The 72,089-nt window shown below is 46.4% G+C and overlaps 1 protein-coding gene across 1 annotated transcript; it reads left to right on the forward strand.

Annotated features, from left to right (window-relative positions):
* The first annotated feature begins 13,734 nt into the window (after positions 1-13,734).
* Positions 13,735-40,305, forward strand: LOC106613308 (immunoglobulin superfamily member 10). Its single transcript, XM_014215398.3, is given in 12 exon segments — positions 13,735-13,898; positions 14,386-14,437; positions 15,068-15,345; positions 17,083-17,212; positions 20,658-21,048; positions 21,190-21,960; positions 22,228-24,111; positions 30,210-32,009; positions 32,312-33,212; positions 36,947-37,313; positions 37,498-38,805; positions 38,807-40,305. Coding segments are annotated over 10 exon segments (7,998 nt in total). The 5' UTR covers positions 13,735-13,898; positions 14,386-14,437; positions 15,068-15,142; the 3' UTR covers positions 39,050-40,305.
* The last annotated feature ends 31,784 nt before the right edge of the window (positions 40,306-72,089 follow it).

The following is a 72,089-nucleotide window of genomic DNA, read 5'->3' on the forward strand; positions in this document are numbered from 1 at the left end:
AACCAGCTGGGTAATGACACAGTGAAAACCAGCTGGGTAATGACACGATGAAAACCAGCTGGGTAATGACACAGTGAAAACCAGCTGGGTAATGACACGATGAAAACCAGCTGGGTAATGACACAGTGAAAACCAGCTGGGTAATGACACGATGAAAACCAGCTGGGTATTGACACAGTGAAAACCAGCTGGGTAATGACACAGTGAAAACCAGCTGGGTAATGACACAGTGAAAACCAGCTGGGTAATGACACAGTGAAATCCCATGACACTGATTCATACCAGTAAGAACTCTTTTCTCTCTCTCTCTTTATTTGCCCTGCGATCTTATGTGGTGTTTTAGTTTCAGAATCTGAACAGTTGGATTACATTAAGGTTGTGCTAAGCAAATACACAACGACTGCAATAACATACAATCATGAATCACTGGCAAAATAATACCTCAATTACAGCTACTAATAAGTCTGTTTGTGTGTGCATATTCACACTAGACCACCTTAAAAAGCTTAAAAGGGAAAACAGGACATAAAAAGTGCTTATATATACTGTAGGAAGAATAAACCTTCACGTACAAGAAAATAATGTTGAGGACTAAAGAGAGGTGCAGTAGGTTGATATTTTCCTAAACCACAATATTCCCATTGTTCCCCAGCCCTATTCATAGGCCTCCCAGCCAGGCCTCAGCCAGCCCTATTCCTGGGCCTCCCGGCCAGGTTTCAGCCAGCCCTTTTCCTGGGCCTAGAAGAAAAAGAAACGCACACCTATTAAGGCGAGGTGCTGGCTAACGGAGTAGAAAACTAGAAAATAAGGGAGAGCCGCACACTCTAGGAGCTCAGATGCAAAAATGTTAATATCCAACGTTTCTACAGCCAAGCTGTCTTCATCAGGTTATGATCACAAACACTGTGAGATGACTCGTTTATATAGTGTCAAAAAACACACAGGTGTCTGTAATCATGGCCAAGTGTGGCCTAATATATCATTGGTTAATTCTCAAATATAAAAATGGCATACAAAGAACAGCATACAAAAAAACAAATGGATAGCATACGATCATAGATTCATTTTAGACTACACAAGCTTACAAACAATTACAATGGCAAAGTCACAATAATCACAAGAATGACTGGGCCTCCCAGCCAGGCCTCAGCCAGCCCTATTCCTGGGCCTCCCAGCCAGGCCTCAGCCAGCCCTATTCCTGGGCCTCCCAGCCAGGCCTCACCTAGCCCTATTCCTGGGCCTCCCAGCCAGGCCTCAGCCAGCCCTATTCCTGGGCCTCCCAGCCAGGCCTCACCTAGCCCTATTCCTGGGCCTCCCAGCCAGGCCTCAGCCAGCCCTATTCCTGGGCCTCCCAGCCAGGCCTCACCCAGCCCTATTCCTGGGCCTCCCAGCCAGGCCTCACCTAGCCCTATTCCCGGGCCTCCCAGCCAGGCCTCAGCCAGCCCTATTCCTGGGCCTCCCAGCCAGGCCTCAGCCAGCCCTATTCCTGGGCCTCCCAGCCAGGCCTCAGCCAGCCCTATTCCTGGGCCTCCCAGCCAGGCCTCAGCCAGCCCTATTCCTGGGCCTCCCAGCCAGGCCTCACCTAGCCCTATTCCTGGGCCTCCCAGCCAGGCCTCAGCCAGCCAGCACTCTGCTCTCTGAAGGGTCAGTCGGGCCAACACTGTGTGTGCTTACAGATTCCTCACAGACTACCAGCCACCTGCGACTTTTAACAGCCGTCCTGCACTGCCCCTCCACAGCCCAGCCTGGCCAACAGACAGACAGACATAAACACACACAGAATGAAGAGCAGCTTGATGTGCTGCTTCACATGTGGGCTTGGCAAGATGGTGTTGCCTGCGAGTATGAGACAGACTCACTGGGGATTCAGTTTCGATGAACTGGCTCATAGGATTTGCTGTCATAAATGATGTGGTGAGCCAATGGCTGTCAATTAGAGGGATGGCTCAAAAAATGTTGGCAAATTCCTTTCGAAAAAAAACATTTCTCAAAGTCCACCGAAATTCAGTCTGATATTCTCATCAACTGAGAATGAATGTGGATGATTGATCCCTGTAGATGTTGGGCTGCTGAACCGTTAATCAAATGGCTACCCTGACTATTTGCGTAGACCCCCCCCCCCCACATTGCTGCTACTCTCTGTTATTATCTATGCATAGTCACTTTAATAACTCCACCTACATGTACATAATTATCTCAATTACCTCGACACTGGTGCCCCTCACACATTGACACATTGACTCTATACCAGTAGCCCCTGTATATAGTCCCACTATTGTTATATACTGCTCTTCTTAATTATTTGTTATTCTTATCTCTTACATTCTTTAGGGATTTTCTTAAAACTGCATTGTTGGTTAAGGGCTTGTTAGTAACAATTTAAAAGATTTTACTAAGTTAAAGTTCATAAGGAAATCAATCAATTAAAATGATTTAGATTTAAATAAATTCATTAGGCCCTAATCTATGGATTTCACGACTGGGAATACAGATATGCATCTGTTGGTCAGAGATGCCTTTAAAAAAGAAAAGTAAGGTTGTGAATCAGAAAACCAGTCAGTACCATTTGCCTTATGCAGCGCAACACATCTCCTTCACGTAGAGTTGATCAGACTGTTGATTGTGGCCTGTGAAATGTTGTCCCACTCCTCTTCAATGGCTGTGTGAAGTTGCTGGATATTGGAGGGAACTGGAACACACTGTCAAACATGTCGATCCAGAGCATCCAGAACATGCTAAATGGGTTACATGTCTGGTGAGTACGCAGGACATTAAAGAACTAGGACATTTTCAGCTTCCAGGAATTGTGTACAAATCCTTGTAACGTGGGACCATGCATTATCATGCTGAAACATGGGTCACTCTGTTGACAACGTCGACATCAGCAAACGGCTTGTCCACACACTGTCTGCCATCGGCCCGGTACAGTTGAAACCCGGATTCATCTGTGAAAATCCATCTTTTCCAAAGTGCCAGTGGCCATAGAAGGTGAGCATTTACCCACTGATGTCAGTTACGACGCCGAACTGCAGTCAGGTCAAGACCCTGGTAAGGAAGACGAGTACACAGATGAGCTTCCCTAACAGTTTGTACAGAATTCTTTGGTTGTTCAAACCCACAGTTTCATCAGCTGTCCCAGTGGATGGTCTCAGACGATCCCGCAGGTGAAGCAGATGGATGTGGAGGTCCTGGGTTGTGGTGTTTAAGGGTAGTCTGAGTTTTGAGGCCGGTTGGATGTACTGCCAAATTCACTAACACGACTTCGGTAGATAAATGAACATAAAATTATCTGGCAACAGCTCTGGTGGGCATTCCTGCAGTCAGCATGCCAATTGCACGTCCCCCTTAAAACTTGAGACATCTGTGGCCTTTTATTGTCCCCAGCACAAGGTGCACCTGTATAATGAATATGCTGTTTAATTAGCTTATTGATATGCCACACCTGTCAGCTAAATGGATTATTTTTGGAAAAATAAGGATAGAAACAAATTCTGGACAAAAATAAGCTTTTTGTGCGTATGGAACATTTCTGGGATGTTTTATTTCACCTCGTGAAATATGGGACCAACACTTCATGTGTTGCGTTTACATTTTTTGTTCAGTGGACATGCATGTACCCACACACACATACAGCACACACACACGGGCGCACACACACATACAGTACACACACACACACACACACACACGGGCGCACACACACACACACGCACAGACAGAGTGTGTGTGTGGTTGGCACTTGAGAAGTTCCTGCTGTGTGGGAATATGTTGACGAGCGGTAGTGAAGCTGGTCAGTGACGAGCGCTAGTGAAGCTGGTCAGTTAACCTTATGTCTATTCATAGTTATCTGCAGACACATAGACATCTACAGAAGCTTCTCACATACGTGATACTTTGTCTCTCTTCTCGCTCTCTCTCTCTCTCGCTCTCTCTCTGTCTCTCTCTTGCTCTCTCTCTGTCTCTCTCTCTTCTCGCTCTTCTCTCTCTCTCTCTTCTCTCACTTCTCTTTCCATTCTGCTGCTTCTCCCTCTCTCCTTAATCACTGCTGTTTAATGCATACGTTCTGAAAGTCTGAAAGTGAAAGACGTATTGGATCATGCTCTGATTCGCCCAAATTTCATCAGCCTAAGGAGTTCTCAGATTCAGTTTCTGGCCTGCTGTCTGAATAGGGTTTTATAACGGGATAAGAATCACTGAGTAATTATGTTTAGCAACAAAATCACCCTGGAGAGGAAACTTCAATATTTATCAATGAAAGCCAGGCAAGCAAGCTGAAGCAGCTCAACTCCGTGACTGGTATTCAGAATCAGAAAACCGATACCCCGTCTCACTGTCTCTATGTCTAGCAGTCAGAATGTCTTGGGTTGACCTCTGACCTAACACAGTTGGAGTGATATTCAATCTGTTTCTCTCCCCAGTGTCTCCCCGGACCATTCAGAGAGGCCTGAGAAAACAGAAACTAACGCTGCTAAAGGATGACTACAGGGTAATTGTGAGTGTTGAGGATGCAGGTGTACAAACATGCTGTTGCTGTTGGGACTAGCATGTCTGTTGCTTACTCAAGCCTCAATCCCTCTTCTTCTGTGGTCAAATAACTTGTAGTTACAACTACACTTAATAATATGGGGAGTGATGGGTAGTAACGTGTTACTAATAAAAATTACTTTTATGAGTAAAGGAGTACTTTGTCATATTTGGTAATATTTTTACAGTGACTTCTCTACCGGGTGTGTGTTTCCATGGTTCAATCTTGACTTGTTTCCTCATTTAGTTCCCGAGCGAAGCCGGAGAAAAACTATTTGGAGAAATGTCATTATAGCTGCTGTCCACAGAAATGTATAGAGGTTGTAACCATTGCCATTGAATACTTTTGTGATAGCAAAGTCAATACAGGACTTGTCCGTCTCGTGGCGAGTGAAAGAAACCAGGTTCTCTCTCGAAAGAGAGAATGGAAACAGGTTTTCTCCCAAATAACTATACATCTCTATAGGTCCGTACGTGAGGTCTATAACCAGAACTAGTCGCTTGAGAGAAAGACTTTGAATGAAAATAAATCTGTACAGATGTTTGGTTTACAGTATTTATTTGCAGATAAAGCAGCCCATGTGATAGCGCAGCAGGTGTGGAATAGAACAGGAAATCACCACACCCCCAGACGAAAGGAGAAGCTAGTGATCGAACGTCAGTTACTATAGTAACCTATCTTTGGTACTGGGCGGATCACCTTACTCCCTCCGTTGTCAGTCAAAACAAATGGTGTGATTTAGAGGTTTTTTTTCCTGAAAAAAAACTGCAAAGTAATATAACTAGTAATATAATGTATTACTTTCTACAAAAAGTAGTATTGTAAAGTAACATGTTACTTTGGTTAAATGTAACGAGTAAAAGTTACTTTTTCATGTAACTAATCCCAACACTGAATATGGATATTTCATTGGTGAACATGACTTTACCACAGCCCAGTGACGTGATGAGACAGTGAACCCACAGAGGAGCTATAGTGCCGAATTAGGTGAATTAGACTCGCTAGACGTGTTGCCAGTTCTCAAAACCATGTATTTAATAACTGGCTCTGCCAGCGCTGTCTTTCGCTGGTCATCAGATTACCAGAGCTACATCAGAATCTGACAGACTCTCTCTTTATCAGGACCTGCCAGACTCTCCCTTTATCAGGACCAGCCAGACTCTCCCTTTATCAGGACCTGCCAGACTCTCCCTTTACCAGGACCAGCCAGACTCTCCCTTTACCAGGACCTGCCAGACTCTCCCTTTATCAGGACCAGCCAGACTCTCCCTTTATCAGGACCTGCCAGACTCTCCCTTTACCTTGACCTGCCAGACTCTCCCTTTATCAGGACCTGCCAGACTCTCCCTTTATCAGGACCTGCCAGACTCTCCCTTTATCAGGACCTGCCAGACTCTCCCTTTATCAGGACCTGCCAGACTCTCCCTTTATCAGGACCTGCCAGACTCTCCCTTTATCAGGACCTGCCAGACTCTCCCTTTATCAGGACCTACCAGACTCTCTCTTTATCAGGACCTGCCAGACTCTCTCTTTATCAGGACCTACCAGACTCTCCCTTTATCAGGACCTGCCAGACTCTCCCTTTATCAGGACCTGCCAGACTCTCCCTTTATCAGGAACTGCCAGACTCTCCCTTTATCAGGACCTGCCAGACTCTCTCTTTATCAGGACCTGCCAGACTCTCTCTTTATCAGGACCTGCCAGACTCTCCCTTTACCAGGACCAGCCAGACTCTCCCTTTACCAGGACCTGCCAGACTCTCCCTTTATCAGGACCTGCCAGACTCTCCCTTTATCAGGACCTACCAGACTCTCCCTTTACCAGGACCTGCCAGACTCTCCCTTTATCAGGACCTACCAGACTCTCCCTTTATCAGGACCTACCAGACTCTCCCTTTATCAGGACCTACCAGACTCTCCCTTTACCAGGACCTGCCAGACTCTCCCTTTATCAGGACCTGCCAGACTCTCCCTTTATCAGGACCTGCCAGACTCTCCCTTTATCAGGACCTGCCAGACTCTCCCTTTATCAGGACCTACCAGACTCTCTCTTTATCAGGACCTGCCAGACTCTCTCTTTATCAGGACCTACCAGACTCTCCCTTTATCAGGACCTGCCAGACTCTCCCTTTATCAGGACCTGCCAGACTCTCCCTTTATCAGGAACTGCCAGACTCTCCCTTTATCAGGACCTGCCAGACTCTCTCTTTATCAGGACCTGCCAGACTCTCTCTTTATCAGGACCTGCCAGACTCTCCCTTTACCAGGACCAGCCAGACTCTCCCTTTACCAGGACCTGCCAGACTCTCCCTTTATCAGGACCTGCCAGACTCTCCCTTTATCAGGACCTACCAGACTCTCCCTTTATCAGGACCTACCAGACTCTCCCTTTATCAGGACCTACCAGACTCTCCCTTTATCAGGACCTACCAGACTCTCCCTTTACCTTGACCTGCCAGACTCTCCCTTTATCAGGACCTGCCAGACTTTCCCTTTGTGTCCATTCCCTGGCTGTATCCCAAATTCAATGATGTCACTTACTACCCTTCCACGGTTTGCACCTGTGGCTGGGACTCCTACCTCCCTTATCCTTTGAAGCGATTGGTGGTGTTTGATCGGATTGTTGTTTGCAGTTTGAGTTGTGTTTGTGTCTCACTTCCCAATACAGTGGATTTGTTGTGTCAGCCATGTTGCGGTGAGTAGCAGGGAGAGAGACATGATGATGGCGTTGAACACACATGGTAGGTAGTGTGTTTGAGCTGTGGATGTTTACTCTGGTTAACTTTCTTTACCAAGTCACCCAAATCAAATGCAATTTTATTTATCACATGCTTTGAACACAACATGTGTAGGTAGACCTTACCTTACTTACAAGCCCTTAACCAACAATGCAGTTCAAGAAATAGAGATAAGAAAGTATTTACTAAATAAACTAAAGTAGAAAATAAAAAATGTTAAAAAGTTACGCAATAAAATAACAATGACGAGGTTATATACAGTGGGTACCGATACAGAGTCAATGTGTCGGAGTACAGGCTAGTTGAGGTAATTTGTACATGTAGGTAGGGGTAAGGTGACTATGCATAGATAGTAAACAGTGAGTAGCAGCAGTGGGATGGGGGGGTGTTAATGTAAATATTGTTCAGCAGTCTTATGGCGTGGGGATAGAAGCTTTTAAGGAGCCTTTTGGTCCTAGACTTGACGATTGGGGAACCGCTTGCCATGTGGTAGCAGAGAGAACAGTCTATGACTAGGGTGACTGGAGTCTTTGATAATTTGTTGGGCCTTCCTCTGACACTGCCTAGTATATAGGTTCTGGATGGCAGGAAGCCCTGCTCCAGTGATGTACTGGGCCGTATGCACTACCCTCTGCAGCACCTTGCGGTCAGATGCCGAGCAGTTGCCATACCAGGTGGTGATGCAACCCATCAGGATGCTCTCGATGGTGCAGCTCTAGAACTTTTTGAGGATCTGAGGACCCATGCCAAATCTTTTCAGTCTCCTGAGGGGGAAAAGGTGTTGTCATGTCCTCTTCACAACAGTCTTGGTGTGTTTGGACCATAGTAGTTTGTTGGTGATGTGGACACCGAGGAACTTGAAGCTCTCGACTCGCTCCACTACAGCCCCATCGATGTTAATGGAGGCCCATTCGGTCCTCCTTTTCCTGTGGTCCACTATCAGCTCCTTTGTCTTGCTCACGTTGAGGGTGAGGTTGTTGTCTTGGCATCACACTGCCAGGTCTCTGACCTCCTCCCTATAGGCTGTCTCATCGTTGTCTGTGATCAGGCCTACCACCATTGTGTCGTCAGAAAACTTAATGATGGTGTTGGAGTCGTCTTTGGCCACGCAGTCATGGGTGAACAAGGAGTACAGGAGGGGACTAAGCACCCACCCCTGAGGGGCCCCAGTGTTGAGGATCAGCGTGGCAGACGTGTTGTTGCCTACCCTTACCACCTGGGGCCGGCCCGTCAGGAAGTCCAGGATCCAGTTGCAGAGGGAGGTGTTTAGTCTCAGGGTCCCTAGCTTAGTGATGAGCTTTGAGGGCACAATGGTGTTGAACGCTGAGCTGTAGTCAATGAATAGCATTCTCACATAGGTGTTCCTTTTGTCCAGGTGGGAAAGGACAGTGTGGAGTGCGATTGATATTGGAAACAAACAAAACCCATGAAAATTCCTCATTATCAACAACAGACAGAGAGACAGGGAGACTGACATGGCAGACAGACATATTACACAGAGAGACAGAGACTGACATGGCAGACAGACACGTTACACAGAGAGACAGAGAGACTGACATGGCAGACAGACACAACACAGAGCGACAGAGAGACTGACATGGCAGACTCATTAAACAGAGAGACTGACATGGCAGACAGACACAACACAGAGCGACAGAGAGACTGACATGGCAGACAGACACGTTACACAGAGAGACAGAGACTGACATGGCAGACAGACACGTTACACAGAGAGACAGAGAGACTGACATGGCAGACTCATTACACAGAGACTGACATGGCAGACAGACACAACACAGAGAGACAGAGACTGACATGGCAGACAGACACGTTACACAGAGCGACAGAGAGACTGACATGGCAGACAGACACGTTACACAGAGAAACAGGGAGACTGACATGGCAGACAGACACGTTACACAGAGAGACAGAGAGACTGACATGGCAGACAGACTAAAATTAGACCTAATAGTTCATCCAGGAACATTATGAACAATGAATATTTAATCAAAAGTGCATTACAGTGGCTTGGAAATACAATGACATTCAAAAGGAAGCAAATAATTAGTTGGAGAACCTTTTGTCATCATTTTGATGTCACCATATTGACTTTAGATTCAGTATAACGTTAGCTAGCTAGCTAAGATTGAGGGGAGGCCACCGGATTTTAGTTTGCTAACGTTAACATTGCTAGTTATTTTTGACAAACCTTTCTAGCTAATGACAACATTGCCATCTGTCTAAAGTAAATTTGGTGACATGATAATGCTGGAAAAGTTGTTTCTTGCTAAATATTTGACTACTTTAGCAATATCATTATATTTCCAGGCACTATTAGTGTAATTTAGACGAAACAGTAGTTAGCCTCCGTCCAGAATGACTGGGCTTACAGTGCCTTGCAAAAGTATTCATCCCCCTTGGAATTTTTCCTATTTTGTTGCATTACAACCTGTAATTTAAATAGATTTTTATTTGGATTTCATGTAACGGACATACACAAAATAGTCCAAATTGGTGAAGTGAAATGAAAAAAATAACTTGTTTAAAAAAATAAATAAATAATAACAATTTGGAAAAGTGTTGCGTGCATATGTATTCAACCCCTTTGCTATGAAGCCCCTAAATAAGATCTGGTGCAACCAATTACCTTAATTAGTAATTAGTTAAATAAAGTCCACCTGTGTGCAATCTAAGTGTCACATGATCTGTCACATGATCTCAGTATATATACACCTGTTCTGAATGGCCCCAGAGTCTGAAACACCACTAAGCAAGGGGCACCACCAAGCAAGCGGCACCACGAAGACCAAGGAGCTCTCCAAGCTGGTCAGGGACAAAGTTGTGGAGAAGTACAGATCAGGGTTGGGTTATAAAAAAATATCTGAAACTTTGAACATCCCACGGAGCACCATTAAATCCAGTATTAAAAGATGGAAAGAATATGGCACTACAACAAACCTGCCTAGAGAGGGCCGCCCACCAAAACTCACAAACCAGGCAAGGAGGGCATTAATCAGAGAGGCAACAAAGAGACCAAAGATAACCCTGAAGGAGCTGCAAAGCACCACAGCAGAGATCGGAGTATCTGTCCATAGGACCCCTTTAAGCCGTACACTCCACAGGGCTGGGCTTTACGGAAGAGTGGCCAGAAAAAAAGCCATTGCATAAGGAAAAAAATAAGAAAACACGTTTGGTGTTAGCCAAAAATCATGTGGGAGACTCCCCAAACATATGGAAGAATGTGACGTAGAAGTCCGTCACTGGCCGCGGGCAGCATTTGGTACTTTAACGCACGCACACATTCATCACTCCTCCCTGCTCCGTTATCAGATAAGTTAGCAATGTGGGTCGACACACAAGTTAACTTCTCTATCTTAGTACATACATTTCACACTTACGTCAGTAACCGGTTATGGTATAAAGAAATAAACAGACCAGTGTTCATATTTAATATAAGCAATATTTATTATACTTAGATGTTATGGATGAGCGCGTTGTTTGTTCTGTTCCTCTCTCTCTCCATCTCTGTAGCTTCCGGGTATGCTGGATAATGACCCGAGCAAAGGGAATTGGGCTGACTTTGTAGTGCCTGTCCGGAATGGCTCATTAATGTAAATGGGCATATTGAAAGACACTGTCAGTAGTGATGTAATTTTTTAAATGTTATATTGTGATATTGTTTTATAAAAAAACGTGTTGCAATGAGTATGTTTAGTTAAATGGAAAATATAGGTTTGAATAGGTAATTGCTTAATTAATTAGTGTTAATTGTTCTGAGGGGAGGGGCTACCCCTACAAAAGGAGCCTCTCTTTCAGTTCATGAGAGGCATTTTGGATTGAGCTGTGGGTGGGGCAGCATTGTTTTTAAGCTGTCCCATAAGGTATACGTTTGATGGCAGTACTGTTGTTTTTGTTCCGGAATCACTATGTAAATAAACACCCTTGCACAGACGAACTTTTGCGGCTCCGCCATCTTTTTATTTTTATGGAGGTTAGGTTTTCCAGTTCAGCCTTCTGGCCTACTCTACGTGACAAAGAAGGTACTCTGGTCAGATGAGACTAAAATGGAGCTTTTTGACCATCAAGGATAACGCTATGTCTGGCACAAACCCAAGACCTCTCATCACCCCAAGACTACCATCCCTACAGTGAAGCATGTGGTGGCAGCATCATGCTTTGGGGATGTTTTTCATCGTCAGGGACTGGGAAACTGGTCAGAATTGAAGGAATGATGCATGGCGCTAAATACAAGGAAATTCTCGAGGGAAACCTGTTTCAGTCTTCCAGAGATTTGAGACAGGGACAGAGGTTTACCTTCCAACAGGACAATGATCCTAAACAAACTGCTAAAGCAACACTCGAGTGGTTTAAGGGGAAACATTTAAATTGTCTTGGAATGGCCTAGTCAAACCCCAGACCTCAATCCAATTGAGATTCTGTGGTATGATTTAAAGATTACTGTACACCAGCGGAACCCATCCAACTTGAAGGAGCTGGAGCAGTTTTGCCTTGAAGAATGGGCAAAACTCCCAGTGGCTAAATGTGCCAAACTTATAGAGACATACCCCAAGAGACTTGCAGCTGTAATTACTGCATAAGGTGCCTCTACAAAGTATTGACTTTGGGGGGGTGAATAGTTATGCACGCACAAGCATTCTGTTTTTTAGTGTTATTTCTTGTTTGTTTCACCAAAAAAAAATTGCATCTTCAAAGTGGTAGACGTGTTGTGTCTATCCAGTGATACAAACCCCCCAAAAATCTATTTTAATTCCAGGTTGTAAAGGCAACAAAATTGGAAAAATGCCATGGGGGGTGAATACGTTCGCAAGCCACTTTAGGGCTCCACAGATAGATGGCAGCTTGAGAAGGTTCATAACAACGGCATGACACTCTACTGTAATTACAGGCTAAAGTTTGTGTTTTTGTTTTTTTTACCGAGGACCACAATGAAAAAATACATGTATATTAATATGACACAAATCAATTGGTAAAGCTGTTCATAGTCTAGTAATCATTATAACCATAGGAATCAATGTTTGAAGCCAATTAGATGAATGTAGAACAGATTGGAAACAGAATGGTTTATTATAGTGGAGTGTCATTTTCGTACAATTGAGCCAGTGTGACAGACCGGTTCATACATAAAATGTTCTCCATTCAGGCTGCAAAGATATCGGTTTCCTCCTTTACTCGATTTAATTGCAAGAAAGTGGAGAAAAAAAAAACGGAGAAAATATGCGTACTTTCTTTATGAAACATTTTTCACCGCCACCGTCCCGGATGTTGTGCATCGCGTTCAGCCAATCACGTTGCAGAAATCCGTTTTTTCACCACTGCATCCTGATTGGCTGAACACGATACGCAACATCCGGGACTAGCATTAGCATTGTGATGGAAAGCATATTTCCCCTGCTTGTTTGCCTTTTGGCCAATAACTATGGCTCTGCAAGCAGTATAAAGGAAGTTTGTCGTAGTTTTGCGAGCCAATGCTTACTAGCATTTGCACAATGACGGAAAGTCTACAAGCACAGTAGCAATGCAAAGGAGAGTGAAGTTGCCCCTACAAGCATTTCGCTACACCCGCAATAACATCTGCTAAATACGTGTCACGACTTCCGCCGAAGTCGGCTCCTCTCCTTGTTCGGGCGGCGTTCGGCGGTCGAATGCGCCGGCCTTCTAGCCATCGCCTCTCCATTTTTCATTGATCCATTTGTTTTGTCTTCTTCCCCGTACACCAGGTTTACATTCCCTAATCACACTGCATATTTAAATTCCTCTGTTCCCCCCCCCCCCCCCATGTCTTTGTGTGGAATTGTTTTGTTACGTGTTTAGTGTTACGCGCCAGACGGGTTTCCCCCGGGTATCCTGTTTTGACCCGTAGTATGTTTATTGTCATACATTTGCATTATTGTGAGTGTTTTTCGCACTTATTCACTTTTGCCATTGGCTGGAGGTTTTTTTGACGCCGTTGCGTCTGTCTTTTGTGCTTCTTCCCAAATAAAGTCCGCCTGATCACAACTCTCTGCTCTCCTGCACCTGACTTCTCACCAGTAGCGACCTGACAGTATGTGACCAATAAAATTTGATTTGAGATGCTGAACTTGGGTCAGGTTTGCATTTTCCCATTTAACATTTTCTTAAATTCGCAGACGCTTTTATCCAGAGCAACTTAATGTACGTGAGCAATTAAGGTTAAATGCGTTGCTCAAGGGAACATTGACAGATTTGTCACCTGCTGGTGGGCTCGGGGATTCAAACCAGCAACCTTTCGGGTTTACAGGCCCATGCTCTTAACCGCCCCTAACCACCAGGCTACATGTCCCCACTTATGTTTAAGGCTTGGATTGGGGGGGAGGGGGGGAGGGGGGCTGATCCCAGATCTGTACCTAGGGAAATCTTCTCCCCGGAGCGGGGGAGGCGAGGGTGGGTGGAAGCTAGACATGAGCACTCAGACCATTCATCGTCCAGCATTCACAGTTGCCTGTGTTTCAGACAGACAGGAGTGGTCTCGTAACGGGAATGGCTTGCAACCAGAAGGATTTCTCCTACGAGCTACTAGAATCCAACACTATACCTAAATAACGGATTTACATGACATGTGATTCAAGGATTTGGATTCATTTTGCTTTGACACAAGTAAGTGCGGTGAAGTGTGGAGAACTTTTAATTGGATGACAGACTACTATATGGTAATTAGAAAACACACTGTTTGAATTTGAAGTATAAATAACATATTATTACATATCAGTTGTTTATTGCTTCTAGAAAATATTTCTGAACGTAGAAGAAAAGCTAAAATCAAACAAGGAAATAAACAACTAATCTAAACATCAAGCTAATTGGTGACTTTAGATATCTTCATTTATGGAACAAGGTGTTTCATTAGCATGGACTCATAGTGTATTTTAAAAATCAGTCTCAGAGGTGAAGTGTTGATGGGGTTTAGAAAAGGAGCGAATGGCGGGGGATTATTAGACTACAACACTGTAGTACCCTGTAGACTTTACGCACAACCTTTCTCTCTGTGCATTGGGAAAGACTATATTTCACATTTTTATCTAATATATATAAATATATTTTTTTATATGACTCTCAATTACTTTATTTCAAACCTTGTTTTCAGAACCCTTTGAATGTTCATCGATGTTGAAGTGCATGGGCCTTTCATCTAAAAGGTATGGAGAGTTTGAATATTATCTACATTGATTTAGCAATTGTGTATATATTGTTAAAAAACTATTTCTGCTGATTCATCATTGCTTTGTATTTGCCAACTTAAAACTATGGACACAGACATACACACACTTACACACACACACACACACACACACACACACACACACACACACACACACACACACACACACACACACACACACACACACACACACACACACACACACACACCCTCCTTTCTATCTTATTGTCTATTCTCCCTCTTTTCTCTCTCTCTCTCTCTCTCTTTCCCCTCTCTCTCTTTCCTCTCTCTCTCTTTCCTCTCTCTTTCCTCTCTCTCTCTCTCTCTCTCTCTCTCTCTCTCTCTCTCTTTCTCTCTCTCTCTTTCCTCTCTCTCTCTCTCTCTCTCTCTCTCTCTCTCTCTCTCTTTCCTCTCTCTCTCTTTCCTCTCTCTCTCTTTCCTCTCTCTCTCTCTCTCTCTCTCTCTCTCTCTCTCGCTCTCTCTCTCTCTTTCTCTCATTTTATTTTTATTTCACGTTCTCTTTGACACAGAATACACTGCATTCTTTGCACATATGAAATGAGTCCTTCTTTAAACTAAAAAACCAACCCCTGTGTCTCTCCAACAGGTTGACATTCATTAATGAGAGGAGAAGAACCCGAGCGACTGTGTGACTGAGTGTGAAGCGCTCTCCCTCTCCAGAATGAGTGTGTGTACCGACGGCCCCTCATACCTGCGGCAGTGGCTGCTAACGGCTGTGTTTGTCTTGGTCGCTCTGTTACCAATAACCAGTGGCTGCCCCAAATCGTGCGCGTGCTATGTTCCCACCGAAGTGCACTGTACCTTCAGATATCTGACCGCAATACCAGGCCAGATCCAGACAGCTGTGGAAAGAATTAACTTAGGGTGAGAGTCTGACTCTCTCTCTCTCTCTCTCTCTGCTCTCTCTCTCTCCCTCCGCTCTCTCTCTCTGTTCTCTCTCCGCTCTCTTTTTCAATTTTTATTAAAAGGGCTTTATTGGCATGGGAAACATATGTTTAAATTGTCAGAGCAAGTGAAATAGATAATAAACAAAATTAAAATAAACATTCAAAAATAAACAGTAAACATCACACTGAAAAAAGTTTCATAGGAATATAGACATTTGAAATGTCATTTTATGGCTATATACAGTGTTAAAAAGGATATGCAAATAGTTATGGGTTGTATTGACAGTGGTGATTGTTCTTCACTGGTTGTCCTTTTCTTGTGGCAACAGGTCACAAATCTTGCTGCTGTGATGGCACACTGTGGTATTTCACCCAATAGACATGGTAGTTTACCAAAATGTGATTTGTTTTCAAATTCTTTGTGGGTCTGTGTAATCTTAGGGAAATATGTGTCTCTAATATGGTCATACATTTGGCAGGAGGTTAGGAAGTGCAGCTCGGTAAACACCTCATTTTGTGGGCAGTGTGCACATAGCCTGTCTTCTCTTCAGAGCCAGGTCTGCCTACAGCTGGCCTTTCTCAATAGCAAGGCTATGCTCACTGAGTCTGTACATAGTCAAAGATTTCCTTCATGTTGGGTCAGTCACAGTGGTCATGTATTCTGCCACTGTGGACTCTCTGTTTAGGGCCAAATAACATTCCACTTTGACCTGTTTTTTGGTAAAAATCTTTCCAATGTGTCAAGTAATTATCTTTTTGTTTTCTCATGATTTGGTTGGGTCTAATTGTGTTGTTGTCCTGGGGCTCTGTGGGGTCTGTTTGTGTTTGTGAACAGAGCCCAAGGACCAGCTTGCTGAGGGGACTCTTCTCCAGGTTCATCTCTCTGTAGGTGATGGCTTTGTTAAGGAAGGTTTGGGAATCGCTTCCTTTTAGGTGGTTGTAGAATTTAACGGCTCTTTCCTGGATTTTGATAATTAGCGGGTTTCGGCTAATTCTGCAGTGCATGCATTATTTGGTGTTTTATGTTGTACATAGTAGATATTTTAGCAGAATTCTGCATGCAGTCTCAATTTGGTGTTTGTCCCATTTTGTGAATTCTTGGTTGGTGAGCGGACCCCAGACCTCACAACCATGAAGGGCAATGGGATCTATGACTGATTCAAGTATTTTTAGCCAGATCCTAATTTGTATGTCAAATTTTATGTTCCTTTCGACTGGATAGAAGGGCCTTCTTGCCTTGTCTCTCAGATCATTCACAGCTTTGCGGAAGTTACCTTTGGTGCTGATGTTTAGGCCGAGGTAGGAATAGTTTTTTATGTGCTCTAGGGCAACGGTGTCTAGATTGAATTTGTATTTGTGGTCCTGGACTTTTTTTGGAACACCAATATTTTTGTCATACTGGGATTTACTATCAGGGCCCAGGTCTGACAGAATCTGTGCAGAAGATCTTGGTGCTGCTGTAGGACCTCCTTGGTTGGGGACAGAAGCACCAGATCATCAGCAAACAGTAGACATTTGACTTCAGATTCTAGTAGGGTGAGGCCGGGTCTCTCTCTCTCTCCGATCTCTCTTTTTCTCTCCCAGTCTCTGTTTTCTCACCCTCTATGAATGCACATACAGTATATTTTAGTTATATATTAGACCGTGGATGTAGCATTTTGATAAATAATAAATGATTCACTGTTAGATGGTTTTCCCACTTTTCTGTCTTCAGGTATAACAGTATAACCGCATTGAAGGAGAATGATCTGTCTGGGTTCAAACACCTGGAGCTGTTGATGCTCCACAGCAACACCATCCACAGCATCGCTGACAGGGCCTTTCAAGACCTCAAGTCCTTACAGGTATACGTACAGCACTGTCATAAACACCTGTCGATATACAGGTAATTGGAAACACTTGAGTCAATGAGGGATACAAAGTATATTGAAAGCAGGTGCTTTCACACAGGTGTGGTTCCTGAGTTAATCAAGCAATTAACATCCCATCATGCTTAGGGTCATGTATTGAATGGGTCATTCATATTTTAGTATGCCATTATTTTTGACATTATTGTGGCATGTCTATGCCCCCATAGGATGACAATGCCCCCGTCCACAGGTCACAAGGGGTCACTGAATGGTTAGCTGAGCCTGAAAACAATGTACAGTGTCTTCAGAAAGTATTCATACCCTTGAATTATTCCACATTCTGTTGTGTTACAACTTAAATTCAAAGTTTATTAAATATATGTTTTTTCTCACCCATCTACACACAATTTCCCCAGAATGACAAAGGGGCCCCACAGGGGTGTGTGCTCTGCCCCCTCCTGTACTCCCTGTATTTAGATATTTTTGCTAATTTATTGAAAATTAAATACAGAAATGTCTCATTTACATAAGTATTCACATCCCTGAGTCAATACTTTATACAAGCACCTTTGGCAGCAATATCAGCTGTGTCTTTCTGGCTAAGTCTCTAAGAGATTTCCACACCTGGATTGTGCAACATTTGCCCATTATTATTATTTGCCAAGCTCTGTCAAATTTGTTGTTGATCATTGCTAGACAATCCTTTTAAGGTCTTGCTATTGATTTTAAAGTAGATTTAAGTCAAAACTGTAATTTGGCCACTCGGGAACATTCACTGTCTTCTTGGTAAGCAACTCCTGTGTAGATTTGGCCTTTTGTTTAAAGTTATTATCCTGCTGAAAGGTAAATTCATTTCCCAGTGTCTGGTGGAAGAGCAGACTGAACCAGGTTTTCCTCTAGGATTTTGCCTCTGCTTATTTCCATTCTGTCTCTTTTTTATCCTGAAAAACTCACCAGTCCTTAACAATTACAAGCATACCCATAAAATCAAATCACATTTTATTGGTCGCATAGACATATATTGCGGGTGTAGTGAAATTGTTGTGTTTCTAGCTTCAACAGTGCAGTAATATCTAACAATACACACAAATCTAAGAAAGTAAAATACTGGAATTAAGAAATATAGAAATATTAGGACGATCAATGTCGCAGTCCGATGTGGATAGGGGGCTGCTCCCTCTGTTGTCTCCTGAAGTCCATGATCAGTTCCTTCATTTTGATGACGTTGGGGGGGGGGGGGGATATTTTCCTAGCACCACTCCGCCAGGGCCCTCACCTCCTTCCTGTAGGCTGTCTCGTCGTTGTTGGTAATCAGGCCTACCACTGTTGTGTCATCTGCAAACTTGATGATTGAGTTGGAGACGTGCGTGGCTACGCAATCATGGGTGAACAGGGAGTACAGGAGGGGGCTGAGCATGCACCCTTGTGGGGCCCCTGTGTTGAGGATCAGCATAGTGGAGGTGTTGTTGCCTTCTGACCTTCATCACCTGGAGGAGGCCAGTCAGGAAGTCCAGGACTCAGTTGCACCTACCACTATGCTTGAAAACATGGAAAGTGATACTCAGTAAAGTGTTGTATTGGATTATCTCCAAACTTTGTATTCAGGACAAAAAGTAAAATGCTTCACCACATTTTCTGCAGTATTACTTTAGTTCCTTGTTGCAAACAGGATGCAGGTTTTGGAATATTTTTATTCTGCTCAGGCTTCCTTCTTTTCACTCTGTTAATTAGGTTAGAATGGTGGAATAACTACAATGTTGTTGATTCATCCTCAGTTTTCTATCACAGCCATTAAACTCTGTATCTGTTTTAAAGTCACCATTGACGTCATGGTGAAATCCATGAGTGGTTTCCTTCCTCTCCAGCAACTGAGTTACGAAGGACGCGTGTATCTTTGTAGTGACTGGGTGTATTGATACACCATCCAAGGTGTAATTTATAACTTTACCAAGTTCAAAGGGATATTCAATGTCAGATTTGTTTTATTTTTTACCCATCTACTAATAGGTGCCCTTCTTGGCAAGGCATTGGAAAACCTACCTCGTCTTTATGATTGAATCTGTGTTTGAAATGCAGTGCTCCACTGAGGGAGTTTACAGATAACTGTATGAGTGGGGTACAGAGATGAGATAGTCATTCAAAAAAAATAATGTTAAACACTATTTATTGTACACATAGTGATTCCATGCAACTTATTATTTGACTTGTTAATAAGCACATTTTAATTCCTGAACTTATTTATGCTTGCCATAACAAAGGGATTGAACACTTATTGACTCAAGACATTTCAGCTTTTCATTTTTTATTAATTTGTAACAATTTAAAAAAAACATAATTCACTTTGACATTATTGGGGATTGTGTGTAGGCCAGTGAGAATAGTTTTAATCAATTTTAAATTCAGGCTGTAACAATAAAATGTGGAAAAAGATAAGGGGTGTGAATACTTTCTGAAGGCACTGTATACCAGTGAGATCAGTCACCAGATCTCAACCCAATTGAACACTTATAGGAGATTCTGGAGAGGCGCCTGAGACAGCGTTTTCCACCACCACCAACAAAACACCAAATGATGTAATTATGATGTCGCATCCATCCAGTAGAGTTCCAGACACTTGTAGAATCTATGCCAAGGTGTTCTGTTCTGGCTGGTGGTGGCCCAACATCCTGTTAACACACTTTATGTTGGTGTTTCCTGTATTACCCATATATATACACCACTTAGAAGACATTTTGTATCCAAAGCGACTCATGCCCGCATAATTTTTTAAGAAATTGGTGGTCCCGGGTATCGAACCCACTATCCTAGCATTAAAAGCACCATGCTCTACCAACTGAGCTACAAAAGATCCTTTATGTGTTTAATACGTTGACTCATTTGATTCACATTTGCTCATATCCATGACTAGACAATGATTATGTTAAATGTATAACCTACTCCATTCATAACCTTACATCGTTCTTTGACAGAGTAGACGTTTTTCCCCCCAAGCTAGTAGAGCCAAAGAACTAAGCATACTAAGACATTAATAAATACAAGTTCTTCCTTCCAGTAACATCTTTCAAACCCAAGTGTAATTCATCTTGGAAAATATATCACCAAATAAACAGCTGTGTTTTTTTTGTCCGCGGTGTTCATTTTTTATTCCAAAAGACGTTTGTAGGCCTGAGGGTTAACTGAGAAAGAGGATCATAAAAGACCTTGGAAATGCATCACTTTACAACTGCTTTGAGTTCCTCTTATTTAAAAAATATTCACAACAGCTGACTTCTGGAAGTGCTCCCAGGCAGAATAACCTCACATCACCTCTGGCCTGGATGATTTTTTCAACACTGTTTTTCCTAATGAAGCTCCTCAAACACGTTAGCCGTGGTACGCTCTCGCTCCAGGGGTCTCTATGTATGACTATAACTTGTATTTTTCAATGATGTGCCTTCAGGTCCTGAAGATGAGCTATAACAGAGTGAAGGAGATCAACAAGGACACCTTCCAAGGCCTGGAGGGCCTGGTACGACTCCACATGGACCACAACCGCATCGAGTTCATCAACCCGGAGGCGTTCTACGGTCTGACCATGTTACAGCTGGTCCACCTGGAGGGCAACCTGCTCCAGCAGCTCCACCCGGATACCTTCATCACGCTGAGGCACAGCCAGGTGTTCAAAGTGTCGTCTGTCAGGAACATCCACCTGTCTGACAACCTCCTCGCCAGCCTCCCTAAAGACGTCTTTGCTGGCTGCTCCCAGCTGGAGAACATCTATCTCCATGGCAACCCCTGGTCCTGCGACTGTCGCATGGCTTGGTTCCCAGAGTGGGCGGAGATAAATTCAGGTAATGTTACATTAGAGTTCTGTCTGCAACATTGTAAATGTTTGATTTAACTTTGGCAGTTACTGTACATAAAAAAAAACATCATAAGGGAATGGTTGGATTAAAACTACGTATCGATTCAGTAATGACCTTGTTTTCCAGGTGTGCTGAAATGCAAGAGAGACAGGAAGTATGCCAGAGATGAAGCCTGCCCCGTCTGTGAGACCCCTTCTCCCATTCGAGGCAGAAGCCTCACCCAGCTACCCCGTGACTCCTTCACCTGTACCAAACCCTGGATCCACCCCCATCTGAAGCAGAGGAACGTCAGCCTGGACGAGGGGGATTACACCCCCGTCTCCCCCCGGGATTTCATCGCTCCCATCGGATCCCTGCAGATGAACCTGACAGATCAGTTCCACAATGACGCTAGCCTTACCTGCACAGTCCAGAGACCATCAGCCATGGAGAACCTGACTCTAACCCAGGTGGAGGAGGGGGAGAAGAACGTGACCATGCTCTCCACCACCATCTCTACATGGCTGGTCTGTAATATTGACTATGAGCACATCCAACAGCTCTGGCGCATCCTGGCTACATACAGTGACGTTCCCATGAGGCTAGAGAGAGGGTTGATGCTCTCCAGGACCCCAGACATGATCTACAAGTACACCCAGATCAGACCAATGGAGGGACATGATGAAATCCACACAGATATCGAGGCTGAGATTAAGGCTTCACCCGCATGGCTGATGCAAGGAGAGGTCAACTTTCAGCTGGACCGTACCACGACCACATTCTCCACTCTGCACATTAAGTACAGGTCAGTGGTTAACCTGCGTGTGGAGAACAAGGTGTCGCAGAGGAGGGACCGTTACAGCTGGACCATCATCAAACGAGACAACCAGACTCAGACTGAGCACTCTGTCCTCATAGGTGGGTGTTGGGCAGAGATACAGACACCATACAATGCTTTTTGATGCTTGTTGAAAAGGGCTACATCAAAGCAATGCATGGTTAATATGTGTCTTGTTCATGACTGAGCACGCCGTCCTTGTAGGTGGGTTCTACAGTGCACAATGTGTTGTGGATGAGCAGAAATGTGTCCATATAATGTATGTAACATACTCTCAGAGTTACAATATAGCAATGTGCATTATAAAATGTATCAATTTATTCATGTGATTCTTGTTGTAATTACAGGTGGGGTGGTAGAGCTCAACTGCCAGACTTTGGGGGAACCAAAGCCCTCTGTAGAGTGGATCTTATCGGACGGCAGTAAGGTACGGGCGCCCTACTCCAGCGAGGACCGCAGGATAGTGATCACCGTTGATGGCAGGCTGACCCTGAGAGGAACAGACACCTCAGACACTGGGCTTTACCGCTGCATCGCCACTAACTACCTGGACGCAGACGTGCAAAGCTTCCGAGTCACCGTACTGTCTCCCGATGTGGAGGAGGTAGAGGTCAACGGGGTCAAGCTCTCACGGCCTCTGGGACAGAGCCTGGTTCTAGACTGTGGGTCCACAGGCAGCCCTGATGCCTCGGTCCAGTGGATTCTACCTGATCACACAGTGCTGGATAAATCCTATGGGAACAGGAAGCTCTATAGGAACGGGACTCTAGGAATAAAAGATCTGACCTCCAGAGACCGGGGGTTTTACAGGTGTCTCAGTGCTAACTACCTGGGGGTGGACCTGCTGACTTCCCAGGTGACTGTCACTGGGGAGGGGTACAGGAAGGTGACGGTGGTGGATAGAGAGGGGTCAGGGGTGGAAGCTGGGGTTGAGTTTGAGGTTGACGGGGGCATAGAGGAGAGGGAGGATTCCCACAGTGAGATCCCTTCCTCCAGCCCCTCTGACAGAACCATCAAGGAATCCAGGACCATCACATCAGACAGGCCGTACCCCAGACTCAAGTCCTCCTCTCAGGGCAGAGGATCAGGAGGCTCAGGGGGGAGGCGGAGGGGCCCAGCCAGCAGCAGACGCATATGGAGCAACAGGAGGGTCTTTGATCAAGCCTCCAGGAAAGTAGACCCCCAGAGATTTGCAGAGTTCATGAAGAAGGCTCAAGGTGGTTCAGCAACAAAGACAGAGAGGGAGAAAGTAAAAGGAGTTTCTGAGACTGACATGTCTGCGGACGGGGATGCTGGATCTGGGGAGGGTCTGTCTCATGAAGATGGACTCGTCGTTTTACCAAGCAGCGTCATACCAACCCCAGATACTCCAGATGAAAGAAAGATGAGTGTAACTGCAAGCATAGAGAACGTAAACAATCAGAACAGTGAAACCAGTTTCATGACAACCATGGAGATCCCAGATGATATTCGGACTAGTTTCACTGTAACAACAGAAAACACTGACAGAGGGACGACAGAGTCATACAGCCGGTCAGACGCCACACCCATCGAGTCCACATTCACCCACGGCCCCGACATCACAGGGAGTATCAGTGAAACTCAGAGTGAGGCAGTTACACCATACATTCCCAGTATCAGTAGGTCTAGTGGAACTAGTGGGTCTAGTGGTGAGTCGTACGCTCTGGAGAGGAACATGACGGTACCCCTGAGGCTACCCGTCACTCTCCGCCTCACCGTGACTGACACCGCAGACGAGACCCAGATCCTATTCTCCGGAGAAGCACCTGCAGATCCGGAGACCTCCACCGGGGCGGCGCTATCGCTTCTCACCGACCCCAACGTCACCCCCATGATGGACAGTCCCAGATCACCCCCCAGAGGGCCTGAGATCCACACAGCCACTGACCCAGACAGCCAGACCACCTTCACTGCAGTCACCACCACAGAGAGAGAGCAGGATGAGATCACCTTCCACACCACCCAGAGGATCAAGTCCCCCCGTCTGCCTGCAGGCTCCACCATCATCTCCCGCCAGCAGATCCACATCATCCCCCCTAAGAATGGCCGAGGAGGAGGGGGCCGGAGGAGGAACTATCCTGGCAGGAGGAGGTTCATCAAGCCCAACCGAATCACAGACATCCAGTCCATCCTGAACAAACTCAAACAGCCTACCACGGTGAAGAAGCAAGGCAACAGCACAGTACCCTACACTATGGAGCTGACCACAGGTACGTTATCCCAAATGAGAAAAAAAATGTATATTTTAATATATTACAAGTATGTTAACGTATCCTTAAATATACAACAAATTTAAATAATATACACTGCTATAAAGGGAACACTTAAACAACACAATGTAACTCCAAGTCAATCACACTTCTGTGAAATCAAACTGTCCACTTAGGAAGCAACACTGATTGACAATAAATTTCACATGCTGTTGTGCAAATGGAATAGACAACAGGTGGAAATTATAGGCAATTAGCAAGACACCCCCAATAAAGGAGTGGTTCTGCAGGTGGGGACCACAGACCACTTCTCAGTTCCTATGCTTCCTGGCTGATGTTTTGGTCACTTTTGAATGCTGGCGGTGCTTTCACTCAAGTGGTAGCATGAGACAGAGTCTACAACCCACACAAGTGGCTCAGGTAGTGCAGCTCATCCAGGATGGCACATCAATGCGAGCTGTGGCAAGAAGGTTTGCTGTGTCTGTCAGCGTAGTGTCCAGAGCATGGAGGCGCTACCAGGAGACAGGCCAGTACGTCAGGAGACGTGGAGGAGGCTGTAAGAGGGCAACAACCCAGCAGCAGGACTGCTACCTCCGCCTTTGTGCAAGGAGGAGCAGAAGAAGCACTGCCAGAGCCCTGCAAAATGACCTCCAGTAGGCCACAAATGTGCATGTGTCTGCTCAAACGGTCAGAAACAGACTCCATGAGGGTTGTATAAGGGCCCGACGTCCACAGGTGGGGGTTGTGCTTACAGCCCAACACCGTGCAGGACGTTTGGCATTTGCCAGAGAACACCAAGATTGGCAAATTCGCCACTGGCGCCCTGTGCTCTTCACAGATGAAAGCAGGTTCACACTGAGCACGTGACAGACGTGACAGAGTCTGGAGACGCCGTGGAGAACGTTCTGCTGCCTGCAACATCCTCCAGCATGACCGGTTTGGCGGTGGGTCAGTCATGGTGTGGGGTGGCATTTCTTTGGGGGGCCGCACAGCCCTCCATGTGCTCGCCAGAGGTAGCCTGACTGCCATTAGGTACCGAGATGAGATCCTCAGACCCCTTGTGAGACCATATGCTGGTGAGGTTGGCCCTGGGTTCCTCCTAATGCAAGACAATGCTAGACCTCATGTGGCTGGAATGTGTCAGCAGTTCCTGCAAGAGGAAGGCATTGATGCTATGGACTGGCATGCCCGTTCCCCAGACCTGAATCCAATTGAGCACATCTGGGACATCATGTCTCGCTCCATCCACCAATGCCACGTTGCACCACAGACTGTCCAGGAGTTGGCGGATGCTTTAGTCCAGGTCTGGGAGGAGATCCCTCAGGAGACCATCCGCCACCTCATCAGGAGCATGCCCAGGCGTTGTAGGGAGGTCATACAGGCACGTGGAGGTCACACACACTGCTGAGCCTCATTTTGACTTGTTTTAACCTCTATGGGCTAGGTGGGACGCTAGCGTGCCACCCGTGGTGCACTCCATCAACAGCAGGTGCATTTCAAGAGCGGCAAATTTGAATCCAAATAAATGTCAAAATTCAAATTTTTCAAAAATACAACTATTTTACACCATTTGAAAGATAAACATCTCCTTAATCTAACCACGTTTTACGATTTCAAAAAGGTTTTACGGCGAAAGTATAAATTTAGAGTATGTTAGGACAGTACATTTACAAGAGTTGTGTGTAATGTTTTGTCAAGTCAAAGACAGGGTCACCAAAACCATAAAACCAGCTAAAATGATGCACTAACCTTTTACAATCTCCATCAGATGACACTCCTAGGACATTATGTTAGACAATGCATGCATTTTTAGTTCTATCAAGTTCATATTTATATCCAAAAACAGCGTTTTACTATGGCATTGATGTTGAGGAAATCGTTTCCCTCCAATAACCGGCAGTCAAGTCAGCGTCACAAATTAAATAATTAAAATTAGAAAACATTGGTAAAATATTATATTGTCATTTAAAGAATTATAGATTTACATCTCTTGAACTCAATCAACTTGCCAGATTTAAAAATAACCTTACTGGGAAATCACACTTTGCAATAATCTGAGCACTGCGCCCAGAAAAATACGCGTTGCGATACAGACTAGACGTCATGTTGGGGAGATCTAAAATCGAAAATACTATGTAAATAATCCATTACCTTTGATTCTCTTCATCAGATGTCACTTCCAGGTATCACAGGTCCATAACGAATGTAGTTTTGTTCAAAAAAGCTCATCATTTATGTCCAAAAATCTCCGTCTTGTTAGCACATGATCTAAGCCAGCCGGACTTCTCGTCATGAACGAGGGGAAAAAATATATTTACGTTCGTTCAAACATGTCAAACGTTGTATAGCATAAATCATTAGGGCCTTTTTTAACCAGAACATGAATAATATTCAAGGTGGACGAATGCATACTCTTTTATAACGTATTGGAACGAGGGTACCCAACATGAACTCGCGCGCCAGGTGTCTAATGGGACATCATCGTTCCATGGCTCTTGTTCGGTCAGATCTCCCTCCAGAAGACTCAAAACACTTTGTAAAGGCTGGTGACATCTAGTGGAAGCAATAGGAAGTGCCAAAATATTCCTAAACCCCTGTGTTTTTCAATGGGATAGGTTTAAAGTCAATACAACACATCAGGTATCCACTTCCTGTCAGAAAATGTCTCAGGGTTTTGCCTGCCAAATGAGTTCTGTTATACTCACAGACACCATTCAAACAGTTTTAGAAACTTTAGAGTGTTTTCTATCCATATATAATAAGTATATGCATATTCTAGTTACTGGGTAGGATTAGTAACCAGATTAAATCGGGTACATTTTTTTTATCCAGACGTGCAAATGCTGCCCCCTAGACCCAACAGGTTAAACACACTCATTAAAAAACTGTACTTCAATTTCAAATGCTTTAAATGTATTTTTGTATATTCATTTAAAATACACTTGGAGTTGTTTTTAAGTTGAAGCATCGATTTTTTTTTGATTTTTTATGAAACTGCTTGTAAGTGATCAAGTGCGCTATTAGTATACAGCCTTTCAAAAATATTCATACTCCTTGTATTTCTATACGTTTTGTTGAGTTAAACAGCGTGATTAAAATTCATTTAATTGTAATTTGTTGCCAACAATGAACTCATAATACTCTGTAATGTCAAAGTGAAAAATAAATAAAAATAAATAGTAAGATTAATACATTTAAAAAAAAATATATATATATAAAGATAACTAAATTACAGTTAGTCAGTGCATAAGTATTCAGCCCCTTTGTTTAGTTAAGAATACATTAGTTCAGGAGTAAAATGTGGTTTAACAAATTAAACATGGACTCACTGTGTGAAATAATAGGGGTTGACAGGATTTTTTAATGGCTAACCCTTCCTCATAAAGAGAGGCCAGTGATTGGTAGATGGGTAACAATATCAAATCAGACATTGAATATCTCTTTACGCATGGTCATTTGAATAATTATGCTGTGGACTATGTATTAAACCACCCAGACGCATCAAAGATATACAGTCATACTCATGAACTGAGCTGCGGGACTGGAATGAAACTTCTCAGGGATGTTACATTGAGGCCATTGGTGATTTTAAAACAGTTACAGAGTTCAATGGCTGTGATGGTAGAAAACTGAGGATGGATCGACAACATTGTTGTGACTCCAAAGTAATGACAGAAATTACAAAGTGAAAAGAACAATACAAATATACAAAACAAAAATATAATTGTATGCAACAAGGCACTAATGTAATACTTAAAAAAAAAACACTGCAAAGGAATACACTTTTTGGCCTAAATGCAAGTCCTTATGTTTGGGGCAAATTCAACACAACACATCACTGAGTAACTGCCACCTTATTTTCAAGCATGGTGGTGGCTGCATCATGATACGGGTATGCTTGACAATCTGCAAATACTGGGGAGTTTTTCAGGATAAAAAGAAACGGGTTGTAGCTATGCACAGGCAAAATCCTAGAGGAAGACCTGTTTCAGTCTGCTTTACAACAGACACTGGGAGATGAATTCACCTTTCAGCAGGACAATAACCTAAAACACAAGGCCAAATCTACACTGGAGTTGCTTACCAAGAAGACAGTGAATTTTCCTGAGTGGCCGAGTTAAAGTTCTGACTGAAATCTGCTTGAAAATATATGTCAAGACTTGAAAATTGTTGTCTAGCCATGATCACCAACATCTTGACAGAACTTGAAGAACTATGAAAAGGATAAAGGGTTAATATTGCGCAATCCAGGTTTGGTCTCAGAGACTCACCAATGTAATCACTGCCAAAAGTGTTTCTATAATGTATTGACTCAGGGAGCTGAATAGTTATGCAACAACTATATTTTAGTTAATTAATATCTATCAATCGTTACAAAATGTAAAATAAAATCTTTGCGTAGATTGTTGACAAAGAAATTACAATTAAATCAATTTTAATCCCACTTTGTAACAATAACATTTTAAAAAATCCAAGGGGTATAAAGACTTTTGCAAGGCACTGTAGTTTCAGTGGCAATAATGAGTTTTGAAGTACTTTCTTAATTCCAGTTCAGAAGAGTGCAGAGTAAGTTGACAATGATAATGATTGTTTTATTCCTCATAAGGTAGCATGCACAGCTGAGGAAAATGCTTCCTGAGACTATACTTTTTCATATCTCAAGTAAATATACTTAAGTATACTTTCAAAAAAGTATATTTAACATAAATGTCCACAAAATATATTAAAGTATACTTTCAAAAACACCCCAAAATTACCCAGCATCCTTTTCTGCAGCTGAAGTTTCCATTTATAATATGATATTGTTCCTTATATTTAGCTTATTGAAATGTTTTTATGTTCATTTTCAAACTGAATAATGTTGTACTTTTAATTACACATCACATATGACACATTACACATTTTATTGAAATGTTAATTTATCACAATGTGAACAGCTAAAGTGTGAAATGCCACTGGTGCACAATTATCAAAAGCGTAACTTGTAGTTTGCTGCTCCAGCCACAACTGCTTTGTAAATAGCATTAGCTGAAAATATGCCTTGGTAAATGAAGGTAACCCTTAACATGGCTAATTACAATAACTAATGTGGTTCATGAGTAAATGTTTACTTGTAAAATTATACTTGAAACACGTTATAAATACACTTTCTTTGTAAAGCAAATTCGGAATTATAATTAAAATACCATTTTAGTACTTCTAATTCATGAGAAATATACATAAAATGTATTTAAGGTGTATTCAACATATATTTTAGTACTTCTAATTCATGAGAAATATACATAAAATGTATTTAAGGTGTATTCAACGTATATTTTAGTACTTCTAATTCATGAGAAATATACATAAAATGTATTTAAGGTGTATTCAACGTATATTTGTTTTGCTCTTTATCTAATATACTAAGAATAAATGAAAATAAAGCATCCCAATTTAGATCATTTTAAACTTATTTAATAAACTTAAATGCTAATAAAATACGAATAAAATTGACATTAAATGTATTCAAAATATTTTTTTATATACTTAAATATAGTAATACTTAAATATAGTAATACTGTCACGCCCTGACCTTAGATTGCCGTTTATTTTCTCTATTTTGGTTAGGTCAGGGTGTGATTTGGGTGGGCATTCTAGATTTTGTATTTCTATGTTCATTTCTATGTTTTCTATTTCTTTGTGTTGAGCCGCGTATGGTTCCTAATCAGAGGCAGCTGTTTATCGTTGTCTCTGATTAGGAATCATACTTAGGCAGCCCTTTTTTTCCCCCACTTTTAGTTGTGGGATCTTGTTTTTGTATTGCTCAGTGAAGCATGCAGAACGTGACGTTCGTGTTTCTTTGTTTATTGTTTTTGTATAGTGTTCTGAGTATAATAATAAATATTTATCATGAGCACTCAACATGCTGCACCTTGGTCTACTCCTTACGACGATCGTCACAAATACTATAGTAATATAATACTTGTCATGGCGTTCAAACATGTCGTTTCTTGTCTTTGATGTTGACATTATCTTTGTTGGTGAGACTCTTGAGCTTTGAGGAACAGCCAAAAGATCATGATGATGATGATTCATTGTTATTGTTGTTGCTATTTCAGACTGTGACTGTGATGAGGATGGGAAGAAGAAGACAAGTGGTCAGCGGGTCGTCACACCGACAACATCGCCTAAATCATCGCCTAAAGTCCTTAGCTCCTCTCTAGGAAGAACAGAGAGGCCCATCTCTACAACACTGGACACTCCCACCACCACATACTCAACAGAGGCCCCCACCACCACCACCACCCAGCCCACCTCCACTCAATCTCAGTCCAGAGGTGAGGTATCCAGCGGCGACATTACCTCCTCTGATGCCCCAGAGTCTGACCCAACACACGACCCTATGACGAGCACAACAGATGAACCAATAACCTCCACCATCACAACCACAACCGCCTCCAAGGTTGTCCGTGGTAAGATCAACTGGGGCAGGCTGTTTGGGAACAGGGCCAGGCAGAAGGAGAAACTCAACGGACTACGTAAACCAGCCAGGCCCTCTACCACCACAGAGGGTTCAACAACGGTCCAACCCACCACCACCGCAACTACAACCACAACCGCACTGCCCACCCAGCGGTCTCTGGCTGAACCTGTGACTGAGTCACCGTCTAGAGCAGGTAAACACCTGGAGACCCCAGAGAGCTCATCAGACGATGACTATGGAGATTCATCGCCTGACTCTGAGGCCTCGACCACATCCCGGCCTGGCACTAGCCGTGGAACTACAACCCCAGCCTGGCACTACAGGTACTCCAACACCACAGAGTCTTCCCCAGACACTCAGACTATCGTTACTCCACCCACAGAAAAACCTGCCCCAAGAGAAGACACAGATGAGGCCTCGTCCTCTGGGTCTGAATCCGGAGGGTCAGGGGGGTACCTATCCCGTAGATTTGGGGGAAACCGGAGACCGAATGGAGGGTCAGGGGGCAGGAGGCCTTTCAGGGGCAGGAGGCCTTTCAGAAAAACCATAACAACTACCGAAGCGCCCAGCACCACCATGGAAACAACAGAGACCACCATGGAAACCACCATGGAGACCACCATGGAAACCACTATGGAAACCACTATGGAAACCACTATGGAAACCACCATGGAGACAACCATGGAGACCACCATGGAGACAACCACATATCCCACACGGACCGTCTCCGTCTCCAAGCCCCTGTACACACCCTCCAGGGAATCAGAAAGGTCTGCAGTGACTGTGTCCACTGACTTAACCTCCGTGGGAGAAACCACCACAGACTACGACTCATACGAAGATGAGAACTGGACAGATGAGATGGAGTCCACCACTAACCGTCCACGAGCCTACACTTCCACCACCAGGCCCAGAATGACTTCCAACACACCTCATCTAACCACCACCTCAAGGCCTTACACTACATCATCAACCCGCGTCCAGACTAACACCGACCCCATCAGAGTGAACACTAACATCAGGCTCCCGTCAGGGAGAGACAGCCATTACCAAATCACACAGAGACCCGTGATCAGGAGAACCAGGCCAACGGTGTCCAGTAACAGGGCCAGCGGAGGCCCAGACAAGACCCTGACTTTTGACACACTGACTGTTCTGGAAGCAGAGCAAGGGCACACCAATGGCCCCTACAGCAACAAGGACATAGACAATGCCATCTCTAACGCCTATAGCCACATCACCGGCTATGATACGACAACCGCTAACATTGTGGGCTTTGAGCCATCTACCAAGGACATGCTCACCAAGCCCAGGATTGTGGGAGGCAACGCGGCCAGCTTCACTGTCCTGTCCAACTCAGATGCCTTCCTGCCCTGTGAAGCCGCGGGCAGCCCTGAACCCACCATCAGCTGGAAACGCTTCTCTTCAAGCACGGGTAAAAGGGTAGAGATATTTAGCATGTTATAAAACTAGTTTGGAATGAAGTTGTACTGAAGTTATATTGTATTTACATATTCTCTCTCACTCCCTCTCTTGCCCTCTTTCTCCTCCCTCTCTATTACGCTCTCTCTTTCCCTGCTCTATTGCTCTCTTTCTCCCCCCTCTCTCTCTCTCTCTCTCTCTCTCTCCCCCTCTCTCTCTCTCTCTCCCCCTCTCTCTCTCTCTCTCCCCCTCTCTCTCTCTCTCTCTCGTTCTCTCTCGCTCTCTCTCTCTCTGCTGTTCCTCCCTTCCTTTCAGGAAGCACAATGACCATCAAGGGCAAGATGGGCAAGTTTGAGGTGTTCCAGAACGGCACTCTGTCCATCCAGAATGCCAACATCAAAGACCGTGGTCAGTACCTCTGCCTGGCTGAGAACGAGCAGGGGTCAGACAAGCTCCTGGTCACCCTGTCCGTGGTGGCCTACCCCTCACGCATCCTGGAGCCCAAGGTACGGGAGATCAAGTCCCACTCAGGGAAGACAGTGGAGATGAAGTGCAAGGCGGAGGGCCGCCCCACCCCTCTAGTCTCCTGGATCCTGGCCAACCGCACCCAAGTCAGGGGCCACAACTCGGACCCCAGAGTGTCAGTGACCACAGAGGGTACTCTGCTCATCAAGCAGGTTTCTGTGTATGACCGGGGCCACTACAAGTGCATCGCCAGTAACCCAGCAGGAGCCGACACTGCCACTGTCAGACTGCAGGTGGTGGCAGCACCCCCTGGTATCCTGGAGGCCAAACGACAGCAGGTTCAGGCCAGTGTGGGTCAGAACCTGTGGTTACCCTGTACAGCTCAGGGCAGCCCCCAGCCCACCATACACTGGGTCCTCTATGATGGGATGGCGGTGCTGCCCATGAAGCCCTCTGTGGACCCCAGGGTGTCTGTGTTCGCTAACGGGACGCTCCATCTGACCGATACGGCCGCCACAGACAGTGGGAAGTATGAGTGCATCGTCACCAGCTCTACAGGGTCAGAGCGCAGGGTGGTGACGCTGACAGTAGAGAAGAAGGAGATGGCTCCTGAGATTGTTGAGGCGTCACACCACAGGACGGTGCTGTCGTATGGGGACCAGCTGAGGCTAAACTGCTCGGCCACCGGGGACCCCAAACCCAGGATAATCTGGAGACTACCCTCCAAGGCTGTGGTGGACCAGTGGCACAGGTAATGAGGACATGATCTGTAATATACACTTAATCACACAGTCTATTCAGAGACATACAGGTACAATCACACGCCAGCAGATCAACATACACACATATTGGTAAAGTATCCAGGTTCTCTGTGCTACAACACAGCTGTTTAAACACACCAAAAGAGACATCATTATAACATCTCCCCGAAATGATTTAGATGTGTTTCCAGTACAGAGAGCTAAAACTGGGGTTCTCCAGAGAGAAGAATCGTGCCTCTTCAGTACAGGTTTAAGTTAGTCCATCCATGCACTGAGCACCTAAGTTTAAAAATGTACAGAAATGTGGATTGAAAACAGAGACTTCCAAAAATAAAGACAGGAGCGTCGTGAGTGGCGCAGTGGTCTAAGACACTGCAGCTGTCCTTGTCCTATCGCGCACTAGTGACTCCTGTGGCGGGCCGGGTCGCCAGGTGTACGGTGTTTCCTCCGACACATTGGTGCGGCTGGCATCCGGGTTAAGTGGGCATTGTGTCATGAAGCAGTGCGGCTTGGTTGGATCGTGTTTCGGAGGACGCACGGCTCTTTACCTTCGCCTCTCCCGAGTCTGTATGGGAGTTGCAGCGATGAGACAAGACTGTAACTACCAATTGGATACCATGAAATTGGGAGAAAAAAAGGGGTGAAAAAAAATAATAAACAAAAGTTTTAAAGTAAAAAATAAAGCCAGTCTCGGAATCTGTCCTGCCAGGCTGAACACATGCAGAGACATGTAAGGACTTGCTCTGTTATTTGTATAGTCAGAAATACACTACATGACCAAAAGTATGTGGACACCTGCTCGTTGAACATCTCATTCCAAAATCATGGGCATTAATATGGTGTTGGTCCCCCCCCTTTGCTGCCTTAACAGCCTCCACTCTTCTGGGAAGGCCTGGCTCGCAGTCGGTGTTCCAATTCATCACAACGGTGTTCAATGGGGTTGAGGTCAATGGGGTTGAGGTCACCTCGCTTTGTGCACGGGGGCATTGCCATGCTGAAACAGGACAGGGCCTTCCCCAAACTATTGCCACAAAGTTGGAATCCCAGAATCATCCAGAATGTCATTGTCATGCGGTAGCACTAGATTTCCTTTCAGTGGAACTCAGGGGCCTAGCCCAGATTAGTCCGTTGGACTGCCAGATGGTGAAGCATGATTCATCACTACAGATACGCGTTTCCACTGCTCCATATTCCAATGGCAGCAAGCTTGCCACCACTCCAGCCGATGCTTGGCATTGAGCATGGTGATCTTAGGCTTGTTTGCGGCTGCTCGGCCATGGAAACCCATTTCATGAAGCACCCACTGAACAGTTATTGTGCTGACGTTGTTTCCGGTGGCAGTTTGGAACTCAGTAGAGAGTGTTGCAACCGAGGACAGACAATTCTTACGGGCTACGCGCTTCAGCACATGGCAGTCCCATTCTGTTAGCTTGTGTGGCCTACCACTTCGCAGCTGAGCCGTTGTTGCTCCTAGACGTTTCCACTTCACAATAACAGCACTTACAGTTGACCAGGGCAGCTCTAGCAGGGCAGAATTTTGTTCGGCAGCATCTGATCTAAAGCTACATGTTAATGTGATCTCTCCTTGGATTAAAGGTACAGACTGTAGTCTTCAAATGAACCCATAACATATCATCTCATCACAAGCCGTAGCATGCTGTTAAACCCGATGAATTCAACCCAGTATAAATGACCTTATTAAGCCTCTCAATCTTTTCTCCATTAGCAGTGGTTCTTAGCTGGGGAAAACCTGAGACCAGAATAACTGAAGGGGTATTTTCCAGAATAGCAACCCAATATGGCGGATTTTAGACTGCATATCAACACAAACAAGTTTTATATTATTTGAGCAAGGACCCAGTCAGAGCTTCTTAAAGATGAACATGAGAGTACCAGAAGAACATTGGCTTCCTGTTTGAGACATTATCTTGCTCCTAATAATGTAGCTGATATTCTGCTATGTGTCCTCTCTGCATGCAATCACTGAAAAAATGAGCTTGTTTGTATTTTGGAAGTCTATTTGGAACAAAGACTTATGTAACACACAGGCAAAAATACAACACTTCCTTTGTGAATGTAACTGTCGAAAAACGCAGTGCCTAATGGTTTGATACACTGTTCAGTTCATAAAATCATTATTCCCCCCTATATCATTAACTGCATTGTGCAGATAATGACACTTAGTGGAATGTTTTTCCCTGTGTTTCTTGTCTGATTTAAACTGTTATGAGGCTGTCTAGGCAACCCTGACGAGTTTTCTATTACAGTTTTATTGTTTTCTGCAACTGTTGTAGGATTCGGAAGAAGCCATTATTGTGAGTCATTGCCAATGGCCTTGATAAAAGACAGAGCTGATCTGCTGTAAGTCCACCTGGCCTTGCCAGGTGAAATAGAGTGATCTGCTGTAAGCCCGCCTGGCCTTGCCAGGTGAAATAGAGTGATCTGCTGTAAGCCCATCTGGCCCCTGTAAGAATAACACATTCCACTAATGTTTTATGGAGATACCAAGCAGGAGGACCTATAAGCTCCACAAGGAGGAAGTCATTCAATGTTGTTGATGTGATGACATGACTGCTGCTGTTAAAAACAGAACATTTCCCCCAGTAGTCTGAACTCTACATGACCTACTATACTTCTGTATGTTATTGTAAAATCAATAGGAAGTATTATCATATAAAGCATCATTCTTTACATTTACATTTTAGTCATTTAGCAGATGCTCTTATCCAGAGCGACTTACAGTAGTGAATGCATACATTTCATACATATCATACTTTTTTTTCTCTGTGCTGGCCCCCCGTGGGAATCGAACCCACAACCCTGGTGTTGCAAACACCATGCTCTACCAACTGAGCTACAGGGAAATTCTCTGTTCGACAATTTTTAATTTGTTGTTATCTACAAATGATGACACACTGAATCTCCATTTGGGTATTGGTTAGCCTACAATTAGGGTGTGGAAATGTTAAGATTATTTTGCTCTTCACTCGTAGTCACTTAGTAGCCTACTCCCGACCGGTCTGTCACGTCCTGACCATAGAAAGATGTTATTTTCTATGGTAGAGCAGGTCAGGGCGTGACGGGGGGGGGGGGGGGGGGGGGGGGGGAGTTCTATGTTTTCTATTTCTATGTTGGGGTTTTGTTTGGAATGATCTCCAATTAGAGGCAGCTGGTCCTCGTTGTCTCTAATTGGAGATCATACTTAAGTAGGTTTTTTTTCCACCTGGGTTTGTGGGAGATTGTTTTTGAGTAGTGTATGTTTCACCTCTGCGTCACGGTTTGTTGTTTTGTTCTTTAGTTTATGTATTGCATAGTTTCACAGTGTAAATAAAATGCGGAACGACACACACACTGCACTTTGGTCGGCTTCTCCTTACGACAACCGTGACACAGTCACATTGTACAGCACTATATTTTCTTGGCATAGAAACACAATAATATTAATCAAATTAATTAAGCTACATTTCTTAAAATCAATCCCATGTACTATGTTCTTACAAAAAAAGGTTTTAAATTCTCTAATACAGCCAATATTAAAAACAGCTTCTCAAAGATGGCCTCTGGAGGTCAAACTAGAACTAACTAGCATATATGGCAACAATGGCTGACACTTAAATAACATGCCATAGAATTCTGCGGCAGCCCGCAAGCTGTGCTGCAGTAAGAAGTAACTTTTAAAGAAAGAACCAATGTACCTAATTCTTTTTCAAATCTCTTTATCCAGGATGGGAAACAGGATCCAGGTCCTAGACAATGGTACCCTGGTCATAGACTCTGTGAGTGACAAGGATGCTGGGGACTACCTGTGTGTGGCGCGCAGCAAGGTGGGAGACGACCTCCAGCTCATGAAGGTCACTGTGTCCATGAAGCCAGCCAAAATCGAGCCCAAGACGTACAGCAAGAAGCAGGTCCCCTACGGCAATGACCTGAAGGTGGACTGCAAAGCGTCTGGAGCCCCGGAGCCAGAGATCTCCTGGGGTCTACCAGACGGCACCATGGTTAACAGCGCCCTGCAGGCAGACAGCAGCAGTGGAGGGAGACGCGCACGTCGATACATCCTGTTTGATAATGGCACGCTTTATCTCAACCAGGTGTGAACTCTACCTGAACACCAATTAGTTAATGCATTGGCTTGCTAGGAATAATGGGCTGTATTCAATGTTGCTAACTCAATGTTGCTAACTCAATGTTGCTAACTCAATGTTGCTAGATGTATTTCTTCTCTGTCTTTGTAGTCCTCTGACTCCGAACTGCTGGTACTGTGTCTGTCTACAGGTGGGCATGGCAGAGGAGGGAGACTACACGTGCTACGCCGAGAACCAGCTGGGCAAGGATGAGATGCACGTACACATCACCGTGGTGACTGCAGCGCCACGGATACAGACGCCCAGCCGGACCTACGCCCAAGTGAAGCCTGGAGGTGACATCCGCTTTGACTGCGAGGCCACGGGCGAGCCCAAGCCCAAAATCCTGTGGATGCTCCCTACCAACGACATGATCGCAGCCTCCAACGAACGCTACCTGATGCACGTCAACGGGTCTCTCGATATCCGGGATGTTAAGCTTAGGGATGCTGGTGAGTACGTGTGCATGGCTCGCAACACCGCTGGGGACGACAGCAAGGTTTACAAGCTGGATATTGACGGAAACCCTCCGGTGATCAACGGCTACTACCAGAACAGGACCGTGGTGAAAGACACGGCTGCTAAGTACTCCAGGAAGTTCATAGACTGCAAGGCTGCTGGAGACCCGCCTCCGAAGATCACCTGGATTATGCCAGATAACATCTTCCTGAATGCTCCGTATTTCGGCAGCAGAATTATTGTCCACCACAACGGAACACTGGAATTCCGGAACGTCCGTCCGACGGACATGGCGGAGTTCATCTGTATGGCAAGGAACGACGGAGGGGAGGCGGTGATGGTGGTACAGCTGGAGGTCACTGACATGCTCCGACGGCCCATCTTCAAGAACCCCTTCAACGAGAAGGTGGTGACCCGCATGGGCAAGACCACGGTGCTGAACTGTTCTGCAGATGGTCACCCCACACCAGAGATCATCTGGCTGCTGCCTAATGGGACCCGCTTTACTGGCAGCCCCGATCGGGGCTCGCGCCAACACGTAGGCAACGACGGAACCTTCGTCATCTACAATCCCACGAAGGAGGATGCTGGGAAGTACCGCTGTGCCGCTAAGAACTCGGTGGGCTACATTGAGAAACTGATAGTTCTGGAGGTGGGCCAGAAACCTTTAATCCTCACCAGGCCCAGAGGGATCATACGCAGTGTGTCTGGGGACCCTCTGTTCCTCCACTGCCTGGCTGATGGCAGCCCCAGACCCAGCATCTACTGGACCATCCCTGGAGGTCACACCCTGGTAAGGCCTCAGGTCCATGGACGCCACCAGCTGATGGAGAACGGGACCCTGGTTGTCAGGGACACCACCCTCCACGACCGGGGAAACTACGTGTGTCGGGCAGGGAATGACGCAGGCGAGGCGGTTCTCACAGTGCCGGTCATCATCATCGCCTACCCTCCCCGCATCACCGCGGGACCCCCTCCCACCGTGAGGGCGGGTGGCGGCGGCACCCATACAGCTCAACTGTGCCGCCATCGGGATCCCAAAGCCAGAGATTACCTGGGAGCTGCCTGACCGCTCTGTGCTCTCCACGGCGGGGAAAGGGCGGCCCACGGGCAGCGAGCTGCTCCACCCACAGGGCACGCTGATCATCCAGAGACCCACTACAGCAGATTCTGGCACCTACAAGTGCCTGGCCAAAAATCACCTGGGCACGGACTTACGGGTCACATATGTACGTGTGCTGTGAGGACCAGCGCTGACTAAAGGGGAATATAGAACCCCTGGACTATAAACTGTAAACAGACACAGAAACTTCACAGTCCTACAATGTACAATGTCAGGACAGACTGTTTTCCACATGTGGACTTGTGAGGAGCGGGGTTTGTGGAATAGTTTGACCACGGTACAGCTCACATCAATCAGCCAAGTAGCAGAACCGGATTATTGAGAGGAGGAGGAGGGAACAAAAATAAAGGGAAACAGTACAGAAAAGGATCTCTTCTTTTCCAAGAAAGACGGACTAGCTGTTATTCTTATTGTAACATAGTCGGAGGTCTGGAAACCCACCACTGCTTCTTTTTTGTTTTGTTTTTTAAAGGGTCTAGAGACTGGGTCTGACAGTGAGGTTACATGTTTTTAAAGGGTCTAGAGACTGGGTCAGACCGTGAGGTTGCATGTTTTTAAAGGGTCTAGAGACTGGGTCTGACAGTGAGGTTACATGTTTTTAAAGGTCTAGAGACTGGGTCTGACAGTACATGTTTTTAAAGGGTCTAGAGACTGGGTCTGACAGTGAGGTTACATGTTTTTAAAGGGTCTAGAGACTGGGTCAGACCGTGAGGTTACATGTTTTTAAAGGGTCTAGAGACTGGGTCAGACAGTGAGGTTCCATGTTGACAGTTCTGACCCAACACTATACTGTTACAGCCAATGGAGAGAGAGGAAGACAAAAACTCCCTCACTATGTTCCCTTTGGACACTGCCTCAATGTTTGTCTCTTTTTTTGGTTGTTTAGTGACTGATTTGCTGCAATGACAGAGAGAGATGAATAACTATTACGAGAATATTTCTACCTATTCTGACTTTGCTGCTTGTTTATATACAGGCAGTATATTTTTATGGACTGCCAAATATATATTTCTCATATACATTTTACACTGGATTATCATACAGTTTTTCATAAACCATTTCCCACATTTTCTAAATGTTGATCTTTTTGAATGAGCTTTGTTAGTTTGTCATGTTATTCTCTATCTACCCTATCATGGTTTGATAGTGCTTGAGTATGAATACCAACTTTTAATGGATGTGAAATTATAATTTACACAGTATTCAGTGGCATTATATGAACGGTCTCTCAACGTAAATACAATTATGCATTACTGGTTTATTGTAATAATATATTTATGCCTTTTGTAGCTAATAACGACTTTGTGGAAATTAATTGGTGCTTAGCTGTAAATGAACGGAACCCGGGAGATGAAATTAAACCAAAGATGGAACGTGTTTCTTGTCCTGTATTTTGTCCTGTTTCGTCCAATGTGAAGCTAATTGAGCTGACTGAAGCAACGTGGTTGAGTTGTTTTGAGTTGTGTTCTAGGGGTCAATTTTGAGCACTTTCTAAGAATATAACTCCCAGAGGTCCACGTAGTCCAAATAGGTTCTTCAGTCAGGCCACTATGAGGTTGGAGGCTCTGGGTTTTGTCCCAAAGCAGTTTTTGGTGCTCACTGTTTGGAGGTAATTAGGACAGCACCTCTGTTCCCTGTAGAGGAGGGAGGAGGGGTCATTAGGAACAGCACCTCTGTTCCCTGTAGAGGAGGGAGGGAGGGGTCATTAGGAACAGCACCTCTGTTCCCTGTAGAGGAGGGAGGGGGGGTCATTAGGAACAGCACCTCTGTTCCCTGTAGAGGAGGGAGGAGGGGTCATTAGGAACAGCACCTCTGTTCCCTGTAGAGGAGGGAGGAGGGGTCATTAGGAACAGCACCTCTGTTCCCTGTAGAGGAGGGAGGGGGGATCATTAGGAACAGCACCTCTGTTCCCTGTAGAGGAGGGAGGAGGGGTCATTAGGAACAGCACCTCTGTTCCCTGTAGAGGAGGGAGGGGGGGGGGGATCATTAGGAACAGCACCTCTGTTCCCTGTAGAGGAGGGAGGGAGGGATCATTAGGAACAGCACCTCTGTTCCCTGTAGAGGAGGGAGGGAGGATCATTAGGAACAGCACCTCTGTTCCCTGTAGAGGAGGGTGGGGGGGGGGGGGGATCATTAGGAACAGCACCTCTGTTCCCTGTAGAGGAGGGAGGGAGGGATCATTAGGAACAGCACCTCTGTTCCCTGTAGAGGAGGGAGGGAGGATCATTAGGAACAGCACCTCTGTTCCCTGTAGAGGAGGGAGGGGGGGGGGGGGATCATTAGGAACAGCACCTCTGTTCCCTGTAGAGGAGGGAGGGAGGGATCATTAGGAACAGCACCTCTGTTCCCTGTAGAGGAGGGAGGGAGGATCATTAGGAACAGCACCTCTGTTCCCTGTAGAGGAGGGAGGGATCATTAGGAACAGCACCTCTGTTCCCTGTAGAGGAGGGAGGGGTCATTAAGAACAGCACCTCTGTTCCCTGTAGAAGAGGGAGGAGGGGTCATTAGGAACAGCACCGCTGTTCCCTGTAGAGGAGGGAGGGGGGGGGGGGGATCATTAGGAACAGCACCTCTGTTCCCTGTAGAGGAGGGAGGGAGGATCATTAGGAACAGCACCTCTGTTCCCTGTAGAGGAGGGAGGGGGGGGGGATCATTAGGAACAGCACCTCTGTTCCCTGTAGAGGAGGGAGGAGGGGTCATTAGGAACAGCACCTCTGTTCCCTGTAGAGGAGGGAGGGGGGATCATTAGGAACAGCACCTCTGTTCCCTGTAGAGGAGGGAGGGGGGGGGGATCATTAGGAACAGCACCTCTGTTCCCTGTAGAGGAGGGAGGGAGGGATCATTAGGAACAGCACCTCTGTTCCCTGTAGAGGAGGGAGGGAGGATCATTAGGAACAGCACCTCTGTTCCCTGTAGAGGAGGGAGGGGGGGGGATCATTAGGAACAGCACCTCTGTTCCCTGTAGAGGAGGGAGGGGGGGGGGGATCATTAGGAACAGCACCTCTGTTCCCTGTAGAGGAGGGAGGGAGGGATCATTAGGAACAGCACCTCTGTTCCCTGTAGAGGAGGGAGGGAGGATCATTAGGAACAGCACCTCTGTTCCCTGTAGAGGAGGGAGGGAGGGATCATTAGGAACAGCACCTCTGTTCCCTGTAGAGGAGGGAGGGAGGATCATTAGGAACAGCACCTCTGTTCCCTGTAGAGGAGGGAGGGATCATTAGGAACAGCACCTCTGTTCCCTGTAGAGGAGGGAGGGGTCATTAAGAACAGCACCTCTGTTCCCTGTAGTGGAGGGAGGAGGGGTCATTAGGAACAGCACCTCTGTTCCCTGTAGAGGAGGGAGGGGGGGGGGGATCATTAGGAACAGCACCTCTGTTCCCTGTAGAGGAGGGAGGGAGGGATCATTAGGAACAGCACCTCTGTTCCCTGTAGAGGAGGGAGGGAGGATCATTAGGAACAGCACCTCTGTTCCCTGTAGAGGAGGGAGGGAGGATCATTAGGAACAGCACCTCTGTTCCCTGTAGAGGAGGGAGGGGTCATTAAGAACAGCACCTCTGTTCCCTGTAGAGGAGGGAGGGGGATCATTAGGAACAGCACCTCTGTTCCCTGTAGAGGAGGGAGGGAGGGGTCATTAAGAACAGCACCTCTGTTCCCTGTAGAGGAGGGAGGGGGATCATTAGGAACAGCACCTCTGTTCCCTTTAGAGGAGGGAGGGGGCATCATTAGGAACAGCACCTCTGTTCCCTGTAGAGGAGGGAGGGAGGGGTCATTAGGAACAGCACCTCTGTTCCCTGTAGAGGAGGGAGGGGTCATTAGGAACAGCACCTCTGTTCCCTCTAGAGGAGGGAGGGGGATCATTAGGAACAGCACCTCTGTTCCCTGTAGAGGAGGGAGGGGGGGTCATTAGGAACAGCATCTCTGTTCCCTGTAGAGGAGGGAGGGGGATCAATAGGAACAGCACCTCTGTTCCCTGTAGTGGAGGTAGGGGTCATTAGGAACAGCACCTCTGTTCCGTGTAGAGCAGGGAGGGGGGGGGGGGATCATTAGGAACAGCACCTCTGTTCCCTGTAGAGTAGGGAGGGGGGATCATTAAGAACAGCACCTCTGTTCCCTGTAGAGGAGGGAGGGGGGGATCATTAGGAACAGCACCTCTGTTCCCTGTAGAGGAGGGAGGGGGGATCATTAGGAACAGCACCTCTGTTCCCTGTAGAGGAGGGAGGGTGGATCATTAGGAACAGCACCTTTGTTCCCTGTAGAGGAGGGAGGGGGGATCATTAGGAACAGCACCTCTGTTCCCTTTAGAGGAGGGAGGGGGGATCATTAGGAACAGCACCTCTGTTCCATGTAGAGGAGGGAGGGAGGATCATTAGGAACAGCACCTCTGTTCCCTGTAGAAGAGGGAGGGGGATCATTAGGAACAGCACCTCTGTTCCCTGTAGAGGAGGGCGGGGTCATTAAGAACAGCACCTCTGTTCCCTGTAGAGGAGGGAGGGATCATTAGGAACAGCACCTCTGTCCCCTGTAGAGGAGGGAGGGGGATCATTCGGAACAGCACCTCTGTTCCCTGTAGAGGAGGGAGGGGGGATCATTAGGAACAGCACCTCTGTTCCCTGTAGAGGAGGGAGGGTGGATCATTAGGAACAGCACCTCTGTTCCCTGTAGAGGAGGGAGGGGGGATCATTAGGAACAGCACCTCTGTTCCCTTTAGAGGAGGGAGGGGGGATCATTAGGAACAGCACCTCTGTTCCCTGTAGAGGAGGGAGGGAGGATCATTAGGAACAGCACCTCTGTTCCCTGTAGAGGATGGAGGGTGGATCATTAGGAACAGCACCTCTGTTCCCTGTAGAGGAGGGGGGAGGGGGGATCATTAGGAACAGCACCTCTGTTCCCTGTAGAGTAGGGAGGGGGGATCATTAAGAACAGCACCTCTGTTCCCTGTAGAGGAGGGAGGGGGGGATCATTAGGAACAGCACCTCTGTTCCCTGTAGAGGAGGGAGGGGGGATCATTAGGAACAGCACCTCTGTTCCCTGTAGAGGAGGGAGGGTGGATCATTAGGAACAGCACCTTTGTTCCCTGTAGAGGAGGGAGGGGGGATCATTAGGAACAGCACCTCTGTTCCCTTTAGAGGAGGGAGGGGGGATCATTAGGAACAGCACCTCTGTTCCATGTAGAGGAGGGAGGGAGGATCATTAGGAACAGCACCTCTGTTCCCTGTAGAAGAGGGAGGGGGATCATTAGGAACAGCACCTCTGTTCCCTGTAGAGGAGGGAGGGATCATTAGGAACAGCACCTCTGTCCCCTGTAGAGGAGGGAGGGGGATCATTCGGAACAGCACCTCTGTTCCCTGTAGAGGAGGGAGGGGGGATCATTAGGAACAGCACCTCTGTTCCCTGTAGAGGAGGGAGGGTGGATCATTAGGAACAGCACCTCTGTTCCCTGTAGAGGAGGGAGGGGGGATCATTAGGAACAGCACCTCTGTTCCCTTTAGAGGAGGGAGGGGGGATCATTAGGAACAGCACCTCTGTTCCCTGTAGAGGAGGGAGGGAGGATCATTAGGAACAGCACCTCTGTTCCCTGTAGAGGAGGGAGGGTGGATCATTAGGAACAGCACCTCTGTTCCCTGTAGAGGAGGGGGCTGCAGGGGGGTTATTGTAGCATCTGGTTTACACTCCCAAGCTGTATAGCTTCTCTCCCTACGCTGGGATGTTCCAGAGGGACAGCTGATCCTGCAAAATACTCTGTTTTTCTGAGACTTGTCTTTCTTCCGACATCCAGACTGATTATATACAACCAGCGGGTTTTACAGTTTTCTAGCAGATAGGAAGTAGGCTCTCTCTGCCAAGAACAAAGGTGGTGGGTTGTGCTTGATGCCCAACAGCACATGGTTTCGACGAAGGAAACGTACAGAAACCTGAGAGGTTCTGCTCCCCCGACTTGTTGCTCTTTTTACCTTCCCGAGAGAATTCTCAGGGATTATCGCCGTGGCTGTGTTCATCCCGCCTCAGACCGACACCAAAAAGGCTCTCAAAGATCTTTATTGTTGTATTTCAATAGACCCTGAACAAACTGGAGGCGTTAACAAAAGTAATTTGAGAACTGTGCTCCCAAATTATTACCAACACATTGACTGTCTAATTTGTGGAAATTCTACTCTTGACCACTGCTACACGTCTTTTCGACACGGGTATAAGGCCCTCTCCCGTCCTTCTTTCGGCAAATCCGACCATGACTCCATCTTTCTTCTTCCCGCCTACAAACAAAAACTCAAAAGGGAAGTTCCGGTGGTCAGGTCTGTACAGCGTTGAATTGACGCTCCAAGACTGTTTTGATCACGTGGACTAGAATATGTTCCGGGTTGCCTCGGGAGATAACATCAATGAATACGCCGACTCAGTCACTGGATTCCTAAAAAAATAGCATTGGGTCTCCTCCTGTATTTCCTGTATTTTTGGTATTTTATTAGGATCCCCATTAGCTGTTGTAAAAGCAGCAGCTACTCTTCCTGGAGTGCACACAAAACATGAAACATGACATAATACAGAACATTAATAGACAAGAACAGAACTACATACATTTTTTTTTAAAGGCACACACAGCCTACATATCAATGTATACACACAAACTATCTAGGTCAAATTGGGAAGAGACGTTGTGTCGTGAGGTGTTGCTTTATCTGTTTTTTGAAACCAGGTTTGCTAGCAATCTGCTAGCAATATGAGATGTAATGGAGTTCCATGCAATAATGTCTCTATATACCCACGACTGCATGGTCTCACACAGCTCCAACTCCATCATCAAGTTCGCTGACGACGCGACATTAGTAGGCCTGATCACCAACAATGACGAGACAGCCTACTGGGAGGAGGTAGGCACTCTGACTGCATGGTGCCAGGTAAACCTCTCCCTCAATGTTACCAAAACAAAGGAGCTCATTGTGGACTTCAGGAGGAACCAGGCTGGACACGCCCCCATCCACATTAACGAGGTCGCCGTGGAGACGGTCAATAACTTCAAATTCCTCTGCGTACACGTCTCAGAGAAGCTGAAATGGTCTAACCACACGGACACCGAGGTAAAGAAGGCACCACAGCGACTCTTCAACCTCAGGATGCTGAAGAAATTCGGCCTGTCCCAGAGGACCCCTCAGTGTTCTACAGGAGCACCGTCGAGAGCATACTGTCGTGCTGCATCGCAGCCTGGTACGGCAACTCCACCGTGGACCACAAGGCTCTTCAGAGGGCCAAAACGCACCATTGGATGCACACTGCCTGCCCTCCAGGACACCTACAACACCAGGTGTCTCAGGAAGGCCAAGAAGATCATCAGGCACCCCGTTAAACACCCCCTGTTCTTCCTGCTTTGATCACTCAGACACGGGTACTACTGTATGTATATTATTAATTATTTATTATTAATAATTATTTGCATTGTTTTTATTTCACTTGGTCCTCAACTGTCATGCTGCTCCCACTCTGGTCAATTCCCCTAAGATGTTCACTGAACCCTGCAGTCACACCTCCAACCCTGTACCCTGCAGTCACACCTCCAACCCTGAACCCTGCAGTCACACCTCCAACCCTGTACATGTGACTATTAAACACTGAACCCTTCAGTCACACCTCCAACCCTGTACATGTGACTATTAAACACTGAACCCTTCAGTCACACCTCCAACCCTGTACATGTCACTATTAAACACTTTGAATCTCTGAATCTGAATCTTTGAATCACTGACTAAAAAGTTTGCACAGCGTTCCCTTTTGTCTAGCTAGCTGGATTGCTCCCTTTTGGAAAAATGGGTCAAAGCAATCTGTTGTAAGGCATTACAAATGGAAACTATTTCAGAGTAAATTGGAGCAATTAAGGGTAACTTTTAACGATACGCATTTAAAACTTCACAGCTCCCGTTGACTTAAGTTTGACCTCAACTCTAATGCCTTCACAACAGTCAACAAACATGAACATTGTTTTTAGTTCAAACCGTTTGTACGTTACAGACTAATTCACCATGACTGTCGTTCTCTTAAAAGGATACTTCGCGATTTTGGCAACGAGGCAATTTATCTAAATTATCCCCAGAGTCATGATGTGGATACCATTTCTATGTCTCTGTGTCCAGTATGAAGCTAGTTTCGCTAGCCAATCCTAACTAGCATTAGCGCAATGACTGGAAGTCTATGGTATCTACAAGCATATTTAATGGGCATTCATAGAGGACCTCACTGGTTGGTGCTGAAGTGAGGAGGTTAAAATAAATGACATCTATAGAGTATTTTCCATAGACAGTGTGGAGCAGTGAGATATGTCAGTTAATGGGGATGGGGCAGTAGGGAATTCTCCTCTATAACCTTTGGAATGTGAGCCAGTGTTCTGTGTTCAGGAGAAACTTCTTGCATGTGTGTGCGAGAGGACAATCAAACACAGTTAACTGGTTAGATGGCATCTGCAACAAAATATCCATGTCTTATGTGGTACCACATTGTTGAAGCCCATTCATCATTCATTCATTCAATCAAATGCCCACATATTATGTTGGTAAGTAACCTTGTATGAGCCTTGGCTTAGTGTGAGTCAGAACGGCTCATAGGAGCAGGAGTCTATCTCCTGTTTCTGTAGCGTGAGGCAGCTTGATGTACAACTACACCCCCTGGACAGGACACTAGTCTATCGCAGGGCCTTTACTCCCCAATCTAATCTCCTTAATGCTGAGTGCCAAGCAGAAACGCATCAGGTCCCATTTTTATAGTCTTTGGTATGACTCGATCAGGGATTGAACTCACAACCAGCCAGTGTCAGGGTGGGCACCCTAACCACGCGCCACTGAGTTGGACTGTTTGTGTATTTCTTTCCGTTCTGGGTTTTACAGAGTTTATCTTCCATCGTGGATAACTAAGTGGGAACATAAACATGTGATTTTCCCATTTCTTCCTGGTCTCCCAAGTACAATTGAGAGTAAGGCCGATGTCAAATAACTGCAGTTTTTAAAAAGGATTTTACAACGAGCTTCTGAAAAGTAAACTCTATTGCTTCAGAGGGTGTGTGGGAGGATGGTGGCCCTACATGAAAAAAAGTAGACTAGTCAAACTGACTCCTTCAAAAAACACCAATGACTTTGTTTATCAATCTTTGTCATTTAAAGGTGAATTTATACCACGTGTAGAGCTTTTATGCTAGGTACAGCCCTGTCCCCATCTACCCTGTCCATATCTCCCCTGTCCCCATCTCCCCTGTCCCCATCTCCCCTGTCCCCATCTCCCCTGTCCATATCTCCCCTGTCCCCATCTCCCCTGTCCCCATCTCCCCATCTCCCCATCTCCCCTGTCCCCATCTCCCCATCTCCCCATCTCCCTTGTCCCCATCTCCCCTGTCCCCATCTCCCCATCTCCCCATCTCCCCTGTCCCCATCTCCCCTGTCCATATCTCCCCTGTCCCCATCTCCCCTGTCCCCATCTCTCCTGTCCATATCTCCCCTGTCCCCATCTCCCCTGTCCATATCTCCCCTGTCCCCATCTCCCCTGTCCATATGTCCCCTGTCCCCATCTCCCCATCTCCCCTGTCCCCATCTCCCCTGTCCCCATCTCCCCTGTCCATATCTCCCCTGTCCCCATCTCCCCATCTCCCCTGTCCCCATCTCCCCATCTCTCCATCTCTCCTGTCCCCAACCCAGCCTTCCATCTGAGATGTCTATCTCCAGCGCAGGGCACAGCAGGGGTCCTGGTCCCAGGCACATCACAGGCAGGGGAAGATGGAGCCTGTTTGGCCTCTCTGTAGCAGCCCTCGTGTCTTAGAATAGCACTGTTGGTGTTCTATCCTGTTCTCGGACTGAAGGCCCAAGTCCCTCCTGTGTTAGAACAGCACTGTTGGTGTTCTATCCTGTTCTCTGACTGAAGGCCCAAGTCCCTCCTGTGATTAAAGACCTGTCCACCACACAACCCCTCATCCCACCATACCTCAACTCAACCCCTGTAACGTATACACTGGGAGTCAGGAAGCAGGTGAAGAAGGTGAGTTTAATAATGACAATAAGGCAGAAGCTTACTGAACGTGAACATAACCAATACTGCCTGAAGACTGAGGCTACTGAGGGCTAAATAAAGGGGAAGTAATCAAGGTACTGATGAAGTCCAGGTGTGCATATCGATGGGGAGCAGGTGTGTGTAATGATGGGGAGCAGGTGTGTGTAATGATGGGGAGCAGGTGTGTGTAATGATGGGGAGCAGGTGTGTGTAATGATGGGGAGCAGGTGTGTGTAATGATGGGGAGCAGGTGTGTGTAATGATGGGGAGCAGGTGTGTGTAATGATGGGGAATAGGTGTGTAATGATGGGGAGCAGGTGTGTGTAATGATGGGGAGTAGGTGTGTGTAATGATTGGGAGTAGGTGTGTGTAATGATGGGGAGTAGTTGTGTGTAATGATGGGAGCAGGTGTGTGTAATGATGGGGAGCAGGTGTGTGTAATGATGGGGAGCAGGTGTGTGTAATGATGGGGAGCAGGTGTGTGTAATGATGGGGAGTAGGTGTGTGTAATGATGGGGAGCAGGTGTGTGTAATGATGGGGAGTAGGTGTGTGTAATGATGGGGAGCAGGTGTGTGTAATGATGGGAGCAGGTGTGTGTAATGATGGGGAGCAGGTGTGTGTAATGATGGGGAGCAGGTGTGTGTAATGATGGGGAGCAGGTGTGTGTAATGATGGGGAGCAGGTGTGTGTAATGATGGGGAGCAGGTGTGTGTAATGATGGGGAGCAGGTGTGTATAATGATGGGGAGCAGGTGTGTGTAATGATGGGGAGCAAGTGTGCATATCGATGGGGAGCAGGTGTGTGTAATGATGGGGAGTAGGTGTGCATATCGATGGGGAGCAGGTGTGTGTAATGATGGGGAGCAGGTGTGTGTAATGATGGGGAGTAGGTGTGTGTAATGATGGGGAGCAGGTGTGTGTAATGATGGGGAGCAGGTGTGTAATGATGGGGAGCAGGTGTGTGTAATGATGGGGAGCAGGTGTGTGTAATGATGGGGAGCAGGTGTGTAATGATGGGGAGTAGGTGTGCGTAACGATGGGGAGCAGGTGTGTGTAATGATGGGGAGCAGGTGTGTGTAATGATGGGGAGCAGGTGTGTGTAATGATGGGGAGCAGGTGTGTGTAATGATGGGGAGCAGGTGTGCGTAATGATGGGGAGCAGGTGTGTGTAATGATGGGGAGCAGGTGTGTGTAATGATGGGGAGCAGGTGTGTAATGATGGGGAGCAGGTGTGTGTAATGATGGGGAGCAGGTGTGTAATGATGGGGAGCAGGTGTGTGTAATGATGGGGAGCAGGTGTGTGTAATGATGGGGAGCAGGTGTGTGTAATGATGGGGAGCAGGTGTGTGTAATGATGGGGAGCAGGTGTGTGTAATGATGGGGAGCAGGTGTGCGTAATGATGGGGAGCAGGTGTGTGTAATGATGGGGAGCAGGTGTGTGTAATGATGGGGAGCAGGTGTGTGTAATGATGGGGAGCAGGTGTGTGTAATGATGGGGAGCAGGTGTGTGTAATGATGGGGAGCAGGTGTGTGTAATGATGGGGAGCAGGTGTGCGTAATGATGGGGAGCAGGTGTGTGTAATGATGGGGAGCAGGTGTGTGTAATGATGGGGAGCAGGTGTGCGTAATGATGGGGAGCAGGTGTGTGTAATGATGGGGAGCAGGTGTGTGTAATGATGGGGAGCAGGTGTGCGTAATGATGGGGAGCAGGTGTGTGTAATGATGGGGAGCAGTTGTGTGTAATGATGGGGAGCAGGTGTGTGTAATGATGGGGAGCAGGTGTGTGTAATGATGGGGAGCAGGTAGGTGTAATGATGGTTGCCAGGACCGGCAGTCGTTAGTAGACCGGCGACGTCAAGCACCGGAGAGAGGGAACGGGAGTAGGCGTGACAGTACCCCCCCCCCCCCCCCCCCCCCCCCAGATCCTGAAGGCGACCCCCACAACATCAGGAGTCCAGTAGAGACCTGATGGAATAGGCAGGGGACCCATCGATGTCCAGGGGAGGCGGAGGAGTTTCGCGGGGTACAGCATCAGCATGGAGACCAGGAACCACCGGCCTGAGGAGGGAAACATGAAAAGAGGCTGAGATCCGGTAGTTGGTAGGGAGTTGTAAATGTTAAGTTCATTCATTAACCCTCCGGTGGACCCTGAAGGGCCCCACAAAATGCTGTCTCAGATCCCGGCAGGGCCGGCTGAGCGGGACGTTTCTGGTGGAGAGCTAGACGCAATCACCAGGATGGAACACGGGAGCCTCACTGCGGTGACAATCCTCCAGATGTTGTCTGGTTTGGAGTAAGATTAGGAAAATGGTTAAGGAATGAGTAGAGGGTTAAACTTATTATTGCTATTTTTTTCTTCATGGCTAGATAGTAATATAAACTCTCAGATAATATATAGTCTTCTCATCTCTTCCACTCTGAGTATAGAGCCTCCCATCCAAGACCTCTTCTCATCTCTAACTCATTGTCACTTAACTCTAATCAGCTTGACTCCTTTGAAGTTCAGCCAGTTTCCACAAAGCAGAATATTTGATGTTTGTCCTGCACTTGGTCCACATCACAGGAGCCAGGGGGGGTGTTTGTTATGGCAGCCAGTCTGTCAGGCCGTGCTATACACAGCTCCTCCATCTAACCTCAACACATAGGGCGCATTCCAGTGTCCCAAACGTTGCTGACACATGCCTGAACTTACTATGCCTGGATAGGTATTTTACATATCAGCTAACCACACCATATGCTATAGCAATGTGTCAGGTCTATTACACCGTCTGAGCAGGTGAATTAGAACTCAATCTATAGACACATCTAGAGTTGTGTAGCTCTGTCTGACGAAACAGATCTATGTGTGGGGATGCCAGGGTTAGGGTTATAGGGATGCCAGAGTTAGGGTTATGGGGATGCCAGGGTTAGGGTTAGGGTTATGAGGGTGCCAGAGGTAGGGTTATGAGGATGCCAGAGTTAGGGTTATAGGGATGCCAGGGTTACGGTTAGGGTTATGTGGATGCCAGAGTTAGGGTTATGGGGATGCCAGAGTTAGGGTTATGGGGATGCCAGGGTTAGGGTTATGGGGATGCCAGAGTTAGGGTTATAGGGATGCCAGAGTTAGGATTATGGGGATGCCAGAGTTAGGGTTATAGGGATGCCAGAGTTAGGGTTATGGGGATGCCAGAGTTAGGGTTATAGGGATGCCAGAGTTAGGGTTGTGGGGATGCCAGAGTTAGGGTTATGAGGATGCCAGAGGTAGGGTTATGGGGATGCCAGAGGTAGGGTTGTGGGGATGCCAGGGTTAGGGTTAGGGTTATGGGGATGCCAGGGTTAGGGTTATGGGGATGCCAGAGTTAGGGTTGTGGGGATGCCAGGGTTAGGGTTATGGGGATGCCAGAGTTAGGGTTATGAGGATGCCAGAGTTAGGGTTATGAGGATGCCAGAGGTAGGGTTATGGGGATGCCAGAGGTAGGGTTGTGGGGATGCCAGGGTTAGGGTTATGGGGATGCCAGGGTTAGGGTTGTGGGGAGGGGAAGTAACAGAGTTGGTAGAGGAGGGGAAGTAACAGAGTGGGTAGAGGAGGGGAAGTAACAGAGTGGGTAGAGGAGGGATAGTAACAGAGTGGGTAGAGGAGGGATAGTAACAGAGTGGGTAGAGGAGGGGAAGTAACATAGTGGATAGAGGAGGGGAAGTAACAGAGTGGGTAGAGGAGGGGAAGTAACAGAGTGGATAGAGGAGGGATAGTAACAGAGTGGGTAGAGGAGGGGAAGTAACAGAGTGGGTAGAGGAGGGGAATTAACAGAGTGGGTAGAGGAGGGGAAGTAACAGAGTGGGTAGAGGAGGGGAAGTAACAGAGTTGGTAGAGGAGGGGAAGTAACAGAGTGGGTAGAGGAGGGGAAGTAACAGAGTGGGTAGAGGAGGGATAGTAACAGAGTGGGTAGAGGAGGGGAAGTAACAGAGTGGGTAGAGGAGGGGAAGTAACAGAGTGGGTAGAGGAGGGGAAGTAACAGAGTGGGTAGAGGAAGGGAAGTAACAGAGTTGGTAGAGGAGGGGAAGTAACAGAGTGGGTAGAGGAGGGATAGTAACAGAGTGGGTAGAGGAGGGGAAGTAACAGAGTGGGTAGAGGAGGGGAAGTAACAGAGTGGGTAGAGGAGGGGAAGTAACAGAGTGGATAGAGGAGGGGAAGTAACAGAGTGGGTAGAGGAGGGGAAGTAACAGAGTGGGTAGAGGAGGGGAAGTAACAGAGTGGGTAGAGGAGGGATAGTAACAGAGTGGGTAGAGGAGGGATAGTAACAGAGTGGGTAGAGGAGGGGAAGTAACAGAGTGGGTAGAGGAGGGGAAGTAACAGAGTGGATAGAGGAGGGGAAGTAACAGAGTGGGTAGAGGAGGGGAAGTAACAGAGTGGGTAGAGGAGGGGAAGTAACAGAGTGGGTAGAGGAGGGATAGTAACAGAGTGGGTAGAGGAGGGATAGTAACAGAGTGGGTAGAGGAGGGATAGTAACAGAGTGGGTAGAGGAGGGACACTGGGGAAGGGTTAGACATATTTCTGTTCTGTGGCAGGAATTCCTGGCCACATGATTTCCTAAACCTTGTTAGAAAACTTGAACCTTTAGAAATCTCAAGCTGAACATGGAAAATTGAAGTCCAGCAGAAGCAAGATCAAGTGTGCTGCCTAAAGTCACTGTTGATTATAATGACTTTGTTGCTACCATGGATATGGAGGAAACTTGTTATTTCTCTAAAGCTATAAAGTTCTCAAATAACTCAATAAGGGAAAACTGTGGACCACACGCTTAATGTGGGCCAGAGTCCAGTAGGAACCTTTAGGTGAGAACCCCCTCCCCCCACATACACACACACCCTCTCGCATTCACACGTGTGTATACACACACACACACACACACACACACACACACACACACACACACACACACACACACACACACACACACACACACTTGTTCATGGATCAGTGTCCCTCTCTGTATCTGCCGTGAGGTCGGAATTTCACATCAGCGTTCCAGAATCCTCACCTCCATCTTTCAGAAACAAGGGAGGGATTAATCTTCCCGTTTCTCATCCAAGGCTGCTTCTCCCTGTGTTGGGGATCCCCTGCTCAGTACCATTCAGTTCCAAGGTGGAATCTGACCCCAAAAATCATTCACTGGAGTAATGTGGTTGTGTCAAAGTATGCCCTGCTCTTACAATGAGTAGCATTGTTTCATTAGAAAAAGATTTACAAGTTCCCAGAGCCAAAGAGGACCATTAAAGGTACACATAAACAGTCAACCTCAAGGTTTCAAATGGTTCCATTTCTCAGAGGAACAAACCCAGCAGTATGTTATAATTGGGTCATATCTCTGGGAAGCTGGCCCTGGGGGACAGGAAGTACTTTCATGGGGATTCTTTGTTCTGATTGGGCCCATATGTGGGCTTGATCGTCTGAGCATAACCAGGTGGGTTGCCTTCTGCATCTTTACCGCCCCAGTCAGTCCCCAGACACTACCCTTTACCGTCCCAGTCAGTCCCCAGACACTATCCTTTACTACCCCAGTCAGTCCCCAGACACTATCCTTTACTACCCCAGTCATTCCCCAGACACTACCCTTTACCACCCCAGTCATTCCCCAGACACTACCCTTTACCACCCCAGTCAGTCCCCAGACACTACCCTTTACCTCCCCAGTCAGTCCCCAGACACTACCCTTTACCACCCCAGTCATTCCCCAGACACTACCCTTTACCACCCCAGTCATTCCCCAGACACTACCCTTTACCACCCGTCATTCCCCAGACACTACCCTTTACCACCCCAGTCAGTCCCCAGACACTATCCTTTACTACCCCAGTCATTCCCCAGACACTACCCTTTACCACCCCAGTCAGTCCCCAGACACTACCCTTTACCTCCCCAGTCAGTCCCCAGACAATAACCCTTTACTGCCCCAGTCATTCCCCAGACACTACCCTTTACCACCCCAGTCAGTCCCCAGACACTACCCTTTACCACCCCAGTCATTCCCCAGACACTACCCTTTACCACCCCAGTCAGTCCCCAGACACTATCCTTTACTACCCCAGTCATTCCCCAGACACTACCCTTTACCACCCCAGTCAGTCCACAGACACTACCCTTTACCTCCCCAGTCAGTCCCCAGACAATAACCCTTTACTGCCCCAGTCATTCCCCAGACACTACCCTTTACCACCCCAGTCAGTCCCCAGACACTACCCTTTACCACCCCAGTCATTCCCCAGACACTACCCTTTACCACCCCAGTCAGTCCCCAGACACTATCCTTTACTACCCCAGTCATTCCCCAGACACTACCCTTTACCACCCCAGTCATTCCCCAGACACTACCCTTTACCACCCCAGTCAGTCCACAGACACTACCCTTTACCTCCCCAGTCAGTCCCCAGACACTACCCTTTACCACCCCAGTCAGTCCCCAGACAATAACCCTTTACTGCCCCAGTCATTCCCCAGACACTACCCTTTACCACCCCAGTCAGTCCCCAGACACTACCCTTTACCACCCCAGTCAGTCCCCAGACAATAACCCTTTACTGCCCCAGTCATTCCCCAGACACTACCCTTTACCACCCCAGTCATTCCCCAGACACTACCCTTTACCACCCCAGTCAGTCCACAGACACTACCCTTTACCACCCCAGTCAGTCCCCAGACAATAACCCTTTACTGCCCCAGTCATTCCCCAGACACTACCCTTTACTACCCCAGTCAGTCCCCAGACACTACCCTTTACCACCCCAGTCAGTCCCCAGACAATAACCCTTTACTGCCCCAGTCAGTCCCCAGACACTACCATTTACCACCCCAGTCAGTCCCCAGACACTACCCTTGATTTGCCCCAGTCAGTCTCCATGCACTACCCTTGATATGCCCCAGTCAGTCCCCAGACACTACCCTTGATTTGTCCCAGTCAGTCCCCAGACACTACCCTTGATTAGCCCCAGTCAGTCCCCAGACACTACCCTTAATTTGCCCCAGTCAGTCTCCATACACTACCCTTGATTTGCCCCAGTCAGTCCCCAGACACTACCCTTGATTTGTCCCAGTCAGTCCCCAGACACTACCCTTGATTAGCCCCAGTCAGTCCCCAGACACTACCCTTGATTTGCCCCAGTCAGTCTCCATACACTACCCTTGATTTGCCCCAGTCAGTCCCCAGACACTACCCTTGATTAGCCCCAGTCAGTCTCCAGACACTACCCTTGATTAGCCCCAGTCATTCCCCAGACACTACCATTTACCACCCCAGTCAGTCCCCAGACACTATCCTTTACTACCCCAGTCATTCCCCAGACACTACCCTTTACCACCCCAGTCAGTCCCCAGACAATACCCTTTACCACCCCAGTCATTCCCCAGACACTACCCTTTACCACCCCAGTCAGTCCACAGACACTACCCTTTACCTCCCCAGTCAGTCCCCAGACACTACCCTTTACCACCCCAGTCAGTCCCCAGACACTACCCTTTACCACCCCAGTCAGTCCACAGACACTACCCTTTACCACCCCAGTCAGTCCCCAGACAATAACCCTTTACTGCCCCAGTCATTACCCAGACACTACCCTTTACCACCCCAGTCAGTCCCCAGACACTACCCTTTACCACCCCAGTCAGTCCCCAGACAATAACCCTTTACTGCCCCAGTCATTCCCCAGACACTACCCTTTACCACCCCAGTCAGTCCCCAGACACTACCCTTTACAACCCCAGTCAGTCCCCAGACACTACCCTTTACTACCCCAGTCAGTCCCCAGACACTACCCTTTACCACCCCAGTCAGTCCCCAGACAATAACCCTTTACTGCCCCAGTCAGTCCCCAGACACTACCATTTACCACCCCAGTCAGTCCCCAGACACTACCCTTGATTTGTCCCAGTCAGTCTCCATACACTACCCTTGATTTGCCCCAGTCAGTCCCCAGTACTACCCTTGATTTGTCCCAGTCAGTCCCCAGACACTACCCTTGATTAGCCCCAGTCAGTCCCCAGACACTACCCTTAATTTGCCCCAGTCAGTCTCCATACACTACCCTTGATTTGCCCCAGTCAGTCCCCAGACACTACCCTTGATTTGTCCCAGTCAGTCCCCAGACACTACCCTTGATTAGCCCCAGTCAGTCCCCAGACACTACCCTTGATTTGCCCCAGTCAGTCTCCATACACTACCCTTGATTTGCCCCAGTCAGTCCCCAGACACTACCCTTGATTAGCCCCAGTCAGTCCCCAGACACTACCCTTGATTTGCCCCAGTCATTCCCAGACACTACCATTTACCACCCCAGTCAGTCCCCAGACACTACCCTTGATTAGCCCCAGTCAGTCCCCAGACACTACCCTTGATTTGCCCCAGTCATTCCCAGACACTACCATTTACCACCCCAGTCAGTGCCCAGACACTACCCTTGATTTGCCCCAGTCAGTCTCCATACACTACCCTTGATTAGCCCCAGTCAGTCCCCAGACACTACCCTTGATTTTCCCCAGTCAGTCCCCAGACACTACCCTTGATTAGCCCCAGTCAGTCTCCAGACACTCCCCTTGATTTGCCCCAGTCAGTCCCCAGACACTACCCTTGATTAGCCCCAGTCAGTCTCCAGACACTCCCCTTGATTAGAAAGCACATCAAAGCTCTCCTGGTTGGTTGAGCTCTAAGAGGAACGAGCTGTCACACATCCCGACACCCCCAATTATCTACATCAACAACCACATTTTCAGACAGGGAAGGTTGATTATTTTATTCAGGCAGTTTTACCTTTCCCACTCTCAGCTGTACAGGCCAGAAGTGATTAGAGAAGAGATTCAGTTTCTCAGGAGTCAAAAGCCACATGGACAACCAGACTGCAAGGTTGGGAGCAGGTAGGGGGGCGGTGGGGGGCTGGTATGGTGGAAGGTGGGGGGCAGGTAGAGGGGATGGTAGGGGACATGTGTGGGGGCAAGTAACGGGAAATAGGAAGGGGAAATGTAGGAGGGCATGTAGGGGGGCAGGTAGGGGGCAGGTAGGGAGGCAGGTAGGAGCAGTAGGGGGGGAAGTAGGGGAAGGTAAGGGGCAGGTAGAGGGGCAGGTAGGGGGGAAGGTAGGGGAAAGGCAGGGACAGGTAGGGAGGCAGGTAGGGGGACATGTAGGGGGGGGGGAGTAGGGAAGGTAGGGGACAGGTAAGGGGGAAAGTAGGGGGGCAGGAAGGAGGGAAGGTAGGGACAGGTAGGGGGAAGGTAGGGGACAGGTCGTGGGGCAGGTAGGGGGAAGGTAGGGGAGGAAGGTAAGGGCAGGTTGGGGAGCAGGTAAGGTGGGCAGGTAGGGAGAAGGTAGGAGCAGGTAGGGGGAGACAGTTAGGGGAAAAGGTAGGGGAGGGTAGGGGAGGGGTAGGGGGCAGGTAGGGGGAGACAGGTAGGGGAAAAGGTAGGGGAAGGTAGGGGTTAAGGTAGGGGAAGGTAGGGGAAGGTAGGGGCAGGTAGGGGAGAAGGTAGGGGCAGGTAGGGGGCAGGTGGGGGGGAATGTATGGGACAGGTAGGGGGGAAGGTAGGGGGAAGGTAGGGGCAGGTAGAGGGGAAGGTAGGAGAAGGTAGGGGGAAGGTAAGGGGGGCAGGTAGGGGGCTGGTAGGGGACAGGTAGGGGGGCAGGTAGGGGGAAAGATGGGGGGGAGGGTAGGGGAAAGGAAAGGGGATAGGTAGGGGGGCAGGTAGGGGTTCAAGTATGGGGGAAGGTAGGGGCAGGTTGGGGGAAGGTAGGGGACAGGTAGGGGGGGAAGGTAGGGGGCAGATAGTGGGAAGGCAGGGGACAGGTAGGGAACAGGTAGGGGAAAAGAGAGGGGGCAGGTAGGGGGGATGGTAGGGGGGAAAGTAGGGGAAGGTAGGGGGTAGGTAGGGGGGAAGGTAGGGGACAGTTAGGGGGGCAGGTAGGGGGGAAGGTAGGGGTCAGGTAGGGGGGAAGGTAGAAGGACAGAGTGAACAATGAACCTGTTTAGTATTAGTGGTTGTTATAGAAGATGCTAAACAATGAAGATAACAATGATGATGAAGATGAGGAGGAGGATGAAGAGGGGGAGGAGGTGGATGATGAAGAGGAGGAGGAGGTGGATGAAGATGATGAGGAGGAGGAGGATGAAGAGGAGTTGGATGATGAAGAGAAGGTGGAGGTGGATGAAGATGATGAGGAGGAGGTGGAAGAGGATGAAGAGGAGGTGGAAGATGAAGAGAAGGTGGAAGATGAAGAGGAGGTGGATGATGAAGAGGAGGTGGAGGATGAAGAGGAGAAGGAGGAGGAGGAGGAGGAGAAGGAGGAGGATGAGGAGGATGAAGAGGAGGTGGAGGATGAAGATGAGGAGGATGAGAGGACGATGAAGATGAGGAAGAGGTGGATGAGGATGAAGACACACACCAATTGATTAATGGACTGCTGAATCTATATTTTTTTCTCTTGCTTTGTCTGCTCTTTTCAATATTATCTCTGAAGGGACACTGGGGACACTGGGAATTATCTCAGTAGCCTTAGAAATAAGGTTCATGAAATCAATAACTTGCTAACATCAGATAACATTCATGTATTAGCTGAGACTCACTTCGATAATTAATTCGATGATACATCCGTAGCAATACATGGATATAACATCTATAGAAGAGACAGGAATGCTTATGGGGGAGGAATTGCTGTATATATTCAGAGCCATATCCCTGTAATGCTTAGAGAAGATCTTATGTCAAGCGTTATTGAAGTGTTGTGTTTGAAGGTTCACTTGGCACATTTTTTTGGGTGTTGCTATATGCCACCAAGTGCTAACAGTCAGTATCTAAATAATATGTGTGAAATGCTTGATCGTGTATGTGTAGTGTAACAGAGAGGCCTACTTTCTTGGGGACCTGAATATTGAATGGTTTTCATCAAGCTGTCTGCACAAGAGGAAGCTTCTCACTGTAACCAGTGCCTGTAATCTGGTTCAGGTTATTAATCAACCTACCAGGGTGTTTACAAACACTACAGGAACAAGATGTATCGATCACATTTTTATTAATACTGTAGAACTTTGTTCTAAATCTGTATCCGTACCCATTGGATGCAGTGATCACAATATAGTGGCTATATCCAGGAAAGTAGAAGATCATACTAAAGATTGTGCTGTGAATCTTATGTGGATGATGTTAAAACCTCTTAAGGATCAGACCTATAATGACATACCCAAATCTAACTGCCTGTAGCTCAGGACCTGAAGCAAGGATATGCATATTGATGATACCATTTGAAAGGAAACACTTTGAAGTTTGTGGAAAAGTGAAATGAATGTAGGAGAATATAACACATTAGATCTGGTAAAAGATAATACAAAGAAGAAACATGCGTTTATTTTGTATTTTTTGCACAAAAATCTTTGAAATGCAAGAGAAAGACCATAATGTATTATTCTAGCACAGGCGCAATTTAGATTGTGGCCACTAGATGGCAGCAGTGTATGTGCGAAGTTTTAGACTGATCCAATTAACTATTGCATATCTGTTCATAATGTTGTATCAAGACTGCCCAAATGTGCCTAATTGGTTTATTAATACATTTTCAAGTTCATAATTGTGCACTCTCCTGAAACAATAGCATGGTATTCTTTCACTGTAATAGCTACTGTAAATTGGACAGTGCAGTTAGATTAACAAGAATTTAAGCTTTCTGCCCATATCAGATATGTCTATGTGCTGGGATTTTTTTGTTACTCACAACCTCATGCTAATCACATTAGCCTACGTTAGCTCAACTGTCCCGCGGGGGGACCCACCGATCCTGTAGAGCTAAAAAATGTGTTGGTCTGATGTGATTAATAAGGAGCATCCAGCCGCTGCACTTGATGAATTTTAAAAAATGTCTTCTTCCAATTATTGACAAACATGCACCTTTTAAGAAACTGACTGTTAGAACTGTTAAAGCTCCATGGATTGATGAGGAATTGAAAAATTGTATGGTTGAAAGAGATGGGGCAAAAGGATTGGTTAATAAGTCTGGCTGCACATCTGACTGGCTGACTTACTGCAAATTGAGAAATCATGTGACTAAACTCAACAAAAAGTAGAAGAAACTGTATTATGAAGCCAAGATCAATGATATAAAGACTGTTGGGAAAAAAACTTTGGAGTACTTTAAATGAAATTATGGGCAGAAAGACACATTCAACTCCATCTTTCATCCAATCAGATGGCTCACTCATCACAAAACCATTTAACACAGGAAGACCACTCTTCCGTCCCATAGGGTCTCTCCAGAGACACAGGAAGTCAACCCTTCTGTCCCATAGGGTCTCTCCAGAGACACAGGAAGACCACTCTTCTGTCCCATAGGGTCTCTGAAAGAGACACAGGAAGACAACTCATCTGTCCCATAGGGTCTCTGAAGGAGACACAGGAAGTCAACTCTTCCGTCCCATTGGGTCTTTGAAGGAGACACAGGAAGACAACTCTTCTGTCCCATAGGGTCTCTGTAGACACAGGAAATTGCTGTCACTTCCAATGCCATGGAAATAACTCAGAACCAGCCTTGTGTTCAAACCACTCACCACACTTTCCACGGCAGTTCATTGACACAATAGGCCTTGAGTTTAGCTGGAGAAACATTACACACTTGCATACCCCCTAAGTCCCTTGGGTTGAGGATCTGACCTACTCATTCTCCTCTTTAGGAGCATGTCTCCATGTTCCGTAGAAATCTCATTGTTTCCAGTGGGAGGATGAAGCACATGTCTGAGGGCTGATGAAGAGGAAAGCATATGTTGAAATAAAACATTCCAGAACCCTGACACAGGATCCTTCCAGAGAGACCATGTTCTGAGCTCTACTAGATCTCACTCCACCATGCCAGAATCTCATCAGAGTTCTACTGTGACCTAAGATTCTATCAGTGGTGGAAAAAGTACCGTATTTTCATACTTGAGTAAAAGTAAAGATACCTTTAAAAAAAAAAAAAGACTAAAGTAAAAGTGAAGGTCCCCCAGTAAAATAGCAGAGTAAAAGTCTAAAAGTATTTGGTTTGAAATGTACTTAAATATCAAAAGTAAAAGCATAAATCATTTAACATTTCTTAAATGAAGCAAACCAGACGACTTGATTTTCTTGTTTTTTAAATGTACGGATAGCCAGGGGCACAGTTCAACACTCAGACATCATTTACAAACGAAGCATTTGTGTTTAGTGAGTCTGCTAGATCAGAGGCAGTAGGGACGACCAGGGATGTTCGTGGATTAGAGCATTTTCCAGTCCTGCTAAGCATTCAGAATGTAACCAGTACTTTTGGGAGTCAGGGAAAATGTACGGAGTAAAAAGAACATTATTTACCTATGTGGTAGAAGGTGTAGTTTAATACTCTCTGTAGCATAATGTGTAGTTTAATACTCTCCTCTGTCCCAGAAGGTGTAGTTTAATACTCTCCTCTGTGTCAGAAGGTGTAGTTTAATACTCTCTGTAACATAATGTGTAGTTTAATACTCTCCTCTGTTCCATAAGGTGTTGTTTAATACTCTCTGTAGCATAATGTGTAGTTTAATACTCTCCTCTGTGTAAGAAGGTGTAGTTTAATACTCTCTGTAGCATAATGTGTAGTTTAATACTCTCCTCTGTTCCATAAGGTGTTGTTTAATACTCTCTGTAGCATAATGTGTAGTTTAATACTCTCCTCTGTTCCATAAGGTGTTGTTTAATACTCTCTGTAGCAGAATGTGTAGTTTAATACTCTCCTCTGTTCCAGAAGGTGTAGTTTAATACTCTTCTCTGTGGCAGAAGGTGTAGTTTAATACTCTCCTCTGTGGCAGAATGTGTAGTTTAATACTCTCCTCTGTTCCAGAAGGTGTAGTTTAATACTCCCTGTAGCATAATGTGTAGTTTAATACTCTCCTCTGTGGCAGAAGGTGTAGTTTAATACTCTCCTCTGTGGCAGAATGTGTAGTTTAATACTCTCCTCTGTGGCAGAATGTGTAGTTTAATACTCTCTGTGCCAGAATGTGTAGTTTAATACTCTCTGTGCCAGAATGTGTAGTTTAATACCTTCCTCTGTGCCAGAATCGGGAAATGCAGAGGAAGTAGACATTTTACAAGGAGTCCCAGCTTACATTTCAAGGTAGCAGTTTCATATTCACAGGTCTTTGACTGTCACAGAAGATTGACAAGGGTAGAAATCATGTCCCCATAAATGTAATGTGTTTGTTGGACTAGTACTTGTTCGGATAACTCTTGTTTTTAGAGTACTGCATGTAGCATGACATACAGTAGGGTAGGTTATATTGACGAGTGTCCCCCCACTCAGACAATCAGCCAGCTGAAGGAATAATATTTTACACAATGATAGTGTTACACCACATCCCGTCAACATTGACATAAAACACCAGATCACATGGAGAGAAGTGGCTGCCCAAAATAGCCTGCTCTAAACAAGCCTGTTGCAAGGATAAAAGTTACATTGACCTGGAAGCACAGTTAGGAGACAGCTCATCGCCGGTCAGGCCCATACCTACATCGCAAAATAGACCTTGAAACTATTTGAAGGCTTATTGTCTTCATTGATCGCACCAACATTTGCAGTAGTTTCAATACGTACATCCAAACAATGTAACGATACAGACGCAGTATAGATGTAACTACCAAAATAAAGGAAACACCAACGTAATGGGTCTTAATAGGTTATCGGATCAACACGAGTGCCAAATGCGCCTCGGTGTATATTCTACACGTGTCTGGAACTCTATAGGAGGGATGTGACACCCTTCTTCCGTAAGAAATTTTCTAATTTTTGGTTTGTTGTAGGTGGTGGTGGAAAATGCTGTCTCAGGCACCGCTCCAGAATATGTCTCATAAGTGTTCAATTGGGTTGAAATCTGTCAACAGAGACACACACACACACACACACACCCTTTAAACCCCCTGTGCTCCTTTGAGACCCCTCTTTCAAAGTCACTGAGATCTCTTCTTCTAGCCATGGTAGCCTAAATAATGGACAACTGGGCATTTTTATACACGACCCTAAGCATGATGGGATGTTAATTGCTTAATTAACTCAGGAACCACACCTATGTGTAGAAGCACCTACTTTCAATATACATTATATATATTATTTTGGTAGTTACCTGTAATTCAGTAGTCTCTATACGGTCCTAGTTAGGGAATCGAAGGAACCATCATGAGAAAACCGTTAGTCTAACATTAGTAAGCGTTGGTACTGTTATGAGACCTCCAGGCCTTGTAAACAGCTTTGCCAATATGTTTCACACCAGTGGAACACTTTAGTCATTAGCATGAAATCACTTAGACCACCTGCTTTTTCAAGTCTGTCCTACAGAGATGACCTCAGAGCGCTCTGCAGCAGAAGAAAATTTCACTATGACAGCACAGCTAAAGCAGACATTCATAATAGTCGTGGGGGTCTTTGGTTGCTATAACATCACATCATTCAATTACATAGTGCACATATATCTTTGTGACAGTTATATTGACTAAAACAGGGAGGGATCCTGTTATTAGCATGTAGTGTACAATATCATGTTTCTGTATTTCACTCTATGCATGTCCAGTACTCTGTCCTGTGACTTGAAGTTCAGGGTTATGCGTGTTTGGCATTCTGTCGGGAAGTTGGACGTGACTTTTTCGTCCACTCGTCTGTGTGTTTAGATAGGAGTCATGTTGTGTCCCTTTCTCCCACGCTGCGGCTAACAGTACTCTGTGCACCCCTGGCCCTGCTGCCCTCTCTGTGTGAAGGGCTGGGCTGAGCATACAAAGAGACCCTGTCAAAAATGCCAGGCATCCCGACCTGGCCTGCCTCTCAAAGAGGTCTGTTGTCTCTTTTTCTCAAAGAATCACTTTGACTTAATCCACTGTGTCCTTCCACTGTGTCCTTGCACATCCTTCCACTGTGCGATTTCACATCCTTCCACTGTGTCCTTGCACATCCTTCAACTGTGCGATTTCACATCCTTCCACTGTGTCCTTCCACATCCTTCCACTGTGTCCTTCCACATCCTTCCACTGTGTCTTTCCACATCCTCCCACTGTGTCCTTTCACATCCTTCCACTGTGTCCTTCCACATCCTTCCACTGTGTCCTTCCACATCTTTCCACTGTGTTCTTCCACATCCTTCCACTTTGTCCTTCCACTGTGTCCTTCCACTGTGTCCTTCCACATCTTTCCACTGTGTTCTTCCACATCCTTCCACTGTGTCCTTCCACATCCTTCCACTGTGTCCTTCCACATCTTTCCACTGTGTTCTTCCACATCCTTCCACTTTGTCCTTCCACTGTGTCCTTCCACTGTGTCCTTCCACATCTTTCCACTGTGTTCTTCCACATCCTTCCACTGTGTCCTTCCACATCCTTCCACTGTGTCCTTCCACATCCTTCCACTTTGTCCTTCCACTGTGTCCTTCCACTGTGTCCTTCCACATCTTTCCACTGTGTTCTTCCACATCCTTCCACTTTGTGTTTCCACATCCTTCCACTGTGTCCTTCCACTGTGTCATTCCACTGTGTCCTTCCACATCCTTCCACTGTGTCCTTTCACTTCCTTCCACTGTGTTCTTCCACTGTGTCCTTCCACATCCTCCCACTGTGTCCTTTCACATCCTTCCACTGTGTCCTTCCACATCCTTCCACTGTGTCCTTTCACATCCTTCCACTGTGTCCTTCCACATCCTTCCACTGTGTCCTTCCACATCCTTCCACTGTGTCCTTCCACATCCTTCCACTGTGTCTTTTCCAAACAGAAGGAAGGAACGGGGTGATATTCAGACGTGCATCAATGCCAGAGAGAAGGAATTTGAAAGCAGAATGCTACTGGCGTTTGTGTTTCTGGTTTGACTGGTGCCTGATGAACTCAGAACTGAAGAGGTTAGACAAGATGGTCAGTGTGATTGAGGGCTGTGCATGTGTGTGTGTCACTAGAAGTGCTGAGGCAGTCAGAAGATTGACTACAGTATTACACAAATATTTGGTTCAATGAGAGATATACACGGAAACATCGTGACATAAATGTTGAAACAAAGTGCAAGAAGGTGGTGGCTCTTATGCGCTTGGTCTCATATTATGAATGGCAAGCTGATAGACAATGGTTGATGGATATTTATAGAGCTCTAACCAGGATGACAATTGATTACGGGTGTATAGTTTATTGAATAGCCGCGAAGACTTGGCTACAGAGGCTGGACAGAATACATTATATAGCTTGAAGGATATGTATTGGTGCATTTAAATTAACATCTGTAAGTGTCTTACTAGTGGAGGCAGGTGAGATGCCTTTGGATATACGGCATAAAAATAGTCGTTAGCTCATTAGGTGTCACGTCCTGACCATGGTAAGTTGTTATTTTCTATGGTAGAGTAGGTCAGGGCGTGACAGGGGGGTATATTCTATGTGTTCTATTTCTATGTTGTTAGGTTCTAGTTTTTGTATTTCTATGTTGATTTGTTTGGGATGATCTCCAATTAGAGGCAGCTGGTCCTCGTTGTCTCTAATTGGAGATCATACTTAAGTAGGGGTTTTTCTACCTGGGTTTTGTGGGTGATTATTTTTGAGTAGTGTTTGTTTCTCCTCTGCGTCACGGTTTGTTGTTTTGTCTATTCAGTTTATTTATGTATTGATTAGTTTCACAGAGTAAATAAAATGTTGAACGACACCTTGGTCCTCTCTCCTTTTGACAGCCGTGACATTAGGTTGAAAGGCTGTGAGATTGATCCCCCCGTGATGTCATCAGAGTGCGCATCTGAACGCTGTATGTTAGAAACAATCAGTTTGTTATTTTTGACTAAAACATCACAAAATTCCTTTAACCTGTCTGGGCTAGGTGGCAGTATTTTCACGGACGGATAAAAAACGTACCCGATTTAAACTGGTTACTACTCTTTCCCAGAAACGAGAATATGCATATAATTAGTAGATTTCGATAGAAAATACTCTGAAGTTTCTAAAACTGTTTGAATGGTATCTGTGAGTATAACATAACTCATATAGCAGGCAAAAACCTGAGAAAATTCCATGCAGGAAGTGGCCTGTTTGCGAATTTGTAGTTCTCCCTTTGCTTCTCTATCGAAACTACAGTGCCCGTGGGGTTATGTAGCACTTTCTAAGGCTTCCATTGGCTCTCTAAAGCGTTCAGAAAGCGGATTGACGCGTCTCCTGTCTCCGGGCAGAGTACAGGAGCACAGTTTGTCAGTGCACTGCCTGGTGGCTAAGAGATTGGAAATGCGCGTTCACGAGACCTCGCCATTTTTCCTCTTCCTTTTTGAATGAATACAGCATTGTCCGGTTGGAATATTATTGCTATTTTACGAGAAAAATACCATAAAAATTGATTTTAAACAGCGTTTGACATGCTTCTAAGTACGGTAAAGGAACATTTTGATTTTTTTTTGTCTCGAAATGCGCTCGCGCATTACTCTTTGGATAGTGACCTGAACGCACAAACAAAATGGGGGTATTTGCACATAACTATGGATTATTTGGAACAAAAACAACATTTGTTGTGGAAGTAGCAGTCCTGGGAGTGCATTCTGATGAAGAACAGCAAAGGTAATCCAATTTTTCTAATAGTAATTCTGAGTTTAGGTTGCCCCGAACTTGGCGGGTGTCAAATTAGCTAGCCGTGATGGCTGAGCTATGTACTCAGAACATTGCAAAATGTGCTTTCGCTGAAAAGCTATTTTAAAATCTGACATAGCGATTGCATAATGGAGTTCTGAATCTATAATTCTTAAAATAATTGTTCTGTATTTTGTCAACGTTTATCATGAGTAATTTAGTAAATTCACCGGAAGTTTTGGGTGGGAATGCTAGTTCTGAACATCACATGCTAATGTGAAAAGCTGTTTTTTTTATATAAATATGAACTTGATTGAACAAAACATGCATGTATTGTATAACATAATGTCCTAGGAGTGTCATCTGATGAAGATCATCAAAGGTTAGTGCTGCATTTAGCTGTGTTTTGGGTTTTTGTGATATGCTTGCTTGAAAAATGGCTGTGTGGTTATTTGTGTCTATGTACTCTCCTAACATAATCTAATGTTTTGCTTTCGCTGTAAAGCCTTTTTGAAATCGGACAATGTGGTTAGATTAAGGAAGCCCATTCTGTGATTTTCATCTGTCTAGGCCCCTTACTTTTTTCAATCTTTACAACGACATGCCACTGGCTTTGAGTAAAATCCAGTGTGTCCACGTTCTCAGAGCATGAGCAGACCAGCTGGATGATGTGTTTACGGACATATTCAATCAGTCCATATCCCAGTCTGCTGTCCCCACATGCTTCAAGAGGGCCACCATTGTTCCTGTTCCCAAGAAAGCTAAGGTAACTGAGCTAAATGACTACCGCCCCATAGCACTCACTTCCGTCATCATGAAGTGCTTTGAGAGACTAGTCAAGGACGATATCACCTCCACTCTACCTGACACACTAGACCCACTCCAATTTGCTTACCGCCCCAATAGGTCCACAGATGACGCAATCGCAATCCCAATCACACTGCACACTGCCCTAACCCATCTGGACAAGAGGAATACCCTTGTAAGAATGCTGTTCATCGACTACAGCTCAGCATTTAACACCATAGTACCCTCCAAACTCATCATTAAGCTCGAGATCCTGGGTCTCGACCCCGGCCTGTGCAACTGGGTTCTGGACTTCCTGACGGGCCGCCCCCAGGTGGTGAGGGTAGGTAACAACATCTCCACCCCGCTGATCCTCAACACTGGGGCCCCACAAGGGTGCGTTCTCAGCCCTCTCCTGTACTCCCTGTTCACCCATGACTGCGTGGCCATGCACTTCATCACTACTTGTATTTATGCGGGGTATTGACATGTTAAATGTACCGAGCTGTCTTTTTGAACTACTGGCGCACAGCTCGGACATCCATGCATATCCCACAAGACATTCCACAAGAGGTCTCTTCACAGTCCCCAAGTCCAGAACAGACTATGGGAGGCAAACAGTACTACATAGAGCCATGACTACATGGAACTCTATTCCACATCAGGTAACTGATGCAAGCAGTAAAATTAGATTTTAAAATACAGATTAAAAAAAATCGCCTTATGGAACAGCGGGTACCGTGAAGCAACACAAACATATGAATACACACTATACAAACACGTACACATGGATTTTGTGTTGTAGATATGTGGTAGTGGAGTAGGGGCCTGAGGGCACACACTTAGTGTGTTGATAAATCTGTTATGAATGTGTTGGGTGGTCCTTTGCATGGGGTGATGTAAGTTTCCTTTAACAATCAGTCTTCCAGATTGATGACACAGACACAGGAAACTTGGTATAAAACTCTTTAGTAATAAAATGCAATTGCAGACAGAGTTTCACATACAGAATACTGCAGTAGTCTGTAGTAAAAGTCTGTGTGGCGAAACAGGAGACAACACTCTTCATACAACCTAACGTCAATCATATCTTAACATTGTTGCATTGGATTAGATACAAAGTATCTAAGATGAGAACTAGACTGTGGTTTCTCTCTCTGCTATCTCGGCCTTGAGGCTGTGTGACTATCAACAGGTGCAGACAATTCTCAGTCTGAGAACTAAAGCAGTACATCTCCATTTACCCAGTACTTTTCCATCATTGCGCATTACAAGCATACAAAGGTTATCACATATATACAGTAATCATGGCATCGGTGTAGCCCCACACCCGACCCCCAGGGTAACCCCCAACAAATGTGTTATAATGTTTATAAAATGTATAACTGCCTAAATGTTGCTGGACCCCAAGAAGAGCAGCTAATGGGGATCCATAATAAATACAAAATACAAATCCCACTGCTACTGTTCTAAATGACAGTTGCAAATATATTATTTGTCACATGCGCCGAATACAACAGGTGTAGACGTTACGTTGAAGTCGTGAATACAACAGGTGTAGACGTTACCTTGAAATGCTCCCTTAGAAGCCCTTAAAGCAACAATGCAGTTTTAAGAAAATAGAGTTTAGAAAATATTTGCTAACTGGACTAAAGTAAAAATGGAAATAAAACTATTAGACAAGTTGGTGGTTTTGGTTGGAGAGTTGAAAAGCTTGCTGATGAGAGTGTTTTGAGGGAGTTGGCGGTTCCCCCTTCTGTGGTGATAAGGGATTTTCCTCCATGGTTACTCTCAGATCCTGTTTGTTGATCTAACCTTTGTAGAGAAAAAAAATGATTGGTCAGAAGTCAGTGATATAAGGATACTGGTTGACAATAACATTCATAGAAGTTTTAATGCTTTTTATCGTGTTTCACAGATGGATCCAAGGAACCAGATAGTGGTCCCACAGGAGCAGATGTTTACGTTCATGAATTTGACATACAGATATGTAGAAGACTAACAGACGAACTGTCAGTGTACTCAGTTGAAATGTTGGCTATAAAAGTTTCCCACAAGTGGGTGGAGGATGTACAACCTGTTTGAATTATAATATGCTCAGATTCTCTGTCTGTATTGAATATCTTATCATCTGGTAAATCTAATAGGAGTTACTATTGGAGGTATTCATGTTAGCATTTCGCTACACCCGCAATACCATCTGCTAAACATACACTACCGGTCAAAAGTTTAAGAACACCTACTCTATCAGGAACCAAGCCCCAGATGCAAACACGTTGTAACCAACATAGAAATACAAAAAACTAGAGTACCCACCCTAGTCACACCCTGACCTAACCAAAATAGAGAATAAAAAGGCTCTCTAAGGTCAGGGCGTGACAGTACCACCCCCAAAGGTGTGGACTCCGGCCGCAAAACCTGACTCTATGGGGGAGGGTCCGGGTGGGCATCTAGCCTCGGTGGCGGCTCCGGTTCGGGACGTAGACCTCGCTCCGCTCACGGATCCCTCCGCTTCCGGACCGTGGATTATCGCCTGAGGCTCCAGACCGTGGATCGTCGCTGGAGGAACCAGACCGTAGATCGTCGCCGGTGGAACCCGGAACATAGATCGTCGCCGGAGGCTCCGGACCGTGGATCGTCGCCGGAGGCGCCGGACCTTGGATCGTCTCCGGAGGCGCCGGACCATGGATCGTCGCCGGAGGTGCCAGACCTTGGATCGTCTCCGGAGGCGCCGGACCATGGATCGTCACTGGAGGCTCCGGGCCATGGATTGTCACTGGAGGCTCCGGGCCATGGAACATCACTGGAGGCTCCGGGCCATGGATCATCACTGGAGGCTTCGGGCCAAGGATCATCACTGAAGGCTCTGGACTGGGAACCCTCGCAGGAGGCTCCAGACTGGGAACCCTCGCAGGAGGCTCTGGACTGGGAACCCTCGCAGGAGGCTCTGGACTGCAGACTGTCGCTGGAGGCTCTGGACTGCCGACCGTCGCTGGAGGCTCTGGACCAAAGTCCGTCGCTGGAGGCTCTGGACCGGAGACCATCACTGGAGGCTCTGGACCGCAGAGCGTCGCTGGAGGCTCTGGACCGCCGACCGTCGCTGGAGGCTCTGGACCGCCGACTGTCGCTGGAGGCTCTGGACCACCGACCGTCGCTGGAGGCTCTGGACTGCAGACCATTGCTGGAGACCTGGTGCATAGAGCTGGCACAGGATGTACCGGGCTGGGGAGAAGCACAGGCGGCCTGGTGCGTGGAGCTGGCACAGGACGTACCGGGCTGGGGAGACGCACAGGAGGCCTGGTGCGTGGAGCTGGCACAGGACGTACCGGGCTGGGGAGATGCAGAGGAGGCCTGGTGCGTGGAGGTGGCACAGGACGTACCGGGCTGTGGAGACGCACTGGAGGTCTGGAGCGTAGAGCTGGCACAACATGTCCTGGACAGATAACAACCTTCGCACGACAAGTGCGGGGAGTTGGCACAGGACGTACCGGGCTGTGGAGGCGCACTGGAGACACGGTGCGTGGGGCCGGTACAGTCCTTCACCCAGGACGGCTAGCACGCTCCTCAGGACGAGTACGGAGAGCTGACTCAGGTGGCATTAACCTCTCTGGGAAATGTGGGACGCTAGCCCACCTGCGGGACACACTATTCAACAGCCAGTGAAATAGCAGGGCGGCAAATTCAAAACAACAAAAATCTCATAATTCAAATTTCTCAAACATAAAACTGTTTTACACCATTTTAAAGATGAACTTCTCGATAATACAACCACATTGTCCGATTTCGAAAAGGCTGTACGGCGAAAGCATA

This window comes from Salmo salar, chromosome 09 (genome assembly GCF_965601325.2).
Source record: "Salmo salar chromosome 09, fSalSal1, whole genome shotgun sequence".
NCBI classification, from domain to species: Eukaryota; Metazoa; Chordata; class Actinopteri; order Salmoniformes; family Salmonidae; genus Salmo; species Salmo salar.